We start from the raw sequence: 60,948 nt of genomic DNA, 5'->3' as shown, positions 1-60,948 counted from the left end.
AAATTAAGGATATAATAAAGTCAACATAAAGCACAGAAAATTATTGTGATAAAACATGGAATTTTTTTTTATCTAGGCAGATTTCACAGATTAACCCTTCATATTGCAGGTAAATGAAATAAACAGCAAACCATTGAGTGTCTTGTACTGTTCTAGGCCCTGGAAATTCAAAATGAATGTGACATATGCTAAACCTTCCAGGAATTAATAGTCTTGGTAAAGAAACAGATAAAACAAAGTGGGTGGAGGGGCGGGGTAGGCATTGTTGTTTGAATATCACATACCCTTTGTCCCAGTTATTTCTAAGTAACAAAACCTTGTTTTTTTGTTGGGAGGTAGCTATGTACTCAGATGAAAAAATTAATTTCCCAGCCTTCCTTTCAGATAAGAGTGCCCTTGTGACTAAATATAGGACAATGCAATCAGAAAAAGACAAGTATTCCATGATCTCACTCATGTGGAATCTCATTAACAAAATAAACTGATGAACAGAGTGGATCCAGAGACATGGAAGCATGGAAGACAGTGCAGAATCTTGGAGCGAAGGCGGTGGAGGGTGGGTGGGTGGGAGGTAATTAACCAAAGACCTTGTATGCATCTATGCATGGCCCATGGATGCAGACAATGGGGTGGTGAGGGCCTGGGGTGGGGGTGAGATGGGCTGGAGGGGGTTGACGGGGAAAAAGGGGGGCATCCTATATAATAAAAGCCTAATATGCAAATCAACGGAATGGCGGAACAACCAGCAGATGCTCAACACAGGAGCTGCCCCCTGGTGGTCAGGGTGCTCCCACAGGGGGAGCGCTGCTCAGCCAGAAGCCTTCTGCCGCAGATGGGCAGTAAGGAGTGAGGGGTCCCAGACTGTGAGAGCCCTGACTGCGAGAGGGATGTCTGACTGCCAGCAGGCGGACATCCCCCAAGGGGTCCTGGACTGTGAGAAGGTGCAAGCTGGGCTGAGGGACCCCCCTCCCCGCCCCCCCCCCCGCAAAGTGCATGAATCTCGTGCACTGGGCCTCTAGTATGTAATACTTTCAACAATAAAGATTTAAATAAATAAATAAATATTTTATTGATTTTTTTACAGAGAGGAAGAGAGAGGGATAGAGAGTTAGAAACATCGAGGAGAGAGAAACATCGATCAGCTGCCTCCTAAATAAATAACAATGGTATGTGGGTGGCAGTTGTTGGGTTGGGCTTCCTAGAAAGCTTCATAGTTTTGTCTGTGTGTATACATGCATTCACTGGTGTGGGGACGTAGGAGTAATGTTTCCTCTGGGGCCCTTTTACATTACCTTCTTACTCATTCTCCCCCAGGTATGGATGTGATGGCTAGAGCTCTAGCAATAATGTTACCCTGAGGAAAACTTGAGCTAAGAAAGCAGAGCTTGATCTTGCAAAACAGCAGAAAGATAAAAGGAGCCACCATAACATTGTTGAATTGCCTACTTTTGGATTTTTGTATGTGATAGAAAAATAATGGGTTCTTAATGACAGCTAAACACAATTGCTAATCCATGCAACATATAATTATAATACAGTGAGATACAAGGTCTAAAAGAGGTATCTATAAAGACCTATGAGCACACATGGACAAAAAGGATGAATTCTGCCGGTGAGAAAGGAGATTGTGGAGGAATTTACAAAAGGAGTGACATTTAACCTGGGCTTTTAGAATATGAGTAGCTGTCTACTAAGCTTGGAAAGATGCATATTTTAATTGATTTCAGAGAGGAAGGGAGAGGGAGAGAGAGATAGAAACATCAATGATGAGAATCATTGATTGGCTGCCTTATGCATGCCCCCTACTGGGGATCAAGCCCGAAATCCCAGAATGTGACCAGAATCAAACCCAGGACCCTTCATTCCGCAGACCGAGGCTCTATCCACTGAGCCAAATCAGTTAGGGCAAGATGCGTATTTTAGATGAAACACTGTAGTACTGAAATTCCATATAATTTCTGTGGCAAAACTAGTGAATTTTGAAAAATAGATCATGGACTTAGAAAACATTTTTGATTAGCAATGGGTGATGTGACATTAGTCTTAGGAGATTATGAAAACTCTTAAGGGCTCATGGCCAAAATAAATTTTGAGAAATGTCAATCATGGGGACTATTATAATAAAATTTACATATTGCCCACATATAATTTCTTCTTATTTCTGAAAAGAAAATAAGGTATATGTTCCCCTGTGTAATTTTATCTATCCTAATGTTTAAGTACTTTAAAATTTTAAATGAATAGATTATTCACCATTCTTCAATTGTTCTTACCAAACCTTCATTTAACCATTGTTACAGATAAGTTAGGAAAGTCATTTCTCCTCTTCAGTATACATGTGTGTTAAGCAAATACATATAGTATTCTTTCCTATGCTATACTGACAGTCTTGAATGCAACTAAATTACCGCACAAGAACTATAAATATTGTGATTTATTTGACTAATGTTAAAACGTTTTTTCAGAAATAACCAACATATCTCACATATATAGAAACATTTAATTAATGATATTTTCTTATGAAATAGAGAATTTTTATTTTATTTACATTGGGAAAATCAAAAGCCACCAATTAATAGACCCTCTATAATCTGATTTTTGGAGGGAATATATGATCAATATATTCTTCTAAATAACACAGTTTTTAAATAATTAAAATAAATTATGATATATAAATAATTATTTGTAAATAAGTAAAAATAGTGAATAATTACAAAAGGAATGTATTCAAATACTATACTCAAAAATTGGTTTTCAGATATGTTTGGGTCCTATGTTTGAAGAATGAGGAAGGCAGGATAGGGCAGGGGAAAAAACACTCAGCTAGTTGGAGACCAGCTTTAGCCTGACCCAAGGAGTGCTAGAGAAGGACTTGCATGACAGAATTGGTCCACTGAGGCAAGGTGGCTGTCATTATATATCCTCATAATCAGTCAGGCATCCATTGCAGGTTGCAGGGCTGTGTGGGGAATGGGAATGTTGTAGAGAACTAAAGCTCTTATTCTGTAGAGTGCAATTCTCCAGAGAAGAGAGTAGCTGTGTTTTGCAGCTAGCATTCCCATCTGTGGAGGGGTGGGTCTATCTGCCTTGTAAAGGAGGCCTAAACGGGGCACAGCAATGTATGCACACTACAGTACAGAAGCACTATCAAGGGCATTAGGACCCCAGATCAGCCATTAAGAAACCAAAGCAGACTATAGAAAGCACTGCAGAACTTGAACACTTAAACTATGTGTGATTTGTTTTCTTAAAATATGTTATAAAAGCAACTAGGGATGTTGGGAACACATCTCCCTTTCTAATATTGGATTTGGGACTATCCTCTTTCCTCGCCTACTTTTTTTTTGCTAAGTATTAGCAGCTGGTGGTGGCTTCCATGACTTTTGCCCATCAGTGAAAGAACCAGGTTGGTTGGGAGAATTTAAGACAGATCCAGTATTTGGAATGGCGATAAGGGGCTTAGGGTGGAAGGAGCTGTAAAGGCAGGATCTTTTGTTTGTGTCTGAGCTCTGCACCCAAACCTCCCCTCCCCTTGTTTATCTCTACTGGCTGTAAAGGCACCCATGTCTTCTGTTTCTCCTCTTCCAACACTTTTGCTTTGCACAAGGATTTTTATCTTTCCTGGCCTCTGGAGCTGAACTTCTCACAGCTACCATTATGTTGAAATTTCTAAGTTTGACAGCTAGAAATACAGGGAAATTAATTAAAATGTCTTCTTATGTTTATCTTTCTTTTTCTTTTTTAGCCTTTGCACTTTAAGTAAGATCAAGCCCAGACATGTATGCTATTGTTGGGTGTTGGGGGGGGGGGGTGGTACAAGATGTTGATTCTTCTGCAATTCAAGCCCAGAGGTGTGCAGGATAGTGTATTCTGAAGTGCAAAGAGGGAGTGAAAACAATCAGGGAGCTACAAAAGTGATACAAGGGTGGGAACGAAGCAGTGCTTGGTTTACCTTCATCAGCTTTCTCCTGAAAACACCATTGGGGACTGCCTGAGCATAAATTAGAAAGTGGCAGTATGTGGTTGTGCAGCAAGAATAACAAGACCCTGGGTACTGTAGGCTCTGAGGGAAAGGAAGCTATTCTTTTTTATTTTAATCTTTGAAAGAGGAGATTTCCTTTGCTCTTGGGCTGAGGTAGAAATACCTGATTCTATGGACTGCTAATGTGGAAATTACTACCATTTTGGCTGGAGTTGGGATAGTATATTAAAGAGTCTCTTGGTGCTATTATAAAACAAGCAAAAAAAATGTTTAGCAAAATTTCTGATAATATACAAACTCTGCAGAATGATGGGGTGAGGTGAGGCCCCTGCTCCTTTATCTCTCGTGGCCTTAGGCAATATAGGCAGTAATGGGGCCTGTGTAGCACAGTGGGGCACAATAAAGGAGCTGGTTATTATGATTGCTATTTTACTCATCTCCATTGCTGCCAGCCTTCAAGAGAGACCCTTACTTTATTGCCTGCTGCCCTTCTGACTCTGAAGAGAACCCCGCTTTCCTGCATGGATAATGAGGCAACTCTTAGAGAAAAAGTCAGGTTTACAAAGTCTGTGCTCTTAACCATTGAGCAGGAAGAGGGGAACGGAAGTAAGAGGGGGTGAGGAGTACTGGGAACTGACAGACTGACAGACCTAGGGGCGAGAGTTGATGACGTTGGTGACGGAATGGGGAATATAACTATGTTGTGTAGGTATTGTTGACATTTGTGACTTTTCTGCTTGATGGGGGATGCAGCGAACAATGAATGAAGAGTAAAGTCGGGGGGGGGTGAAATATGTTGTCGGTTGGGCAGCAGCTCATATGAATCATACTGTATGGGATGATTTTATTGGGCCCTTAAGATTCTTTTAATTAAAACAATTTTTTTAATTGCGCATAGTGGGGTGACACTGGTTAATGGAAAAGAATTGATGTCTGTTTTCTCAGTGATATTCGAGAAGGGCCAAGACATAGCTGCATTTAAGTCTTGGCTCTATTTGTTACTAGCTCTGTAACCATGAGCAAATTATTGAATTAACTGCTATCTCACTGATCTGAATTTTCTTAGATGCTTTAGAAAAACAAAGGGGACAGGAGGGAAGGGAAGGATAATACTTGTAATTACCACCAGTAATTGTGAAGATAAAACAACAACTACAAAAAAATAGGTTTAGAGCACTTGATGTATTATCTCTATATCTATCTAGTTCTATGTGTTTAGAACTACTGGTCTAAACACAACTTAACATAGTACCTGGTTCATAGGTGCTCAAATGGTAACCATTATTATCATTTCTTATTTATTAACTAAAAGGTCTTAGCTGAGAAGACAGCTCCATCAAAGTCAATAATTATAATTTGTTTCAATATACTGCTTAACTCTGTGACAGGCCATGTCCTAGGTACTTCTCACATGTAAACTTTTAAAAGCACACTGCATTTCAGGGAAAGGCCACTGACTGAGCTGCCATCCTCCAGCACCCTGTATCTGTTGGCTGAGCTGACACAAAAGAGTAACTTGGATTATATTTCAACCATTAGGACTGAGATCAGCCCTGTCCAATAAAAACTGTGCAACTATATCATCCTTTGCATCTGTACTGAAAAAATCAGAGCAGCTCCATAACAACCAATCACAACGGGAAAACCAACCAAACAGGACAGTGCTATTCAGGTTAATCAGGCTGTGCGGACTTGGATTCTTTATTTGCATAGAAATGAACTGGTCAGGAACCAATTCGAGAACTTTGCAGCTGAAGAAGCCAAGGAATCACATGCGTAAATCACTTGCCTAAGATTCCACAATTGGATAGTGGTAGAGATTCAAACCCAGAAAGTCAGGTTTACAAAGTCTGTGCTCTTAACCATTGATGTATACGGTTAAATAGACGAGAACCAAGCGGTGATGGAAATGGAGGGTAAAAGAGGCACAGGTACAAGGTGAACAGTCAGAAACTGCAAATTTAGAGTTTGGTTTGATCTGGAAGCTTAAAGGCATCATTATGAACTGTTCATGTTAATGTACGTAACAAATTAAGCTCCTATTTAAAAATGATTAGTTAACGTACAAGCCAATTGAGAAAAGGTTCAATAGGTGGCCATGGTTAAGAAGATAGGCACGGTCTTTTGTGTCTTTTAACAGATGAGTGACCTGGATCTTTGAACCAAGCAGTCTGCATGCAAGGTCGATGGGCGTGAAGGGGTTAATACCGGGTGATCGAGAGCTGAGGCGAAGAGGATTATGGGAGCTACGTTGTGCGTGGACGCCTGGGAACTATCCGGTGTGCATCTCCATTATGACCGACCCTAAGTGAGATCCACCCGCAGACTAGGGTCTGGCCACTGCCGCCGCAATTGCTCTCCGGGAACGCAAGACAGGAGCCGTGGGCAGCCGCTGAGAGGGAAGGCGAGGCGGAGGTTTGTAGCACTTCTTTGAACGCGTAAGCTCGTCTTCCCTCCAGCGGAGCAGGGAGAGGGGAACGGAAGTAAGAGGGGGTGAGGAGTACTGGGAACTGACACACTGACGGACCTAGGGGCGAGAGTTGATGACGTTGGTGACGGAATGGGGAATATAACTATGTTGTGTAGGTATTGTTGACATTTGTGACTTTTCTGCTTGATGCGGGATGCAGCGAACAGATGAATGAAGAGTAAAGTCGGGGGGGGGGCGGTGAAAATATGTTGTCGGTTGGGCAGCAGCTCATATGAATCATACTGTATGGGATGATTTTTTTGGGCCCTTAAGATTCTTTTAATTAAAACAATTTTTTTTAATTGCACATAGTGGGGTGACACTGCTTAACAAAATTATACAGGTTTCGGGTACATAATTCAGCAACACATCATCTGTACACTGTATTGTGTGTTTACCACCCCAAGTCTCGTTTATCACCATTTATACCCCCTATACCTTCCTGCACCTTCCCCACTCCCTCCCTCCCCCCCACCCCCCCGCAATCACCACACTGTTGTCGTGTCCATGAGTTTTTTGTTTTTTTCTCAATCTCTCCACCACCACCACCCCCTTTGATGGGTTGACTGATTCCCTTGAACAAATTACCAAATACCTGCTCTGTGCTGGGTACTGAAATAGAGGCTGTAGATGAGAAAAGAAATTAACCTTTATCCTTGACATTTACAGCCTGTTACTTACTATATGCATTTGGAGACAGACAGTTACAATACAAGGTGATAGAGATAATACATCAAGTGTCATTAACAAACGTACCGGGGACCACCAAAGTCACCTGAATGTGTAATCTGGGATGGTCTTTGACAGGGTGATTTGACATATATTTTGAAGATAAAATAAGCAGGGCAAAACTATGTGCAATTTTCTCCCAGGTATGTTCCCTCCCTGCTTAGCTCAGGTGCAGTTACCTGGAGAACTGAGTAGCCCAGACTAGTTTATTCCTGGTGAGAGTATTTGTTCACCACAGTGGCACCTCCAGGACCCCTGCTAAAGAGTCAGACTTGCCCATCCAGGGTGGCTCAGTGGTGGAGCATTGACTTATGTACCAGGAGGTCATGGTTCAATTCCCGGTCAGGACACATGCCCAGGTTTCAGGCTCGATCCCCATTGGGGGGCATGCAGGAGGCAGCCAATCAATGATTCTCTCTCATCATTGATGTTTCTATCTCTCTCTCTCTCTCTCTCCATATCCCTTCCTCTCTGAAATATATATATATTTTTAAAAAAGAGTCAGACTTATCTGAGAGCAAGGCCTTCCCTTGCGCATGGATCCCACAAGCTCTGTGGAGTAGGACACAAGGACCCTTTGGCTTAAGCATTTGAAACACTTCTGTGCCACTATTTGGTTTTATAGAAAACTCAATTCACAGAAAGGAATTGTGTACCCACCTGGAATTCTAAGCAATATTTTCAAGCATCTGAATCACCAAACCTGCTGCTTTGTTTACCAGAGAAACAACAGTGTAGCAGACAGTCTTAAGTCAGTGGTTCTCAAATTTTCCTGTGCATCAGGAGCAGCTGGAGGGCTTATTTAAAAACATTGCTGGGCCTTACTCGCAAAGTTGCTGATTCAAAGGGTGTGTTGTAGGCCCTGGATTTTACATTTCAAACAGGTTCTCAGTTGATGCTGATACCACTGGGTCTGGAACCACACTTAAGAGAACTACTGGTCTAAACACAACTGACATTAGTAAACTAGAAAGGACATCTTTAAGGAAGACTAGGCAAACTCTTAAAGGTCAGCCATACCTGAATTAAGTCACAGTAGATATGAAATAAAATGGCTTTGTGTATGTTGTTTTTTATATGTTTTGAATGGATGAGCAAGCATGAAACTTTCCGAACTAAAAAAAAAGGCAAGGTTTGCCTCACTTTTTTCTTCACTCATAGGTTTCTGAGTTTCTCCTACCATAAATTGTTTAACAAACAAATAACCTATTTTATTTTCAGATGTCTTGCTGAGTTATATACAAATAGTTAGTTGTTTATAGTGGAACTCATACCCCATTTGTGTCATTACCAAAAAAGAGGTGTTCCTCATTTCTGGTAATAAATTGTTTGAACTTTAAAAATGTAAAACAGTTATGAAAATCTATTTGACACAGAAAAATTAGTATAAGAAGTTAGAATTGAGAAAGTGTGGTGAGTAGTTTTTTTCCATCTCCAATAAAAACCCTCCTTCTCAGAAGAAATAATATTTTTTACTTTAGAGCACAGAGGAATACAGAAATCTTACTGTGCCACCGTTTAACTCAGAACCTTCCTTTAGGGATTAGCCTGAACAGTCTCCTGGAAAGTGGCAGTCCACAGTTCTACCTACCCTCCAAAGCCTTCCACGAACCCAAAAAAGACAAGGATACATTTTCAGAAATGTTACTAATCATTCTAGACCCATGTCAATGTTGGATTTCAAATATTTCCCCAGGCAAGTTACAAAACAAAATAAATAAAACCCAAAAACCAAATATGCAGATATTAAAACACACAAAAGTCCAAACAAACTGGTCTGGGTCTATTTTGAGCCTTTTCAGGGACCAACAAGATGCTAGGATGACCAGTGCCCTAGATGTTTCAGAAATCTAAAGATCTGTCAGACCCACATTCCAAGGGAGTTAGCAGGACACTATAGGGGAGGAAAACATTTTTCTTGATACTCTTAGGGTCCCAGACTTGGGTGTGAAAATTAAAGTGACAAAGACAGATTAACAGGAGAGAAACAAACAAATGTATTGAATGTTTTATGTGACATAGGAGCCTTCATAAAGAAATAAAAACTCAAAGAAACAGACCTGAGTATTTCATGCTAGGTTTGATGAAGAGTGGAGAGTCATGGGAGGAATAGGAGAGGTTAAGGAATATGAGACAAGTATAGTAAACTGGAAAAAACTTAGCAAGGCCTATTTGTTAGGATTCTTATAGGTGTCCCTTTGTCTACAGAGATAAAGATGCTCCTTTCTTCTAGGTCAGTGATGGGCAACCTTTTGAGCTTGGTGTGTCAAACTTCGCCAAAAAACTGAGCATAACTCGGGTAGTGTGTCACTTTGAGGAAAAAACATTATTTCACAAATGTTTCATCCTCAGGAGCAGCAAATGTTTCATCCTCGGCATGCGGCCGCCTCAGCGGCCGCGTGTCATCAGAAATGGCTACGAGTGTCAGTGCTGACACGCGTATCATAGGTTCGCCATCACTGTTCTAGGTATAAGGAGGGCACCTCTCATATGAAGTTTTATGACCTGTTTCAAGGGAGAGTGAGGGCAGGTGGTCTTCCTGCTCCTGCCATTTTCTCAAACTCCCTCAGCTCAAAATATTCAGTATGTCAAGGTTTAATATTTTGGGATAGCATGTCCTGAACCCCATCGACACTCCCACACATGACACTTGAATATTAATCAAATTTTGCAAGTTGGTGAGCCTCTCACTTATACTTGGGTCCTGATTCCTCCCCTCCACAGCAGTCCTCATCTCTACCTAATCTGTACCTAGTCTTACAAGCAGGATAATTTTATATGAAATGTGAGGAGATAAAATGAAAGAAAACCAATATTTGAACTATACATCACTAAGTGATTTCTAAGTAGGAATGATTTAATTTTCTTGCGTGACCACACAATAACTCACAGACCCTGAGAGCAAACAGGTGGATGCTAAAGAGTATTTTGGGCCATATGTGTCAGAGCAACGAACACATTTTCACGCCAGAATTCAAATGCAGACAGAATTGTTTCCAATCCACAGTTCCTGCTTGCGACAGCTGATTCCCTAAACAGCTTTAAATCAGTATGTGGCTCTAACTTGAAGTAGAGTGAGGTTTCAGGTCTGGCAGCTAACCACAAGGCTATGAGAGGTCATTGTTTTATTTGAAACAGTTTTTCTGAGGATGAGAGTCCTTGCATCAAGTGAGTGAGAACTGTAAAGGAGAGGGAAAGTGAGTAATTATCATAATTAATGTCACATTTTTTTCTTTGCAAAATAAGATTAGAGAAAAATGAAGAACTCTCTAGGAGGAGGAGGCAGAAATATATTCTAGAATCTGGTATCTGCAACTGATGAGTCAATTGTCAGGTGCATAACTATTGCTTTTCCCACAGCAGAAGCTTAAGTGCCTATATACATGCATCCAGGTTACCCTTGGGTCCTGTGACCATGTTGGAGACAGGGCAGCTATTGCCACTGTTATTACAGTAACCTGTCTGCACTTAATAAGGTGATAAGGAAACCTAGAAGACCTAATCTTGCATAAATATGTGTATGTATATATGTGTGTATATATATTTAACAATAGAGGTATTTTAATAGCTTCTGGAGGTCTAAGGAATTCATGTAGTTGTCTTTCAAAACTGCATTATGAAAGAGCGAACACAAAGTCTGACTGGAAGCTGGAGTTCGGGAGATCAGAACTGACCTCAGCAGAAATGTGTTCTCTAATTTCAAGTTCCTTGGAGGCGTTGTCAATGCCCCCTAACCAAAGACCACTAGGAATATGCCTGTGGTTGAACAAGTAGGGTTGATTACTCAGTGCATGTAGGAGAATGCACACCATGGGGAACTGGGGCGGGGGTGGCATCTCAAAGGTGTTAGCAATGATTTATTATAGGATTGGGACTTATATTAGGTGATTTGGGTGAGGGTTTAAAGAAGCAAGGCTTTGCTCTGGATTGGATTCTGTTAGGAAATAACAATATACATAGGGGGTCATTCTATGATTGGGTATCTTAATGAATCTTATCTAGAAGGAAGATAGACTAGAGGAGGGCTAATTGGTAAAGTAGCAGCAGTATCCATTAGCCAGGATAAGAGGATGGTTGGTTATTTTTGTGGTTTGGTCAAAGTTTATCTTTTGTCTCTTGTCAGATATGACTGTACAGTGGTATTGCTTTTGTCTTGGTCACTGTGGTCACATAGTGGCCTTGTCTGATGTTGATGGTCTGCGAAATTGTTTATGTTCATCAGGAGAATACCAAGGCCTAACTGTGAGGACCAGACAAGCTCCCATGTCAGTGGCGGCTTTTCCCTTAGAGTGATCAATGCTGGGTCCAGTAGCTCATAGGAGACCAAATTCCCTTTCTGCCAGAAGCCATATATGTAGCAGAGAAATAGTGAGATGTGCTAAACAGGAAATATTGGGGGCTGGATGTGGATGAAATCATCTGGTTACTCTCTAACAGAACTTAGGAACCTCAGTAAAAATAGTGTTCTCCTGGGATTGTTTTTCATTTTAAAAATCAGATTAGAGTATCCTTAAGCCAAGAGAAGTAGATGGGAGAATGTAGCAGATTGTATTTTTCAAAGATGGCCACAAGAGTATCTTTCATCCCACACTCTCCTCTATCATGTGACCTTGTCACCCTTCCACTGGGGAGTAGGGTTGATGTCCCCTCTGCTTTGAATCTGAGAAGATTTTAGTTGTATTAATATCTTGGGATAAATGAGACTCTGACTTCTGAGGCTATACCATATGAGGCAGTGCAGCTTCTGCCTTATCTGCAGGGACACTGACCTTTAAAGTCTGGAGCTACCATATAAGAAGTCCAACTACCCTGATGCTGCTATTTGAGAAATCCCAGGTCCTCTGGACAGCAGCCTCAGATGACGTTCCAGCTAATAGCCAGCATCAACCAGGAGACCTGTGAATGAAGACACCTCTAGATCAGCGGTCGCCAACCTTTCAGACCTCACGGACCACCAGTGTTCCGCGGACCACGGGTTGGCGACCGCTGCTCTAGATGATTAAAGCCCCCAGCTGAGGCCCCAGACATCATGGAGCAGACAGACACAAGCCATCCCTGCTATACCCTGTCTGAGTTCCTGAAGCACACAACCTGAGAGCAAAATAAAATGTTTTATGCTACTGAGTTTTGGACTGGTTTATGAAAAAGCAATGGTAACCCAAACAGAGGTAGGAAGTTCGGTTAACACAAAAGGAATGGAGTAACAGGAACAGAAAGGCAAGTAGTTGGTAAAGGAAAAACAGGCTAGTGACAAAGCATTTAGCTTTGCTGCTGCTGGGCTCTTTGGTGCCAGAAACTGCAATGTGGACAGAAGTAGAAGAGGAAAGAGTGGAAAGAGAAGTCACCTAGTATGCTATATGGAACTTTTTGCATGTAATTGCACTTTCTTTATAAATAAGATCTTGAACTACTTAATTATTTCTTTAAGTGAACATCTTGGTTAAAACTGACAGGAGTGTGGGTTTTTTCTAAGGAAAAAGTAGTCATATTAACACTGGAAAATTAATAAGTGAATAGCAAAATTTAATATTCTAGTTGCCAGTGGTAACAATCCTTTGAGGAAATCCTGCTAATCATTTCCAGTAAATTATCTTGAATTATTTATAAAAAGTAATTTCTACTTTACTCTGGTTATATGAAGGCTTGCCTCAGTATGCCTTATTTAAATAAAGTGTTTACATAAGACACTGATGGTGTTAAGTGTTGAAACTATCTGTGAAGACTGTTAGCTCTTCAATCTTCCTTGGTAACAGTACTTAGTAACCAGAGAGTTAGAAATGTTTATTCTCCTCTATTTCATTGTATGAGGTTGGAGGAAAACACAATATTATTTCCAATGATGTGTTGGAAATAGGAGTTTCATCCTTTTTAATTGATTTTTTAGAGAGAGAAGAAAGGGGAGGGAGGGAGGGAGGGGGAGAGAGGGAAAGAGGGAAAGAGGGAGAGAGGGAGAGAGGGAGAGAGGGGGAGAGAGAGAGATGAGAGTGAAACATCTATCTGTTGTTTCCCGCATGCACCCTGACCGGGGATCGAGCCCACAACCTGGGCATGTGACCTGACCAGGAATTGAACCAGTGAACTGAGCCACACTGGCCAGAGCACAGTCTCCTTTATCACAGATGGATGTTCTCCACCAGATAAAGTAGAAAAAGGAGAGGAAGAAGAAAAAGAAAGAGCAGGTGAAAGTAGTATGCTTCATGAGGACAAAACATTTTATCTGTTTGGTTCATTGCTGTATCCCCAGTGCCTAGAACAGTGCCTGGCACATAGTAAGGACTCAATAAATAATTATTGAAATGATAAGTGATGGGTATAAATAGCCATTTGTGTACAAGGATGGTAACAACAACCTTTAGGCGTGTGTATATTGTTTATTTATTACAAGTTCTTATTTCATGCATTGCCTCTATGCATGAAAGGAAAAAGCCAGAAAACCCTGGCTTTTTCTGTGCTTGTATTTCTCCACTGCTCTCTTGTACCACTTTTATTTCCTTGGTAGCAGTTCTGAGGACTGTGAGGCAGCTCCCACTGAACTCTTGCATTAGTATTCTGGTAAGAGAAAAATGTGATGTGCTGGGCACGAAATGTCTTTGTTTTATGTAAAAACTTGCTTGGGAAAGTGTTTTATTAAAATAAAGCTGAGGTCATTACTAAAGCGGCTTTTTATTGCTCTCCAGCATCCCACAGGACACTGTGCCTGGGCTCTAAGTTTGCCCAAGAGGCCCTGCTATCTGGGTGCAATTGACCCTAGGCAATGGAGGCCATGGATGTGGCTGAAAAACAAGAATTAGGATGGAAAAGCCCACATAGCTTTTAGCTCCTGGACTCACTGGCCTGTGGTCATCATCCTGGTAACTCCTACCTCAGGCTTCACTAAGGAAATTCCCTGCCCACCCATCAGAATTATTTCTCCCTTAGCATGGTGGTCTTTTTCCCCTTGCCTTATTGAGTTGTAAAGGATATATCCTTTCTTTAGCTCTACTCCAGTCTTTCTTCTTCCTGACTCCCATCCCTGGACCAAAGGGATTTGAACAAATCTATACAGGCATACCTCATTTTATTATGCTTCACTTTATTGCATTGCACAGATGTTGCATTTTTGCAAACTGAAGGCTAGACCCACCAACAAAAACGTTACTACTTGCTTTACTGTGGTGGTCTGGAACCAAACCCACGATATCTTCAAGGTATGCCTGTATAAGAAAATTAGCCTGAGATACATTTTGTTTTTTAAAGATTTTTAAAATGATTTTTAGAGAGAGAGGAAAGGAGAGGGAGAGAGAGAGAGAGAGAGAGAGAGAGAGAGAGAGAGAGAGAGACATCTGTGCAAGAGTGAGACATTGATCTGCTGCCTCCTGCACAGCCCCCAACCAGGGCTTGTGCCTTGACCAGGAATCGAACTGGCAACTCTTTGGTGCATGGGACAATGCCCAACCAACTGAGCCACACCCGCCAGGGATGAAGGTACAGTTTTTAAGATTTAAAATCTTAGGCAGAGGGAGTGGGGGTAGGAAAACCACTTTAGCCTCAGGCTAGTCCTAAGCCACATGGTTTATAAGAACCCCTCCATCTGAGGAGTTAAGGGGGCTTGCCCACAGAAAGAGCACAGACTCTGGAGTAAGACTGCCTGTGTTATAGTCTAGGATCCACACGCTATAGGCTTCTATGAACCTGAGAAAGTTGTTTAAGTTCTCTGTGCCTCAATTTCCTCATCTGTAAAATAGAGGGTTGTTAGGGGGATTTACAGAGTTAATACAGGTAAAGCACTTAGGGTGGTGCCTGGAAAACAGTAAGTATTGTTCCAATGTTAGATATTATTATATCTGTTGTTATTATTATTACTACATTTTTTAAAATAGACCCTGTGTGTATGCACTATCAGAAGTCTGGAGGGGAGACGTGCATGTCACCCAGGTGTGTAACAGATAGGTGTTAGAGAACAGACCTGAGGAAATCAAGGAATTTTACCTAGTAGAGTGTTTTCAGGAGTTTTATTTTTGGATATTTTAATATTTTACTAAAAACAAAGTTTGGGGAGATCACAGATAGATTATGTAGTGACAGTGCCCTGGGGGTAGGAGGTCTTTAGGAGCTCCAAGCTCTTCTGTCCCCTCCAGTGACTGCTGGGTGGCTGGTTTTCATAGTTTACCATGGGTACTAGGCTGCTGATTTTAAAGACTACCACTGAGCAGAAGAGAGGGAGATGGGAATAGGGCAAGTTAAAAGGCCCCAAAGATCTAAGCAAGATTCAGTAGTTTTCTTTAGTAAATGCTGCTTGGATTGTTGCAAACTCTTGGATCCTACCCAAAGTTCTGAAAACATTTTAACATTTTTTTCCGTGTTTTCATTGCTGTTTGGGAGGAATAGATCTTCAGAGGTTCTTACTGTGCCATTCTGAAAGCCCCTACTCATATATTTTTATTCAGTTTAGAGTGCAATCAGATTTCCATATAAAATAACAACCCTGGTGTGTGGATATTTGGGTCAGAACTTCTTAGCAGTGGTCAGAATTTGGACTAATGAAAATGCTGAAGGCAGCTTTTTCCTGCGTCTTCAGGACTCTAAAAGATGGTCCTGGAATTGAGGCTGGGCTGTGATCAGCCAGTGGGTGAAAACTACAGTATAGGCAGCCAGTGAGATCATGAGGTTTTTTTTTTGTTTTTTGTTTTTTTTTTTGGTGGTTGTTGTTTTGTTTTGTCTTTTGGTTTTGTTTGTGTGTTTTTTTTCTCTTTGTTTTCCTCTACTAAGCTGTTTCTTTCTGTGCTCATAGACCCCTGAAAATCTGGAGATATATTTGAGACAATTTTTTCTCCAGCAAAGGGCTAACAACTCCCCATTACTGTTCACTGTATTCCCCAGAAAGTCTGTTGGACTTGGAACTTTCCTTTAGAAGGAATTTGGGAGAGAACAATATTAAAAACTAGAGGCCTGATGCATGAAATTTTTGCAACAATAGGCCTTCCTTCCCCTGGTTGCCGGCACCGGCTTCCCTCTGACACCCGGGACCTGGACTTCGCTCCTGCTGCTGGCAGGCACCCGGAACCCAGGCTTCCTTCACAGCCCTGGCTTCATCCAGAAGGTCGTTCAGAAGGACACCTGGTCTAATTAGCATATTACTCTTTTATTATTATAGATGGGGAAACAAACATTTGTTGAATGAGCCAGTGAGTGGTAGGCTTGAGAAATCAGGGAAAGCTTTCTGAAGGAGGCATGGGATTTGACCTGGTCCTACAAGAATGTGTATGTATTGGTTAGTTGAAGAAAATTGGTGGTGAGCCCTAGCCAGTTCGCTCAGTGGTTAGAGCATCGGCCTGCAGACTGAGGGTCTCGGGTTCATTTCTGGTCAAGGACACATGTCTCGATTGCAGGCTAGGTCGCATGCAGGAGGCAACCAATCGATGTGTCTCTCTCACATCAATGTTTCTCTTTCTCTGTCTTTCCCCTCCCTTCCATTCTCTCTAAAAAATCAATGGAAAAAAATGTTCTCTGGTGAAGATTAACAAAAGAAAAGAAAATAGGTGGCAAGTAGGAAGCAGTTACATTTAATCCTACCCACCGAGATATCTGTAATTAATTGCTCTCACTGGCCACTGCAAGAATAAATGCCAGGCTTGTCAGAAAGCCAGTGACTAGGCAATGATCAAAAAAATAATGGGGAAGCCCTAGTTGGTTTGGCTCAGTGGATAGACCATCGGCCTGCGGACTGAAGGGTCCCGGATTCTATTCTGGTCAAGGACACATGCCCGGGTTGCGGGCTCAATTCCCAGTAAGGTGCATGCAGGAGGTGGCCAATTGATGATTCTTTCTCATCATTGATATTTCTATCTCATCATTGATATTTCTATCTCATCATTGATGTTTCTATCTCTCTCTCTCTCTCTCCCTCTCCCTTCATCTCTGAAATAAATTAAAAATATATTTAAAAATAATAATGAAGGAAGCAGCATATTATAGAGTCAAGAACTCAGATTCCAATATCAAACTACTTAAGTTCAAATCCCATATTTTCTGCTTATATTTTTATTAGCTGTACAACCCTGGGCACTTTACTTAAGCTCTCTGGCCCAATGATCTTTATCTATGAAATGGGAAGATCTACCTGCCTCACAGGTTTGGTGAGAAGACTACATGAAATAATGCTCCAATAGTGCCAAGCACAGTGCCTTGCACATTGTAAGTACTCACCACAGGGCAGCCATATTTTTTTATTATTGTTTAAAGTATTACAAATAGTAGTACATATGTCTCCTTTTCCCCCCCATTGACCTTCCCCCGGCCTCCCCTACCCCCTGGCACATGCCCTCACCCCTAGTGTCTTGTGTCCATTGGTTGTGCTTATATGCATGCATACAAGTCCTTCAGTTGATCTCTTACTCCCGCTTCCCAACACTCTCCAGCCTTCCTGCTGTAATTTGACAGTCTGTTCGATGCTTCTCTGCCTCTGTATCTATCTTTTTGTTCATCAGGTTATAATGTTCTTTATTATCCATAAATGAGTAAGATCATGTGGTATTTTTCTTTCACTGCCTGACTTATTTCACTTAGCATAATGCTCTCCAGTTCCATCCATGCTGCTGCAAATGGTAAGAATTCCTTCTTTTTATAGCAGCGTAGTATTCCATTGTGTAGATGTACCATAATTTTCTAATCCACTCATCTGCTGATGGGCATTTAGGCTGTTTCCAAATCTTAGCTATTGTAAATTGTGCTGCTATGAACATAGGGGTGCATATATACTTTCTGATTGGTGTTTCTGTTTTCTTGGGACATATTCCTAGAAGTGGTATTACTGAGTCAAATGGCAGTTCCATTTTTAAATTTTTAAGGAAACGCCATACTGTTTTCCACAATGGCTGTACCAGTCTGCATTCCCACCAGCAGTGAAGAAGGGTTCCTTTTTCTCCGCATCCTCTCTAGCACTTGTCATTTGTTGATTTGTTGATGATAGCCATACTGACAGGTGTGAGGTGATACCTCATTGTTGTTTTGATTTGCATCTCTCAGATGATTAGTGACTTTTAACATGTTTTCATATGTCTCTTGGCATTCTGAATGTCCTCTTTCAAAAAGTGTCTATTTAGGTCCTTTGTTCATTTTTGATTGGGTTGTTTATCTTTCTTTTGTTAAGTTGTATGAGTTCCCTGTAAATTTTGGAGATTAAACCCTTATCAGACATAACATTGGCAAATATGTTCTCCAATGCAGTGGGCTTTCTTGTTGTTTTGTTGATGGTTTCTTTTGCTGTGCAGAAGTTTTTATTTTGATGTAGTCCCATTTGTTTATTTTCTCCTTAGTCTCTCTTGCCCTAGGATCTGTGTCTGTAAAGATATTGCTACGACATATGTCTGCAATTTTGCTGCCTATGGAGTCTTGTAGGATTTTTATGGTTTCCCATCTTACGTTTAAGTCCTTTAGCCATTTTGAGGTTGTTTTTGTGTATGGTGTAAATTGGTGATCTAGTTTCATTTCTTTGCATGTATCTGACCAAATTTCCCAGCACCATTTATTAAAGAGGCTGTTTTGACTCCATTGTATGCTCTTGCCTCCTTTGTCAAATATTAATTGAGCATAATGGCTTGGGTCAATTTCTGGGTTCTCTGTTCTGTTCCATTGGTCTATATGTCTGTTCTTGTGCCAGTACCAGGCAGTTTTGAGAACCGTGGCTTGGTAATATAGTTTGATGTCTGGTATTGTGATCCCTCCAACTTTGTTCTTCTTTCTCAGGGTAGCTGTGGCTATTCGGGGTCTTTTTTTTGTTCCAGATGAATTTTTGTAGAGTTTGTTCTAGATCTTTGAAATATGCCCTTGGTATTTTAATAGGTATTGCATTGAATCTATAGATTGCTTTAGGTAGTATGGACATTTTAATGATGTTGATTCTACCAATCCATGAACATGGTATGTTCTTCCATTTGTTTATGTCTTCTCTCTATCTCTTTTTTCAATGTCCTGTAGTTTTCTGAGTACAGGTCTTTTATGTCCTTGGTTAAGTTTATTCCTAGGTATCTTAATTTTTTTGGTGCAATAGTAAATGGGAATTTTTTTCATTCCTCTTTCTGTGAGGTCATTATCTTATATAATAAAAGAGAAACATGTAAATTGAACGTACCTCCGCTATGCTCACCAGCCAATCAAAAGTGAGTATGCAAATTAACTCAACAAAGCTGGTGGGTTAATTTGCATATGCAGGGGCCAAGCGGCCTGGGTCCTGGGAACATCCTAGGGACCCAGGCCGCTCCTAGCCTATAGGCCCGCACGTAGGCCCTGAGCGGCCGGGGTCCCAGAACACCCCCAGCCACTCCAGGCCTACGGGTGCAGGCACCAAGCATCGGCCCGAGTCCATGCCCACAGTCCAGCACCCACAATGTGGGGCTGGCTGCCAGCCTCAGGGGCATGTGGATCCAGTGGCCACTGCATGCCCAGGTCTGCATACGCCCCCCTGCCCGGCTCCCACAACACGGGGCTGGCTGCCGGCCTCAGGTGCGTGCCCCCACCAGGCTGTGGGGACACACCCCTAGCCCGGTGGACACAACACAGGGGGTCCTCTGCACATGAGCTGCAGAGGAAACACCTTTTCTTTTAAAAAAAATACATTTTATTGATTTTTTACAAAGAAGAGGGGAGAGGGATAGACAGTTGGAAACATCCATGGGAGAGAAATATCGATCAGCTGCCTCCTGCACACTCCCCACTGGGGATGTGCCCCCAACCAAGGAACATGCCCTTAACAGGAATCAAACCTGGGACCCTTCAGTCTGCAGGCCAATGCTCTATCCACTGAGCCAAACCAGTTCGAGGGTAAACACCTTTTCTGACCGCTCATTAGCTAAGCTCCCTGTACGCCGCCACTTGCAGTCTTCTTGGTAACTTGGGTAATAAGAATCCAAGTAGGTGATCTAGGGTTTTTCCACCTTACTCCTGGAGGAAAAAAACGAAGGTATGCTGCTGGAGGGGCTAAGAAATGGCATATCATGCTCTAGCTGGTTTGGTTCAGTGGATAGAGCCTCGGCCTGCCAACCACAGGGTCTGGGTTTGATTCTGATCAAGGGCATGTACCTGGGTTACAGGCTCCTCCCTGGCTGGGGCCCAGGTCAGGGCTCATGCAGGAGGTAACCAATCAAAGTGTCCCTCTCACTTTGATGTTTCTCTCAGTCTTTCCCTTTCACTTCCACATTCTCTAAAAGTCCATGGAAACATATACTCAGGTGAGGATAAAAAAAAAAAAAAGAAATGTCGTATCCTATGAAAGACACATCTTGAAAATGCCTAAAGAAAGTTGTCATTTTTTCTTGGTGAAGGGACTGGAGTCCGTGTTGATGGAAACACCTTGGTGGCTGCGGTGACTGGCAGTGGCTCCAGCAGCGGGGTGATGGGGCTGGCGCCTTCCCCTGATCAGCCCGGTTGCCTCCCGCAGAGGGAGGCCAGAATGCAGCTTAGGCCCGCTCCAAATGTGGAGCAGGCCTAAGCCACGAGTAGGACATCCCCTGAGGGCTCCCAGTCTGTGAGAAGGTCAGGCTGGGCTGAGGGACGCCGCCCAGTACACGAATTTCGTGCACCGGGCCCCTAGTTGGTGTATAAAAAGGTCATAGATTTCTGGGCATTAATTTTGTATCCTGCTACATTGCCAAATTCATGTATTAGGTCTAGTAGTTTTTTGATGGAGTATTTGGGGTTTTCTATGTATAGTATCATGTCATCTGCGAATAAGGATAGTTTTACTTCTTCTTTTCCAATTTGGATGCCTTTTAATTCTTCTTCTTGTCTGATCGCTATGGCTAGTACTTTTAATACTATGTCGAACAGGAGTGGTGAAAGTGGGCATCCTTGTCTTGTTCCTGTTCTTAGGGGAAATGAGTTTAGTTTTTGCCCATTGAGTATGATGTTGGCTGTAGATTTGTCATATAGGGCTTTTATTATGTTGAGGTATGATCCCTCTATTCCCACTTTGCTGAGAGTTTTTATCAAGAAAGGATGTTGGATTTTGTCAAATGCTTTTTCTGCATCAATTTATATGATTATGTGATTTTTGTCTCTCAGTTTGTTTATGTGATGTATCACATTTATTGATTTGCGGATATTGTACCATCCTTGCATCCCTGGTATAAATCCCACTTGGTCATGGTCATACTTTCTAAAGTATTGCTGAATCCGATTTGCTAGAATTTTGTTGAGGATTTTAGCATCTATGTTCATCAAGGATATTGGCCTGTAGTTCTCTTTTTTTGTGTGTGGTGTCTTTATCTGGTTTTGGGATTAGGGTAATGCTGGCTTCATAGAAAGAGCTTGGAAGTGTGCCTTCCTCTTGAATTTTTGGAATTGTCTGAGGAGTACAGGTTTTAGTTCTTTGAATGCTTTGTAGAACTCCCCTGTAAAGCCGTCTGGACCAGGGCTTTTGTTTGCTGGAAGATTTTTGATCGCTATTTCAATTTCTTCAGTAGTTATCAGCCTACTCAGGTTTTTTTTATTCTTCTTGGTTGAGTTTTGGGAGCTTGTATTTTTCTAGGAATATGTCCATTTCGTCTAGGTTGTCCATTCTGTTAGAATCGAGTTGTTCATAGTATTTTTTCATAATCATTTCTGTTTCTGTGGGATCGAATGTTACTTCACCTCTTTCATTTCTGATTTTGTTTAGTTGGGTCCTCTCTCTTTGCTTTTTGGTGTGCCTGGCTAGAGATTCATCAATCGTGTTTATCCTTTGAAAGAACCAGGTCTTGGTTTTGTTGATCTTATGTATTTTTTTTTTTGGTCTCTATTTAATTTATCTCCACTCTGATCTTTATTATTTCCTTCCTTCTGCTTATGCTTGGATTTTCTTGTTGCTCTCTTTCTAACTCTTTGAGTTCCTGGGTTAGGTAATTGTTTCTTTTCTTTTCTTTTTTTTTTTTTGCAGTGGCCTTGTAGAGATACGAACTACCCTATCAAGACTGCTTTCATTGTGTCCCATAGATTTTGGATTGTTGTGTTTTCATTGTTGTTTATTGCCATGGTGCTTTTTATTTCTTCTTTGATCTCTCTGGTAACCCAGTCATTGTTTAATAGCATACTATTTAGTCTCCAGGTGTTTAATTTTTGTTGTTGTTGTAGTTGATTTCTAGTTTTATGCCATTGTGATCTGAGAAGATGCTTGATATGATTTCTATCTTCTTGAATTTGAAGACACTTTGCCTGTGACCCAATATATGGTCTATCTTTGAAAATGACCCATGTGAACTTAAGAAGAATGTATATTCTGTGGCTTTGGGGTGAAATGTTCTGAAGATGTCAATTAATACCATCTGATCTAGTGAGTCATTTAGGGTTGATATTGCTTTGCTGATTTTTCATTTAGAGGATTTGTCCAATGGTGATAGTGGGGTATTAATGTCCCCTACTATGACTGTATTGCTGTCAATCTCTCCCTTGATATCCTCCAGAAGTTTTTTATGTATTAGGTGCTCCTGTATTGGGTGCGTATATGTTTACCAGTGTTATTTCTTCTTGTTGGATTTCTCCCTTTAGTATTATGAAATGGCCTTCCCTATCTCTTGTTATGTCCTTCACTTTGAGATCTAATTTATCAGATATACATATTGGTACCCCAGCTTTTTGTCCATTTCCATTCGCCTGAAAAACCTTTTTCCATCCCTTCACCATCAGTCTGTGTGAGTCCCATTTTCTGAGGTGGGTTTCCTGTAGACAGAAGATATATGGGTCATATTTTCTTATCCACTCAGCTATCCTGGGTGTTTTGATTGGGGCATTTAATCCACTTACATTTAAAGTTATTATTGATAGGTAGTTGTTTTTTGCCATTTTTATTCTTTATGCCTGTTTTCCTTATTCCCTTCCTATTTTTTTCTTTATACAGCAGACCCTTTAGCAATTCTTGCATTGCTGGTTTGGTGGTAATAAACTCTGTTTTGCCTTTTTTTGTCTGTGAAGCTCCTGATTTCACCCTCAATTTTGGTTTATAGCCTTGCTGGGTACAGTATTCTTGGATACAGACCCTTGCTTTGCATGACTTTGTATATTTTATTCCATTCTCTTCTGGCCTGATGTGTTTCTGTTGAGTAATCAGTCACTAGTCTGATGGGGGATCCTTTGTAGGTAACTTTCTGTCTCTTTCTGGCTGCTTTTAATATTCTTACTTTGTCGTTGGTGTTTGCCAATTTAATTATAATGTGCCTTGGCATCGGTCTTTTGGGGTTCCTTTTGTTTAGGATTCTTTGAGCTTCTTGGATTTGTTTGGGTTTTTTCTTCCCTATATCAGGGAAGTTTTCTGTCATCATTTCTTCAAACAGGTTTTCTATTCCTTGCGCAGTTTCCTCTCCTTCTGGCACCCCTATTATGCAGATGTTGTTTCATTTCCTGTTGTCCCAAAGTTCCCTTAGGCTCTCCTCCTGTTTTTTAAGTTTTTTTGTGTGTGTTTTTTTTTTTACTAGATGCTGCTCTGCTTGGGTATTTTTTTCTACATTGTCTTCTAGTTCACTAATGCGGTCCTCTGTTTCTTCTATTCTATTGTTGATGCTTTCTATTGAGTTCTTTATAGCAGCGATGTCATTTTTCATTTCTTCTTGGTTCTTCTTCATTTCCTCTTGGTTCAGTGATGGGCAACCTTTTGAGCCTGGTGTGTCAAACTTCGCCAAAAAACTGAGCATAACTCGGGTAGTGTGTCACGTTGGGGAAAAAACATTATTTTGCAAATGTTTCATCCTCGGCATGTGGCTGCCTCAGCGGCCGCGTGTCATCAGAAATGGCTGCGCGTGTCAGTGCTGACACGCGTGTCATAGGTTCGCCATCACTGTCTTGGTTCTTACACATATTGTTGAATTTGTCTTCCATTCTTTTCAGCGACCTGATGGCCATTTCTCTGAATTTTTTCTCTGACATATTGCTTGCCTCCATTTCGTTTATTTCCTTTTCTGGTGATGCCTCCTTTTCTTTCATATGTGGACTGTTTCTTTGTCTCCCCATGATCTCTCTTCTCCGGTTATCTGGTTATGTAGTTCTCTCTCTCCTTTTCCTAGGTGAAATCTGACCTTTCCGTGAGAAGGTGCATAGCTCATCTGATTCCCCGTATTTGCGCTGCTTGAAGTCCAGTGTTCCTGGGTTCACAGCTGTTCCCTGGGTGTTGTTGTTGTAGATTCCCAGGATGTATAGGCTTCCAATAACAGCCCTTCTCCCCTTCAAGATGGCACATTTTCTGCATCAGAGCCACTTGCTCCGGGAGAGATTTCAGCAGCAGTGAATGCTGCCTGGTCAGGGGAACCTGGTCCGTCAATCCCCAACATTCCCTTGGAGTATAGCTGTCCCTCACCCACAAATATACACTTCCCGTGTGACCACACACTCTCCTTTCATTATCTCACTCACACACTATCTTGCAGTCTGCCTTCCCCTCGGAAGCCATCTTCCTCTCCTCAGGGCAGCCATAGTTTTAATCTGTGAGTCTAGCTACAAATCCAGATACCAATATGTACAAAGCCTAGAAACCTTGTAGGCATGGTTATAATTGAAACTGTTTTTGAGTACTTCCTATAATTGCTTTATTTATGTTCTGTACACACTTAGAATTTGGTATCATCTTCTTGGAAATGCCAGCATGGCTCCATCACGTTTGAAAGAATCCTATGGAGTTTTTTGTTTATATTTGTGACACAATATTAAAGTGAGGTCAATCACTTTGGGGGCAGAGGGTTCATGGTTGCAATAGAGGCAGGGATCCAGCAGAGAGACTCCCCAAAGGCTAGGTGAGATTCAGAGAGATGGATTCAAGTTCTTGATCAGCGTAATCTCTGTCAACAAGAGGTCACTGCCACCAATCTAATGCCAGCAGGAGTCCCCAATCTGGGGTGTGGTAAAAGGAGAAACTTTATTCAGATGAACAGTTTGCAAACCTGGGAAATTAGCCTGTGGTGGAAACCAAAAGTACACTCCATAGAGACAAAGAAAAAGTCAATATTTTATTGAGAAAGTCCCGGCTTTGGTCCCAGATTTGTCTATTTTATGTAAATGAGGAATCCAATTTAGCACAGTGTGATTGGTCCAGATAGCACTATCCTGATTGGTTAGCTTCACATGTTCTTATTGGTTGTTTTGGGGCCATTCTTGTCTGTATTGATGCAAATGAGGATACAGCTGGGAAGTTCTGATCAGAAGGGTTAGTTCTTATACCATTGAAAAATTATTCCAGGAACTCCTTTATAAGGGTTGGTTCAATTAGTAGTAACAGAGTGCAGGAGGCTTGGCCTCTGAGTCTACATCTTTTCTCTGAAATTCAATGTGAGTGAAAGGCCTCTTTAGGCAATAGCTGCTAGACTCTCATTATGAATTTGTGCCCAGTTAACCACAAGGAGTCCTTCTTGGCAGGTATATTCCTTTTCAAGGTCCATATCTACTACTAGAGGACCAGTGCATGATTTAATCATGCACATGTAGGCTGTCTGTCCGCTGGTCAGGACCCGGTGTGGCCGGCAGCTCCTAAGTCCCTGGGCCCCTAAAGCGAGGCGGGGCGGGGGCGTGATCCTCCTGCGGCCAGAGCCCAGGCAGGGGTCTTGCCTTTGCCTCCCGCCCAGGAAGGCTGGGGCCACCGCCTCCTCTGCCTTCGTGGAAACCCGTGTCCTATGCGGACACCAGGACACCGCCATGTGCTCCTGCGGCCCAACTGCCGCCAGACTCCTCCCCCGGGAGCCGCGCCGCCTCCAAACCTCCAAACGCCCTGGCTCGCTGCCCCAGAGGCCCATCTGTGCTGCAACGCGAGCTCAGCGTCCTGCCGGCCCAATCACCACCCCAGCCACCCCGAGTCCCGCCCCCTGTGTCTCCCGCTGGCCCAATCGTGGGCGTAGCGGAGTGATGGTAATTTACATACTACCTTTTTATTATGTAAGATTAGCAGATTCTACTACCTGAGCTTTTCTCTCCTAGAATTTCAAAGGTCTCAGGTTTTTATTTATTCAGTCATAAAACAGGCATCCTGGCAGGTGTAGTAGTATTTATTAAAATATGTATAGGCTCTGGACTCAGGCTAGACTTGAATCTGAGCTTTAGGATTTCCTAGTTCTGTGATCTTGGACAATTTACCTAACCTTTCTGTTCCTTTATGGCTTCATCTGTAATATGAGGATAATAATATAAGCTATCTTGCTCTGGCCAGTGTGGCTCAGTTGGTTGGGTGTCCTCCCATGCACCAAAAGGTTGCTAGTTCGATTCCCAGTCAGGGCACATGTCTGGGTTTCAGGCTTGATCCCCAGTAGTGGGCATGCAGGAGGCAGATGATCAATGTTTCAGTTTCACATCAATGTTTCTCTCTCTCCCTCTCCCTTTCTCTCTCTCTAAAAATCAAAAATTTAAAACGAGTTAAATGAGTAATATATATGAAGACTTAGACAATTTACTGGCATATATTAAGTGTTCAACAAATATTAAATATTATATATATACTAGTAGCCCGTTTGCACGAAGATTCGTGCAATAGACCTTCATTCACCTGGCTGCCTGCACCAGTTTTCTGCCGGCACCAGGGACCCAGGCCTTGGCTGTGGCCACCGCCTTCTGCCTTTTTCAGGGTCGGGGCTTGGCCCCAGGCGGTGGCCTTGGGCTCGGCGGCACCCAACATCCTTGCTAAGGACCGCAGGAGCCGACCCCCAGTGGTTTCCTGCGATCCTTGCAGGCTGCCCACTGGTGCCCAAGGCCGGGAAAGCCTCCGCCCCTGGCTTTCCTGGCATTGGGCTCGCCGCACCCAGCGTCCCTGCTACCCATCACAGGAGACAACCCCCAGTGGTTTCCTGCGATCGGTGCAGGCTCCCCGCTGGTACCCAAGGCCGGGAAAGCCTCGGCCCCTGGGACCCCCGGGAGCGGCGGGAGGATGGGCACGACCAAGCCCCCCCCAGGTGGCCGATCGCCCTCCGGGACTCCTGGGAGGGGCGGGAGGGGCCGGCCACGCCCCCCAGGTGTCCGATCGACACCCGGGACCCCCGGGAGGGGCGGGAGGGGCGGGAGGGCCCCGGCAACGCCCCCCGGGTGGCCGATCGCCCCAGGCACCCCCGGGAGCGGCGGCATGGGCCCGGCCACGCCCCCCCGGGGTGCCGATGGCCCCAGGCACCCCCGGGAGCGGCAGCATGGGTCCAGCCACGCCCCCCCGGGGTGCGGATGGCCCCAGGCACCCCTGGGAGCGGCGGCATGAGTCCGGCCACGCCCCCCGGGTTGCCGATGGGCCCGGCCATGCCCCCCCTGGGTGCCGATGGCCCCAGGCACCCCCGGGGAGTGGCGGCATGGGCCCGGCCACGCCCCCCGGGGTGCCGATGGGCCCGGCCACGCCCCCCCGGGGTGCCTATCTCCCCAGGCACCCCGGTAGCGGAGGCATGGGCCCAGCCACTGGGCACCGCTATCTTGATCTTCTCAACGGCGGATATGCCACCCGGAGTCCCGCCCCCAGCCTCCTGCCGGCCCAATCGTGGGCATAGCGGAGGTGCGGTCAATTTGCATGTTTCTCTATTATAAGGTAAGATATCCTATTTAATAAAAGAGTAATATGCAAATTAACCATCACTCCGCTAAACCCTCAAGCCACGCCCACCAGCCAATCAGGGGTGAGTATGCAAATTAACCCAACCAAGATGGCTGTGGCCACGGAGCTAGCAGGAGGCTTGGAGGAAGCCAAGCTTTCCGCACACCCTGCCCAGCTGTGGACTCCACTCAAGGCTACAAAGTTTCAATTATAGAAGATAAATAAATCCCAGATACCAGGGCCTCCGCTTAGGTCGCTGGAGGGTGTGGCCGGCCTGCAAACCACCACAGGCCCCTTGCCCAGGCCACCCCACGCCCCAAGGGAACCCCCACCCTGATCCGGGACACCCTTTAGGGCAAACCAGCTGGCCCCCACCTGTGCACCAGGCCTCTATCCTATCTAATAAATCATATCTAATAAAAGAGTAATATGCAAATTGACCATCACTCCAACACACAAGATGGCTGCCCCCATGTGGACACAAGGTGGCTGCCACAAGATGGCCAGCAGGGGAGGGCAGTTGGGAGGGACCAGGCCTGCAAGGGAGGGCTGTTGAGGGCGATCAAGCCTGCAGGGGAGGGCAGTTAGGGGTGACCAGGCTGGCAGAGGAGGGAAGTTGGGGGCGACCGGGCCTGCAGGGAAGGGCAGTTGGGGGGGACCCAGGCCTGCAGGGGAGAGCAGTTGCGGGGAGACCAGGCCTGCAGGTGAGGGCAGTTAGTGGTGACCAGGCCTGCAGTGGAGGGCAGTTAGGGGCAAACAGGCTGGCAGGGGATCAGTTACGCATCAATCGGGCTGGCAGGGGAGTGGTTAGGGGGTGATCAGGCTGTCAGGCAGAAGCGGTTAGGGGCAATCAGGAAGGCAGGCAGGCAAGCAGTTGAGAGCCAGCAGTCCTGGATTGTGAGAGGGATGTACGACTGCCCGTTTAGGCCCTATCCCGGTATTCGGAAATCCCTTGAGGGGTCCCTGATTGGAGAGGGTGCAGGCTGGGCTGAGGGACACACACCCCCCATGCACGAATTTCATGCACTGGGCCTCTAGTATGTATGTGTGTGTGTGTGTGTGTGTGTGTGTGTGTGTGTGTTGATTTCAGAGAGGAAGGGAGAGAGAGAGAGAGAGAGATAGAAACATCAACGATGAGAAAGAATTATTGATTGGCCACCTCCTGCATGCCCCACACTGGGGATCAAGCCCACAACTCAGGCATGTGCCCTGACTGGGAATCAAACCATGACCTCCTGGTTCATAGGTTGAAGCTCAACCATTCAGCCACGCCAGCTGGGCTAAATATTAAATATGATAATAACTACTTCTTTTCTAGTGGGTGGGAAGGTGGCTATTTTAATTCTGTTTACATGTTTAATTTTCGGTTTATGTGCTTTTCTAGTTTTATTCACTGTTGTGTTTCCCATGCAAAACTCACTGTCTGTCTTAGATACAGCACTTATAAATTAAGTTTGTTGGATGAATGAATGAATGCCCAAGGGTATGCAATCCTAATACAGTGAGAGGTGCTATAACAGAGCTCGAGTACAAGGCACTTAGCAGGACCTGAGGAATATGATATAATATGCTCAAATTTGAGCAATTCAGGGAGCATTTAGTTGACAGGGGCTGTTCCAGAATTTTCAAAGCAGTCAGAACTGAGATACACTGCATCCAAGAATAAGGTAAAGTGATGCTAGAGAGCCACCAGGTGGCAGTATTGCAAAAGGATTCAAGCAGCAGAAAAAGACCAGTCCTTTCCAGTCAAGCGTTCATATTTATGTCTGAGGCAATTTTTCTTTCCTCTCCACAAAAGTTCAAGCTGTGATTTGTTTCCCTTTTAACCACTGGTCTTGGTGCACTGCCATCACTACCCAATGCTGCTTGGGAGCCATCTGGCACTCTAGCTACTCTCTCTTTACCAGGTCATTATGTGGCCTTCTAATTCCCACACCACTGACCTGCTGTTTTTTTTGCTATGTCTCCATGGTTGGAGTTAAAGGAGTGAAGGGAGAAACAAAACTAACATTTCTGAGATAACAGACACTATATCAGTAATCTATATATATAAAACCCTAATATGCAAATAGACGGAATGGCGGAACAACCAAACAACCAGTCACTATGGTGTGCACTGACCACTGGGGGTGCACGTGGAACATGGCGGGCGTCAGCAGCAGGCGGCAGAGTGTGGAACATGGTGGGCGTCAGCCGCAGCGGGATGGTGGAGCAGGTGAGTGGAGGCACCAGACCAAGGCGTGGTGCCAGTCGCTGTCATCAGGGCGAACCTCTGGTGGTTACTGAGAATTCTTTGCTCCTGTGTGCCATGGTCCCACTCACTGCTCGCACCCACTGCTGGCGCCCAGTGCCAGCTCCGATTGCTCGGTGCCATCAGCAGGTACAAGAGGTAGCTGCCAGCTCTGATCGCCCCTCAGGGCTTCTCCACCTCCCCCTGCTCCTGAGGGACAATTGGGGCTGGCAGCCACCTCTTGTACCCACTGCTGGCAATGGTCCACTCACACCTGCTGCCAGCGCCAGCCCCACTCGCACCCACAGCCAACACCGGAGCCACCGCTCATACCCGCTGCCAGTACCCGGCGCTGGTCCCAATTGCTCAGCACCATCAGCAGGTGCGAGCAGCAGCTGCTGGCCCTGATTGCCCCTGAGGGCTTCTCCACCTCCCCCTGCTTCTGAAGGGCAATCGGGGCAGCAGCTGCTGCTCACACCCGCTGCTGGCACTGGCCCCAACCCCTCTGCACTGTCAGTGGGTGCGTGTGGGGCCAGCGCCGTCAGCACATGGGAGCAGCAGTGGTGGGAGTGAGGCTGCTAGCAGATGGGACCAGGGGCAGCAGCAGGAAGGGCCAGGCAGGGGTGCAGAGGATGGGCTGAGACCCGCCCCTGTGCTCACCACAGGCTCGTGGCCCACAGTTCCTTTCAAGGTGCATGAATTTGTGCACTGAGCTCCTAGTTTTATGTAATCACTAGAGGCCTGGTGCACGAATTTGTGCACAAAATTCGTGCACGGGGGGAGGGGGTCCCTCAGCCCAGCCTGCACCCTCTTGCAGTCAAAGAGCCCCTCTATCGATCTCCATGCAGAGGGAGGCCCTGCCACAGTGCCGCTGGCTGAGTAGCCTGGGCCTCCCTCTGCAAGGTGATCATGGGGCAATGGCGACACCCCCCGACCAATCACATCACACCTACCTTGGCTGGCCTGGTGCCAGTGCGTGTCATAGCGTGGTCATCTGGACAGTCGTTCTGCTCTTCAGCCGTTTGGTCGATTTGCATATTACGCTTTTATTATTATAGATGACATTGAATTGCCACAAAACTCCCAAGAGATTAATTTTATCAATTATTTTCTTCATCATCCAGCTTTGGCAGTTAATAACATAGATGTGCCCAGTCTGGTTTCAGCTATACTCCCACCCAACACCACTGGATTATTTTCAGGCAAATCACAGGTAATATTTCACTGAACCATTTTTCTTTTACATTTTCTTATATACCTATAAAATATAAGGACTTTTTAAACATACCACAGTATCATTATAACACTAAAAAAAAAACCCTTAGCAATGATACCTTAATATTATGAAATGTCTAAATAGAGTTCAAACTTACCTGGTTGAGTCATCTTTAAAAACTACATTTGGTTTATTCAATTCAGAATTCAAACAAGGCATATTTGATAAGTGAGCTGTGAGCCATTTTACATAGAGAGAAACTAAAGTTCAGAGAAGATCATCATTGTTTTAAAAAACAATTCTCTATTGAATCAGACTGGATAGCAGATGTTGGGGATACAAAGATTAGGAAGACACTGGCCTCTGTGCTCAAGGAACTCAGTCTTGTGCTCCTGTAAGGCTCTGTGAATATATCTATCACAGGAACTATCACATTATGTTATTAGTATGTGGTTAGGTATCTGTCTTCACAGATAAATGGCAAATTCCTGAAAAGTTAGGGGCCATTTCATGGTCGAAATTGTATCCCTAATACCTAGCATAGCCCCTGGTACTTGAGAGGTATTTAACAACAATAGGGAAAGGAGTAATTTTGTCTGACTACCAGTGATGGGCAACCTTTTGAGCTTGGTATGTCAAACTTCGCCAAAAAACTGAGCATAACTCGGGTAGTGTGTCACTTTGAGGGAAAAAAATTATTTTGCGATATTTATAGTTTAAATAACATAAATGTTTCATCCTCGGCATGCGGCTGCCTCAGAGGCCGCGTGTCATCAGAAATGGCACTGACACGCGTGTCAGAGGTTCGCCATCACTGGACTAGGCAATGGAAACTAGGCAGTGAAGAGTTTCAAGCAGTGCAGTAGTATGGTCAGATTTGCAATATAGATAGGTTAACTCAGGTTGTAGGCATGACAGACTGGAGGCAAAGGGGACTATTGTGAAAAGAATGACTATGTTAGAGAAGATGAGAAAGCCAGACCAGGGCAATGGCAGTGTGTATGGAGAGAAGACAGATTGGAGAGCTACTGAGGCTGTAAATATGGCAGGATTTGGCAATTTCTTAGATGTAGAGAATGAGAGAGAATAAAGTGTTCCAGGTTTCTCAATTGGGTTATGGTGGTGCCACCAATAGATTCAGAGTAAAGAGGAGAAGCAAGTTTGGGATGGAGAAGATGAGTTGCATTTTGGACATGATAGGTTGTGTCTATCTGGTCTTCAGGAGCTACTATCCATCAGGATGTTTGAGACCAGAGCTCAGGCAAGAGGTCATCAGTGAATATCTAGGAGTCACAACATTTAGTTGGAGCTTGAAAGCCTGCCAGTAGATGCCTCATCACTCTGGGAAAGGACGTGAAGTGAAATCGGGAGTGGAGTAAGAAGGGAACCCTGACCCTTACTAAGGGGTTGGAGAATGAGAAGCCCATGAGAAAAAAAAAATGGAAAAGGAAGAGCCCAAAGATTGGAAGAAAATCAGGAGAGTGTGGTGCTACAGGCTGAGGCAGCGTGGAGAATGCTGTGGAGGAATGTGATTGAAGGCAGGGCTAATTGGAGTGGAATAAAGTGGGACTTGGGCTGTGGAGGTAGGGACTTCCTCCCAAGGTCTTTAGTAAGTAAAACTGGCAGACATTGAAAATGGTAGCTAACACTCATTGAGCGTTTATTATGTGCCAGGCACTATTTCATCAGTGCTTTCATGAATTATCTTATGTAAATTCTCACAACCAACCTAAGGGATAGATAAATATTATTATCACCATTTTATACATGAGGAAGCTGAGATACACAAGAGGAAACGTAATTTGCTGAGGATCACAGAGCTAGTAAGTGACAGAGCTGAGATTCAAGCCCAGTTGGTTGGCTCTAACCCATTGTACGATAACCTGTTTCACTGGATGCCGCTCTTAACTTCTAGATTGTTTTGCCTTGATTAGAGGTGGGGAGTAAAGGGGTCAGGATTAGGTTCAATTTTGAGTTATACATACAAAATAACAGTGGATTAAACAGGATAGAAAATTATTTCTCTTTCATGTTAAACTCTGAAGAGCTTAAGATGTCCTATTATCTCCACAGTGTGACACTTGTCCTTGTGGTACAAGATAGAGCTCTAGCCATCACATATGTGCTCCAAGCCACAAATTGCCAGATGGAGGGAAGAGGAGAACAGACATTGGGGACAACTAACAGTCTCTGCTGTAAGAGAAATTCTAGGACTGTGCCATGGGTGATTGCCTGGAGGATGGGGTTACCACTAATTGAGGTAGAGAATACATGAAACCTGTTATACCTTTATTGTTTGTTTATCCAGCATCTTTCCCTTTGCTTGGTAACAAAACTCTGTTTTCTTTGGCGGTGTTGCTTCTCTCCTGTCCAGCCATGTATTTCTAATGGGGGCTTTCAATTATAGTACCCCAGCTCCCTAGCCACAGTGGATTTCATTGGTTGATATGTGGGCATGTGATATAGATCAGAGCAATTAAAATCATTGTCTTCATTTTTTTTCTAACTTAACTGGGGAGGGGGGTGGTAATAGCAAATACCAAGCCAAAGCAGGGATGCAATAGATGAGACCTTTTATAATGTACATGAGAAACTGAGAGTCTGAACTAAGGCAATGTAAGTAGGTATTGTAACTCCTGGCCAGGCTTTCCATGTGTCTTTTAGACCTTGAATCAGTTGCCCATATCTATAGGCTGGTCATCTTTACCAGGATGGAATGCAAATGGTCACAAGTCATTATGAGCATATTTTCATCTATGTCCTTGGACATGGTTTATAATGGCTGCTTAAAAACTCCTGTCTGCTGCCCAGCTGGCATGGCTCAGTGGTTGAGTGTCGACCTATGAGCCAGGAGGTCACAGTTCGATTCCCGGTCAGGGCATATGCCTAGGTTGCGGGCTCGATCCCCGGTGTGGGGTGTGCAGGAAGCAGCCAATCGGTGATTCTCTCATCATTGGTGTTTCTGTCTCTCTGGCCCTGTCCCTTCCTCTCTGAAATCAATAAAAATATATTTTAAAAAAACTCCTGTGTGCTAATTCCAAATCTAGGTTATTTTGTGGCCAGTCTTCATTGATTGTGTTTTTTCTTTTGTATGGGTGACATTTTTTGTTGTTGTTGTTTCTGATATTCCAGTCATTTTGATTTGTCTCATGGACATTGTAGAGGACATGTTGTAAAGATTCTGGATTCTATTATGTCCCTCTGAAAAGTAATGATTTTAATTTGTTTTAATAGGCAGTTAAACTTGACAGAATTCAAATTCCATATTCAGTCTGCCCTGTGGTAAGCAGCAGCTGAACTTTCTGTTCAGTTCTTTCAGTTTTATATGGGCTGTTTGGAGACTGGTCCCTGGATGTAGAGTACAGAGGTTGGCCAGAGATTTGGACAGAGTTTATACACAGAATTTAGGGTTCCCCCTGTCAGGATCTCTCCATTCTAGGATTTTACCTGTACATATTTCAGCAGTTGAAACCCTGAAATCTGTCTGTTGGTAAAGACTCAATTTTACCCACCCACACATCATTGATTGGGGCTTGCCTTATGCCTAAAAACCTTAAAAATGGAAATCTCACCTATTTCTAATTCTTTGTTTTGTGTGTGTGTGTGTGTGTGTGTGTGTGTGTGCGCGCGCGTGCGTGTGTGTGTGTGTGTGTGTGTGTGTGTGTGTGTGTGTAGGTTCTCTTCCAGTTTCTGCCTGCTTCGGGTTGTTTGTTAATACTTTCAGGTAGTTTTTAAAAAATATTTTTTACAGATTATATTGTTGCTATATTTGAAGGAAAGTGGGTTTGATAGAAGCTACTTGGTCATTTACTGGAATCCAGAACCTGTCTGTTCCCTATTATGTAACCTGTGGCCATTGTAGCAAGAATGTTCTAGTAGGGTAGTAAGAAATTTTACCCAGCATCTGGACGTTAGCTCCCAATGATGTGGCTTGATGAAGGCAGTTTTTATAAACAGGTAAGTTAAATGTAATGTTGTTTCAGGATGACAAGTTTGTGGATATAAGAAGCTTAATAATCCCCCACTTGGGCTTTCCCGTGAGTTGAAATAACTTCACTCTGGGATAGGCAGAATTTTGCTGCCACCAACCTGAGCGCCTCTTCTCATGAGGAGCTTCACTGTCAATATCCTCATCCTGTTACCTCTTGGTCACCTCTGCTTTTTTTTAAAGAAAAGACATTATTTGTGTTTATTACAATAAACTGTAATTTCTATACAATTCATAGATCAGAATGATAGGCCAAGACCCCTACCGGTCTTCTGCCTGACCTAGTAACTGGGATGGACAGAAGTGGATAAATTGAAAAGCTTTTTAGCAGGTTGAATTGTCAGGGATTAGTGACACATATTGGAGGGGGGATTAGAGAGAGTGTAGAGTTAAGGATGACTTCCAAGTTTCTGCCTTGGGCATCTGGAAGGATGATCAGTACAGGACAGAGAACATCAGAAAGAGCAAGTTTAAGGGAGAACATGAATTCAGCTGTGGCCATGTTTGGGTACCTGTGGGACAGCCAGTCAGAGTTCATATGAATCTGAATGACTGGAGAAAGATCTTGGATGGAGATCTATATCGAGGAATCACCAGTAGATAAGTGATAGATGAGGTGTAGATGATATAACCAGATAGCATGTCAGCAAAAGTTTGCTGTCACCAATATAATGCTAACAGGAGTCCCCAGTCTGGGATACAGCAAAAGGAAAAAATTCATTCAGGTAAACAGTTTGCAAAAGGGGGAAAACAAAAGTGCGCTCCCCTGAGATAAAGGGGAGGCCTGCTTATATAGAGAAGTGCCCACCATGGTCCCTGATTGGTACATTTTTATGCAAATGAGGAATCCAAATATTCATTCAAATAGTGATGTCTTGATTGGTCAGAATTGTGTGTCCTGATTCGTTATTGTGGAGCTACTCTTATTGGTCAGTAAAAACACAAATGAGGATATAGCCATGCATTTCTCTATTGGACAGGGCAGATCTCAGCTGATTGGTCAAAATACAATTTCAGGAACTCCTTATAAGGGTTGGCTCAACTGGAAGTCAGTGCAGGAGGCTTGGCCACTGGTCTGTGGCTTTCCTCTGATATGCAGTGTGTGTGAGAGGCCTCTGTCAGCAATGGCTGTTAGACTCTAGTTATGAATTTGTGCCCAGTTAACCACGAGGAGTCCTTCTTAGCAGATATATTCCTTCTTGAGGTTCACAGTGTACAGAGTGAGAATAGAACTGATAACAAAGCCCAGTAGTTAAGGGGAGAACATAAGAAATGAGTCACTTAGAAGATTGAGAAACAGCCAGAAAAGTGAAAAACAAACCAAGAAAGATGGTATGCAGAAGCCACCAAAGGAGAGTTTCTCCAAGGGTCCAATTCAGCAGAAAAAAGGAAGCAAAGTAAGCATTGAAAAGCACGCATTGGATTTAACAACTAAGAGGTTTTTACCTCAGAGATTGTAATTTCAGTGGAATAGCAAGGAGTGTTGCCAGATTCGTGGTTTGATATGTACATGGTGTGGTAGACTTTAACATGTGGCTCCTATTAACCATTCCTCCCAGTAATCATGCCCCTGTGTAACCCCCATTCTTGAATATGGTGGGCCCTATAAATAAGTTTAACTTATAGAATGCAGGGAAGTGAAGTCAAGTTACCTTGCAACTTTTGCCTTGTTGTTGTTTTTTGTTTTGTTTTTTGTTTGTTTGTTTTTGGAGTCCTGAGCAATCACGTAAAAAAAATCTGATCACCCTGCTAGAGAGACCACATGGAGAGATCATGAGATGACATGGAAAGAGAGAAACCTAGCTGCACCCACTGTTCTAGGCATCTCCACTAAGGTCCCAGACATGTAGCAAACCATCTTTGACCCTCCAGATCAAACTAGAGTGACTAGTAGATACCACATGGGACAAAAGAATTGTCCAGAGAGCCTTGCCCAAATTTTTCACCAATGCAGTCATGAATATAATAAAATGATTATTGTTGTCAGCCCCAAGTTTTGGGGTAGTTTATTATACAGCAATAATAACTGGAACATTGGGCATTGAAGTAATAGAGACTATAAATGTATGTTACACTTCCAATAAGCTTGGAAAGGGAAAGATCAGATGGCAGCTGGAAGGTCTCATAAAATTGAAGGAGCGTTTCTTTAAAGATGGTAGAGACTTAAGAATGTTCATATGCTAATGAGGAAGAGCTATGAGAAAGAGAAGGTTGAAGATGCAAAAGAGGAGATGGCTTGCCCAGCTGGCATGGCTCAGTGGTTGAGTAAACCTATGAATCACGAGGTCAGGGTTTGATTCCCAGTCAGGGCACATGCCTGGGTTGTGGGCTCAATCCCCAGTTGGGGGCATGCAGGAGGCAGCCGATCAATGATTTTCTCTCATCATTGATGTTTCTATCTCTCTCTCCCTCTCCCTTCCTTTCTGAAATCAATAAAAAATTATTAGAAAGGAAGGAAGGAGGGAGGGAGATGGCTGATGTGTGAACTCTCTGAGAAGGGAAGGGATGAGACCCAGAACTCCAGTGGAGGGTCTGATCTTGGACACAAGGGTAATGGGATCCTTCAACCTCTAAAGTTTCATCCTTCCTCTGGATCTTTAAAAATGTCAGGCTTTCCCATGTACTGGGCTTATGGGAATATATGAAGGTTAGTTGGACACTAGTGGATCTCCCAAGAATTGGCTGACTGAGGCACTTTCCCTGTCTTATTCACTTTAACTCAGACCAAAAAGCAACAGGAATTCACAACCATAGTTCTGTTTTTCCTCTGTTAACTAGGAACTGATCCTGTTTACTGAGAATGTTGGGAGCTGGAATAGGTATCATGTTTGAGGATAGTGATGAAGATTTGGAAGAGTTGTGAGAAATGAAATCAGGAACTGATTTACGTTTTGTAGGAGGATTTCCAGGCAGTATTATTATGTTGAAAACCACAGAAATTGGATGACACTAATTATCATACCTATGGTATGTTCTTTATTAGGGCTTAGAAGCCATGGCATAAGATAGAGAAGATAATCTTTGTGTTAGATAAGACAAGAGTTTGGGCAGTTCTTATTAAATTCATTATTGCTAAATGTTAAAATATAGTAAGCAGATGCAGCTTTCTATATTTGCCTTGTCTCAATGTAAATGTGTCAGCTATGGGGAACTCAAATTCAATCTTTGAATTTAAATGTGTATGTAAGCAATTGCTAAAACCTCCCTTAAGGGAGACAGAGCTCTGGATGTGAATTCCTAAACTAGTTTAAGTAAATAAAACTATGTAACAATAACCACTTCTCATTCTTGAATAGAACGCTCCAAGCAGCGGCTCCCTTGATTTTGGTAACTAACCTAGCAGACTCATATGGGACTCTCCTAAAGGGACTTCCTCTCTGCCTGGCATGGACCCTTGGTGAAACAGTCAGTGGCAGCAACTCCTTGGGGGCTTGCTTGTCTGCATCTCCACTAGAGGGAGGATCTATTCCATAGGAAACTCCAGGTTGGTGTTGACCACTGGAATGGCTGTTTGGCCCACTTGACAGCGAAGCATGGTGGCCACCTGAACCTGTTTTGTTGAGCACTTCAGAAAGGAGATGAGTCAGGCTCTGAAGTCACTTTAATTATTTTGATCAGGAAGGAAGTGTCTTTGGGAAGCCAGATTCAGGGCCTGACCTAGGTTTAATGCTGGCGGGTTGAGGAACAACTATGGGGCAACTCAAGACATCCTCAGGTGACAGTCTCTGGTCTGGTGTCAGGGAACCCTGGGTCACTGATAGTATTTTCAGTGGACTAGAGGTTATGGGATCATAGTGTCCACCACCCTGTAGTTTCTGTCCTGTAGGAGTTGGATTTTTATTCTTTGTGTATATGTTTGCCTTGTTTGTCTCATATGTAAATGTGTCAGCTATGGGAAACTCAAATTCAATCTTTGAATGCAACCCCTTGGGGTGCATTCTCCAGAATTGGATCAAGGACCCCCAAAGAGACTTTCCTGTTTATCTGAGTCATTGTGGGGCTCATTTGGTTTGGGGATTTTTCCTTTTGGTTGTCTTAGGGAAAAAGGCTTTGAGAGATTCTCTTAGTAACTTTAGCTACACTGAGACAGGCTGAGCCTCTCTGAAATGGATGGATTTAGTCATCCCATTCCCTTTTCTTCTGACCTCACCCGACTGGTTTCTGTCAGTGGCGCGCCTTGTGGGCAATTAGGGGTTCCTCCCTAACATCCCACTTCTGTTCTGTCCTTTCAGTCTTCACCTGACACTGTTCTGGCTTTTTACTCTGCACTTAGTTGGAGTGCTCTCCTATTTCCTATTAGCCTTCCAGCCAGCCCCTTTCAGTGGGCCAGATTTTCAAATCATCTTATCCCATTGGCACTTCAGATCATCTTGTTGCCTCAAGCTGTCTTATCTGTCTGGGAGTCACTTGATTCTTTCCATTTCTCCTAGCTTCCCAGTTTCTGACTTGGATAGGGAACTCCCCTTTGTCTCACAGGGCATTCCTGTTTTTGTTCCCAGTCCTACATCCCTGCAGAGAGTCACCCCCTTTCAATTTTACATGGCAATACAATTTCTGTGGTTTAGCTCTGGGTGACCTTTCCACCTATGGTTCAGCGACCTCTGGCCAGTGGCTGTCTCTCCAGGTTCTGTTTGAAAAGCTGCCTGGACTGATTATTCCAGGGACGAATCTGCAGTGCTCACCTCTGGCCAAGCATAACTGACAACGCTTTCATTTTACAATAAGAAAATTAAGCAATTGATTACTGGAACTGTATCTGTTATTTGTTGAGTCTGCATCTCAACCCGGCCATGGAATTTTGTTAACTTTAAACTGGTTTTCAATTTGGCCTAGAGCTGGCAAATTAAATCTGAAAGTGTTCTATGTTTAGTTGTGAGTGAGATACGTTGTTTGGTGATGATATTTGTTTTAAATGATTTAACTATAGCAGCCAAAGTTCAGTTCCCAGTCAGAGCTTGTCCTATTGATACCAAAAAAATGTGGGTGTTGTTTGAGTCTGAGTTCTTGTCTTGCAAAAATTGAAGAATGAAGCTGCGGACAAAAACAATGAATGGGAGCAAAGTTTATTGGGAGAAGCCAGTCCTAGAAAAAGTGTAACTGGGGTTCCAAGAGCAGGCCAATGTCTGGATCTTCCTTTCCATGTTACAGTCGGGAGTAGTTTAGTAGCCAAGCTAATTAAAGTCTAATAGTCCATGTGTGGAGGCCCACATGGCCATAAACCATGTGGACGCAGGGATGTGCTCCCACGTCACAGGAATGAATGTCAGGAACCCCTTGAAAGTCAGGAAGAAGAGAGAGAGAGGAACTGTGCGCCTTTTATTTAGGGGGTGGGTAGTCTTGCTAGCTCCTATTTGGTCTTTTCAAAGAATTCTGCCTTAGCAATATCCTTTGGATTGGTTTATATGCCTTACTGCCTTGTGATTGGTTACTGCATGCTGCCTGTCTTAGCAATATCCATACATTTTAAAGTTCATGCCTCTCTAATGAGTGCCCTTCCTTCCCCATCCAGTTGGGGTGCTGTAGTAACTTCGCCTAGTTGGATTCTGGCTTCTAATTCTTTTCCCGTGGCCCCACCCCTATCTACCTAGCTTCCTTCTGTCTCCTCACCATGACTTGTTTGCTGCAGCTACCCTGAAGGGGAAGAAGCCCTCTCCTTTTTGTAAGTTTGCCCCCATTTGAGTATCAAACACGGGAAAATGGCATCTGAAGCTTCTTCCGCTTCCCCATCTTCTTCGTCTCCTGGCAGCAGTCCTATTGTGCTCAGGCTCTGTCCCAGTGCCATCCTCCTCTAGGAAAATCTGCCTCCTTAAATTCAGTCTTTCTCAAGCCACTCTTCTTGCCTTCTGAGCTTTTCAACTTTATTGTGCACACCCACTTTCCATTTTCTGTTGTGTGTGTTTGTCAGGGCTCATGGAGACAATGTGTTATTGTCATAATTAGCTAGTTTATTAATAATAATAACAGGAAACGAGCAAATGGGAAGTCAGACATTGTAAGCATGTTTACCTGGGAACCATTAGCCTGTTTCTTTCACAGGGAAGCCACAGCTTCACACCTCAGGGAATCACAGCATTGTTCCTCCAAGGGGATTAATACCCCTCCCAACCACCCTCTAGTACTGGTTTGTCTGGGGAGCAGGGGGAGATAAGGACATGTGCAGTAAAGTCAGGGTGTCCTAGGGAAAATGCTTGCCTGTCAGTCTAGCCTGGGGAACAATGGATTGGCTAAGGGGTGCACCCCATCCGAAGTATGCAAAATATTGGAAAGAAAATCCCCAAAGAGTTCCCTCTCTGTTGTTCTCCCTCTTGCTCGCTTGTTCACTCTGGTTCTCTCTTGCTCCATGACCCGCACTCACCCGTGTGTTCACCTGTTCTATCTCCATAGCCATGTGGCCTTAAACAGCCACATGGCCCATGGCCATGAGGAACCCACATGCAATGGACTGCAGCTGGGAACAGAAGCTAAGGTAGCCACATGCTGTCCTGTACTATACTCTAATATGGAGTAGAAACTGTGCGCAGTGGCCTTAATTCTGGGCCTCCTAAAAACAAGATTGGACTTTTTCCATGGCGAGATGGACAGGGTTGGGACCTTGAAGGGAACCCCCTTAATTTTAGATCATCAATAAAGCTTTCCACAAAATCCTATCCTCTCATGGGAGCCTCAGAAAATTCTTATCCTTGCAGCACCCCAAAAGCTCCCCTGCACCGATAACAAATAGAATGCATTCTATGATTGACTATAAATTTTACATGGCATTTAAAACTTCTTGCAGCATACAAAGCTTTGGTCATCTGAACAAAATCTTAAATTAGTAAATAGGCTAACCCAAATGTTTTTCAGAATCACATGATTTGAGCTGGTTGAGTTTGGTTTAATTAAATAGACATATCTTTAAAATAATCAGCATTAAATAATACTTTTATTCTACCTGGGTTTAATAGTTAAATAAGTTCATGTTATCTTTGTTACAAAATTTGTCAGCAAGAAAAATAACTTGGTATGATAAAATTTTCATAAGTAATCTAAACTTAATTGTTAGGAGCAAGTACATTAAGTAAATGTAAATGGTATGAAAAGTTTCTTTTAGGTTAACTCCAGAAATAATTGTACTTAAGTGGTTTTATAAATGTCTCTGGTAACTTGAAACTTTAAAGATTTGCTAGCTAGCCATAGCAGTATGGCTCAGTGGATAGAGCATTGGTCTGTGGACTGAAGGGTCCCGGGCTCTATTCCGGTCATGGGCACATGCCGGAGTTGTGGGCTCAATCCTCAGTGGGGGTCATGTGGGAGGTAGCCAGCCAATTAATGATTCTCTCATCATTAATGTTTCTATTTCTCTCTCCCTCTCCCTCTCTAAAATCAATAAAAATATATTTTAGAAGATAAATTTAAAAAACAAAGATATGCTAGCTAAATGAAATAATGGATATTCATTGAGTATCTACACTATTTCCAAATAAGATAAAATAATGAAATACTAATTACTGAACATAGGTTTACCTACTTTCTGTGTATTATAGAGAAACTAGAGATATTTGAGTCCATTAATAAACATGTCTTATACCACCACATTAAAAATTGTGTTATGTGGAAATATATTTTTACAAATTATTCAATGTCTTTGTGAAGGTATCAAGCTAAAGAATACTGACTACTTACCTTTTAGTTGTCACTATAAATTGAGTTTCCTAAGAGTTAAGATTTTTAATTAAGAGAGAACCAAGATGGCGGCATAGGTAAACGCCTGTACTTGCTGCCTCTCACAACCACATTGAAATTACAACTAAAAGACACAACAACTATCATCCAGAAGCACAGGAAAGCTGGCTGAGTGGAAGTCCTACAACTAGAGAGGTAAAGAAGAAAGCACACTGAGACTGATAGGAGGTGCAGAGGTGCAGAACGGGGTGGTCCAGCACCCAGGTGTGCCACTTTTTTAATCGGGAGGGAGATCACTTCTGCGGAGGCTGCCCAGAGGAGTGAGGGGTCCCAGCCCCACACCAGACTCCCAGCTCAGGGTCCCAAAGCTGGGGAAAGAAGTCCCTATGGGCAATAAGAGCTACAGGCTATAAAAACGAGTGAAGATTGGGGCTGAGTGACACACAGGCTGCTAGAGGCCCAGCTGCTCCTCTTAAAAGACTGGCACCGCGAACTGAACTTACAAGTTCTGCTTGCTCTGACCACCAGTGCCGGGCAAGGCTCTGTGGACACAGACACATACAGGGAGAAACTGGACTGTCTGTCACTGGGGTAGAAACTCGGAGGCAGTGTGCTGGGACCTCCCTGGTGCAAGGCTAACTGGCAGCCATTTCTGTTTGCTCCGCCCTGGTGATTCCCTGAGACCCCACCCCACCCAATTTACAACCCCACCCAAGCTGTGTGCAACGGCTTTTGCATTTGAATGGCCCCAGGCAGTGGCTGACTTTGCATCTCCCTGGAGACCCAAGAGCCAGTGTACACAATGGTCAGTGTGAAACCGTATCAGATTACAACTCTTCACATCCATAAGCAACACACTCAAGGGGCAGACTTAGTAAGCACCAAAGCCCCACTGAAGCAAGTCCTGCCCCATAAGGTTGTCTCCAGCACAGCAGTTCTTCCATTATAGACACAGCTGGTCCTCACAGCCAATTGGCTTGGAGGTCAATTCCTCCCAGTGATACCAACAGCAATCAAGGCTTAACTACAACAAGACTGTGCACACATCCCCCAAAGGGGTGCACCAAGAGTGCTCACCTCAGGTGATTGGGGAGGCTGAGCCACTGGGCCCTATAGGACACCTACCACACAAGGCCACTCTATCAACACAGAGGAGCAGCCAAAATGCGGAGACAAAGAAACATGTCACAAATGAAAGAAATGGAGGAAAGCAAACTTTTGGATATAGAGTTCAAAACCACAGTTATAAGGTTACTCAAGAATCTTCTAGAAACCTTCGAGGAACTTAGTGAGACCTTCAAGGATCTTAGTGAGAATGCCAAAAAAATGGAAAAGGACCAGTCAGAAATTAAGCATACACTGACTAAAATAATGAATAATATACAGGGATTCAATAGTAGACTAGAGGATCCCAAGAATCAAGTCAACGATTTGAAATATGAGGAAGAAAAAAAACACCCAACCAGAAGAGCAAAAAAGAAAAAAGAATCCAAAAATATGAGGATAGTGTAAGGAGCCTCTGGGACAACTTCAAGCATACCAACATCTGAATTATGGGGGGTGCTAGAAGAAGAGAGAGAGCAAGATATTGAAAACCTATTTGAGCCGAAACCGGTTTGGCTCAGTGGATAGAGCGTCGTCCTGTGGACTCAAGGGTCCCAGGTTCGATTCCGGTCAAGGGCATGTACCTTGGTTGCGGGCACATCCCCAGTAAGGGGTGTGCAAGAGGCAGCTGATCGATGTTTCTCTCTCATCGATGTTTCTAATTCTCTATCCCTCTCTCTTCCTCTCTGTAAAAAATCAATAAAATATATATATATATTAAAAACCTATTTGAAGAAATAATGACAGAAAACTTTCCCTACCTGGTGAAAGAAATAGACTTACAAGTCCAGGAAGTGCAGAGAACCCCAAACAAGAGGAATCCAAAGAGGACCACACCAAGACACATCATAATTAAAATGCCAAGGGCAAAAGACAAAGAGAGAATCTTAAAAGCAGCAAGAGAAAAACAGTTACCTATAAGGGAGTACCCATATGACTGTCAGCTGATTTCTCAACAGAAACTATGCAGGCCAGAAGGGAGTGGCAAGAAATATTCAAAGTGATGAATAGTAAGAACCTACAACCAAGATTACTCTACTCAGCAAAGCTATCATTTAGAATTGAAGGTCAGATATAGAGCTTCACAGACAAGAAAAACCTAAAGGAGTTCATCCCCACCAAACCAGTATTATATGAAATGCTGAAGGGTATTCTTTAAGAAGAGGAGGAAGAAGAAAAAGGTAAAGATAAAAAATTATGAACAACAAAGTGACAACAAATACATATTAACAAGTGAATCTAAAAATCAAGTGAATAAAAAATCTGATGAACAGAATAAACTGGTGAATGGAATAGAATCAGGGGCATGGAAATGGAACAGACTGACGATTCTCAGAGGGAAGGGGATGTGGGGGGTGTGGGAAGAGAATAGACAAAGATCTTATATGCATGTATGCATTACCTATGGACACAGACAATAGGGTGGGAGGGCCTGGGGTGGGGTGGGAACTGGGTGGAGGGGAGCAATGGGGGGGCGGGAAGAAAGGCATCTGTAATAATCTAAACAATAAAGATTGAAAAAAAAGATTTCTAATTAAGATGGAAAAAACTATGTTTTTAGTAACAGAAGATATAAGGTATGGAAATACATTTTTAAAGGAATTAAAAGAACTATGTTTGTCCTAAAATAAGGTTGGTTATTTCTGAATGAGTTAAGAAGAAACAAACTAAATTATAGATGAGACAAAATTGTAGAAGTCTGTGGAGAAAGATCTTGAGGAGATTTTATATATGGTTAAGCTGAATAAGATTGAATTTTAAGTAAAATAATTTAACTATCAAAAGTAAGCTAATGCAGAGTAAGAGTTTAGATCTTTTTCACTCTGTTAAAAGAGGGAAAAGGAGTGTTTTTTAAAGTGTATTTTGCTCCAAATGTTATATTCTAGAAGGCTTTCTACCTAGAAAGTAGAGATTCTATGATTTATTAAAATAGTTTTCTATTGCCTTGATCAGGTCCTTGATTACTTAAGAAAATAATCTTCTGAATCCTAAGAACTAAAGTTTTTTCAACCTGTATTTTAAAAATACTTTTATTGATTTCAAAGAAGATGGAGAGGGAGAGACAGAAACATCAATGATGTGAGAGAATCATGAATCAGTTGCCTCCTGCATGCCCCACACTGAGGATCTAGCCTGCAACCCAGGCACGTGCCCTGACCTGGAATTGAACCATGGCCTTCTTGTTCATAGATTGAAGCTCAACCACTGAGCCACACCAACTAGACAACCTCTATTTTTATTTGATACCTTTTTATTGTCACCTTAGGTAAATGAATAATTTAATTTTGTTTCATAATGATATATGATCCAAATGTCCAAACGTCTTGATATATTTTGACAAATTTAAATTATAGAGTCTTGACCCAGGAATAACTTTGGGGCTCTGGAAGGACCTCTGGAACACCTGAAAAGATTGGTTTTCTTTCCTTACAAAATAGAAATATTAAACTAATTAGGCTTTTTTGGGGGTGTTGAAATTACATAGGAAGCATTGTCAAAAAATGGCATTGAGCCTTCTTTATGTTGTATTTATACACTGAGTGGCCAGATTATTATGATCTCTGAATGCATAATAATCTGGCCACTCTATATATATATTAGAGGCCCGGTGCATGAATTCGTGCATGGGTGAGGTCCGGCCAGCCTGGCCAGGGGGATGGGGACATGGGTGGTTGGCCGGCCTGCCTGCTGGTCAAACTTCTGGTCGAGGGGACAATTTGCATATTAGCCTTTTATTATATAGGATATACACTGAGTGGCCAGATTATTATGCATTTAGAGATCATAATAATCTGGCCACTCAGTGTATATGTTATACATGTTCTAGAAATATGTGCAAAATGGTGGAAATCTAAGATGTCCTGACATAAGATATCTATCATAAAAATTGAGGGACACCGTTAAAACAACTGAACCTGGACCTAGCCACTTTGGCTCAGTGAATAGAGTGTTGGCCTGTGGACTGAAGGGTCCCAGGTTCGATTCCGGTCAATGGCATATGCCCAGGGTGCATGCTCGATCCCCAGTAGGAGGCATGCAGAAGGCAGCCAGTCAATGATTTTTCTCACCATTGGTGTTTCTATCTCTTCCTTTTCGTTCCTCTCTGAAATCAATAAAAATATATGTTAAAAATAAAACAAATAAAACAACTGAACCTGAATATCAAATTGTGGCACCTGTGTATGATCCCTCATTGCCAGACTTTTGCTATCCTGGTGTCCTTGTATCATGGAAACAGTCTACACCTGAATCAGAAAAATTAAGATGGCTGTAAATTAAATGAATAGATGGGGCTATGGAAAGTCCAAGATAGCTGCTTGGTTCTTCCTGGTTCCCTGGCATTTCTTCAGTTTTTTCATGCTTTCATCCACTATAGTACATTTAAGCTCTACTTCATTCAACTGCCACTTAGTATAGGTTATCAGTATATTCTTGTTGTATGTTTTCCTGGATGAATTGAAGCTTTCCCCTGCCACAGGATGATGTCCTCACAATGGCCAAGGAATTGTTAGAAAATATGTTTCCCACTTGGGGTATGCCTTTCAAAATCTCTAGTGATTTGATCACCCACTTCACTGAGAAAATCATATGAACCTTAATGAACAGCCTTGCAAACTTCTTGGAATTATGACCGACCTTATCACCCTCAGTTATCAAGCAAGGTCGAGAGAACCTATGGAAAAACTAGATTCAGGCAGAACAAGTTGATTATACAGGACTTAATGAGCTGATGAGAAGGGCTATAATTTTATGACTCTTTATTTGAAATATTGCTGATTTTTAAAATCTTTTGTTTTCTAGATATAAGAAATTCCCTCTTTTACACCTTTGGAAGTAGTAATGAGGTGTTTGTTTTTTCTCTAATTGATCCCTCCAGACCTTGAAAACTCTTTTTTTTCTTCATTTTTTTATTAAGGTACTATATGTGTACATATCTTACCATTGCCCCCCCACCTCCACTCCCATACATGCCCTCACCCCCCAGTGTTTTGCGTCCATTGGTTATGCTTATATGCATGCATACAAGTCCTTCGGTTGATCTCTTATCTCCCCCACCTCTCCCTAACCTTCCCGCTGTAATTTGACAGTCTGTTTGATGCTTTACTGTCTCTGTATCTATCTTTTTGAAAACTCTTAATGAGTGAGTATTATTACTTCATGGCAATATATTTGCATAGGTTCAAGAAGAATATGTCCTTTTTATAACAGGACACAATGGAAACTGATTTATTACCAAGACTTTGACTGGAATGTCATGTGTTTTTGTTTGTTTGTTTTGTTTTGTTTTTTATTTCAGAGAAAGGAAGGGAGAGGGAGACAAACACCACTGATTAGAGAGAATCATTGATTGGCTGCCTCCTGCATGCCCCCCCCCCCCACACACACACACACACTAGGGATTGAGCCCACAACCCAGGCTTGTGCCCTGACCAGGAATTGAACCATAGCCTCCTGGTTCATAGGTCAGTGCTCAACCATTGAGCCACACTGTCCGGGTTGGAATGTCTTGTTTGAGGGAGGCAATACATATGGACTCTAGATGTCACCAGAAAGTTTTAAGGAATTAAGATTGACTTTGGAAGCCGATAAAAGCCCCTTGGAGAAACTGCCTGGTACCTTAGTTACTTGGTTCACAGCAATCTTTCCAGGTAAAGAAAGAAGGTTGCTTTACTGAGAGATGGCAAAGGAATAACCACAAGACAATTTAGGGAACCTAAAGAACTGGAGGAATTCACCCAAACTGATAGATATTGCAGGCAAATGCTGATGGCAACTATGAAGCTTGGCTCCTTAGTTCTGAGAGGCTAATTAAAGTTCAACCTGGAGATTCCTTATGAGATTCCTGCAAAGCAGATTTAAAAGGATCCTATATGATTAATTACTGTTGTCATACTTATGCAAATAACAGGCCAAATTTATTAAAACTAGACATACAATGAATTAGTCTTAACTTGGCTATCTTTGGTAAAATGATTTTGGAGTGAAAAAGTTGTTTCAATAGAAATTAAAATACATACTTTTAGATATTAGATTCTGGTCTGGTTAATTGTCTTCAAAGGTTTTTGTTGTTGTTGTTTTTCCATGTGGACTAGACTTGATCCTGAATTTTTCTAAAGAAAGTATATGGCTTCAGCCTTCTGAACTAGTGTTTTATTTTTCTCCCATCATTTGCCTTGTTTTATTTGTTATTTTTTGAGCCTTGCAATTACAGACTATAGCTAGACAACATAATGTAGGCTTCGGGAAAATCATCGGAACAGGCTACTGGTTGGAGGGAATGTACTCTGGCAACCCAGTAGAATCTGGGAGGCCATTAAAGAAACACAGGAAGATGCTGAGGAAGAGGATCCCCTGTACTCCTGTGAGCCAGTCGAGGATTTCGGACTCCTCTTCAAAAAGCAAGAGCCTCACCAAAGGTAAGTGAATGGTAGTAAGGCTGTTGTAGCTCTGGGCCGTGTGCTTCTTTTCAGGTTTACATCCCTTAAACCAAAATGTGCCCTCCCGCCCCCAGAAAAGCCCAACAGCAGACCTTGGAATCACCTTCCATTGCATTTCCAATCACCTAACCATGGGTGAATGCATCTTAGCCTAGCTTACTTCACTGGGAATACTTGTTGTTGACATAATTCAGCCGTCCTGCAGTAAGAGGGAACTAAGACTACTAATCCTGTCAGGTATTGGGGCAGCCATAGAGCTTTCCGCTTGATGGGGAGTGTTTGCCTACCATTAGACCACTCTCAGAAACCTCATTCAAGGCCTAGAAGATCTTGCCACTACTTAAGGAGAAGTCTTACAGGGGATTCAAGAGTCACTTGACTCTTTGGCTAATGTAATTCTAGATAACAGTCTAGATAACTACCTTCTAATTGAACAGAATGGAGTCGGCACTGTCACTAATAAGACATGCTGTCAATAATTCAGGTAAGGTTGAGACCAATATCCAAAAGATATATGAACAAGTCTCATGGCTATGTAGGTCAAGTTTATATCCTCCAGGTTGCAGCAGTTTCACATAAAGCTTATGGTCAGGCAAGGCTTCCAATCAGTCCTCTACCCCTCCCCCTCCCTGGCCACTGAACTGTCAGAGGCTGGCCCTTATAGGCCCCTTGACTTAGTTAGCATCAAGAGATTGCTTTTCCTCGCTGATTTAGGACTACCTGCACTCCTCAGCAGGAAGTAATTTTAGAAGAGACTTTTGGTCCTTATCCTTTAATATTAAGGAGGATAAAATCTCTCAGGGAGGAATGAGACAGGTTGACCCTCTCTTAAATGGATGGGAATGTTGTTCAATTATTTTTTTAAATATATCTTTATTGATTTCAGAGAGGAATGGAGATGTAGAGAGAGATAGAAACATCATTGATGAGAGGGAATCATTGATTGGCTGCCCCTTGCACACCCCCTACTGGGGATCAAGCCCACAACCCTCGATTGGAATCGAACCTGGGACCCTTCAGTCTACAGGCCAACACTCTATCCACTGAGCCAAACCAGTGTCGGGAGCGACCTCAGTTGACAAAGTCCTGAGAGGGCAGGTTTCACAAAGTGGCCTGCCTGTTCCCAAGGTTAGTCATACATCCTGCCCCCCTCTTAGGCTTAGAGACCCCTAAGCACAATAGTTAGTAATCACACATTTAGCCCCCTAAAGCTTAGTTAACCTTTAAGCACAGTTAATGTATAAGCGTAATTACCCTTCAGCAAGAAGCATGGCTAGACTATATGATGGTAAGGAATTTAGGTGGCGTCAGAGGTGTATGCATAGGTATAGCTGTTAGGATCTTAGACAAGATAAGGAGCTTTTTGTAAAGGTCAGTAGGAAACCTTAAACATTGGGGTATAATCACGCTTACCACATTATAGGAATGATGTAATGTATGGAATGTAACTGACCCTGTATAAAAGTGTGGAGAAAAATAAACTCGGGATGGCAAGCGGGAAGTGCTTCCATCCTCCCGATCCCATCCTGTTCTCTGTCTGTCATTTCTCATCCTCATCCCCCCTTTGCAGGTACTGTTCGACTGATGCCGGCAGGCTCCGGCATTTTCTGGCGCCCGGACAGGAGACCTGATATAGGGGGAAACTGAAGGACACTGCAATTTAAGAAGGAGGTGCACCGAGTAAGGGAAGTGGAGCAGTGAGTTTATAGTCGGGAGAGATAAATTATGGGACAAGGTAATAGTAAAGAGTTGTTTGTGCATGTGCTTAAAAATATGCTTCGCGCTCGGGGAACTAGGGTAGGGCATAAACACCTTGAGCGCTTTCTGGCTTTTGTGGTAGAAGTTTGTCCTTGGTTTCCAGAAGAAGGGACTGTGAATCTTGAGACTTGGATTAGGATTGGAAAAAGAATACAAGATTATTATTCTGCTCATGGCCCGAAGAAGGTGCCTGTGGATACATTTTCTTTGTGGAGTCTTATTCGGGATTGTCTTGACCCCCACCATGAAGGGAAAAGGTGGAATGAGGGAATGAGGCAAAGAAGTCCATCATGTCCTAGTCTAGAGAAGCTGTCTTTAAAAGACAAGAACCTTTCTTGCCCCAGCCTAGAAAAATTATCCCTTCCTGAGGGGCTTAATAAATCTCCTGAGCCTTCAGCACCGCCAGAACGGCCGCTGCCTGAAAACCCTCACTTAAAATCAGAGAATAAAGAGCAGGAGGTGCTGCTGGCACAGAAAGAGGAAAACCAGGAGGAGGAGCCTTGGGATCTTCTCCCTCCCGAGGAAGAAGAGGCTTTAGAAGATGCAGCCGCTCATTATCATGATAATGATAACGGTTGGCTCTTCTTTCAGAGGGTGTTAGCAACAGTAACTGAACCAGCCCACAGTCGTACGGAGAAAATTGAGGAAGAATTAGCTGAGATAAAAAGGGAATTAAAACGGCTAAACTGTTCAGAGAAATTGGGAGAGGAGGTAGTAGAAATGAAAGAGGGACTTATAGGAATTAAGGAGGAACTGTTACGACTGGCCTCCAAGCCAAAGAATTGTGAGCTAATGTCACCACCTGAGGAAAAAACAATTAAGCTGCAAAGTAGATGTCCTACGCCTTCCTCTGGCAGAGGAACGCCTCAGGAGCCCTCCATCCTAAAAGTAGAAAAACCGGATGAAAGGGAACCGCACCCATTACGGGTCCCTCCGCCAGAAAATAAAGAGTTATCCTGGGGACCTAGTAAGCTAGGTTTAAATTCCCCTCTGCAGCAGACGTTGCAGAGAGCAGCAGAAAAGGATGAGGACACAGGAGGATTTCATATGGCGTTTCCCATACTGGAACGGCCAGATGGTCAGGGGCAAATGCTGAGATATCACTCTCCCATTCCATTTAAACAACTAAAGGAACTTAAAGTAGCTTGTTCCCAGTATGGGCCAACAGCACCTTTTACTGAGGCGCTGCTGGACTCTTTAGCTACGGATGCTCTGCCTCCTAATGATTGGAAGAACATGGCAAGAGCTTGCTTGGGAGGAGGAGATTATCTGTTGTGGAAATCAGAATTTATAGAACAGTGTCAAGCTACAGCAGAAATAAACAGAGGCCAAAATATTCCTTTTACTTTTGAGATGCTAGCAGGAGAAGGACCTTATGGAGGATTGAACGATCAACTTCAGTATCCTCCTGGGGCTTATGCTCAGGTCAATGCAGCTGCCACTAAGGCATGGAGAAAATTGCCTTCTACAGGAAGGCAAACAGAGGATTTATCTAAAATCAGGCAAGGACCTGATGAGCCTTTTCAGGATTTTGTATCCCGCCTGCTGCAAACAGCAGGACGGCTCATTGGTGATGGAGAATCAGGAATGTTACTGGTGAAACAACTGGCATTTGAGAATGCTAACACGGCCTGCCAGGCTGCGATAAGACCTTTTAGGAAGAAAGGGAATTTATCAGATTACATCCGGTTGTGCTCCGACATAGGACCATCCTATGTTCAAGGCTTAACTATAGCCGCAGCACTCCAAGGAAAAACTTTAAAGGATGTCCTCTTCCAACAAGGAAAGGCAGGGAGTCGTAATACTCCCGGTCCAAAAGGAAGTTGTTTTGGATGTGGACAAATGGGCCATCAAGTTAAACAGTGCCCTCGGAGGCAAGGGAATTCCAGACAGCCAGGTTTGTGTCCCAGGTGTAAAAGAGGAAATCACTGGGCCAAAGAATGCAAATCTAAGAAAGATATTCAAGGGAACATGCTGCCTCCCCAGCAGGGAAACGGGAGGTGGGGCCAGCCCCAGGCCCCTCAACAATGCTTTGGGGCACTGCAGAGCGGACCCAACCAACAACTGGGAAATCCGTTCAGGACTTATACAGAGCAACCTCAGGGAGTGCAGGACTGGACCTCTGTGCCGCCTCCTACACAGTATTAACACCTGAAATGGGAGTACAGGCTCTGCCTACAGGGGTTCATGGGCCTTTGCCTCCAGGTACTATGGGACTAATTCTGGGACGCAGTAGTTCTACCATAAAGGGTTTATTCATAGCACCTGGAGTCATAGATGAAGACTATACAGGAGAAATAAAAATCATGACTCATTCACCATCTACTATTTCTGTGATACAATCCGGACAAAGGATTGCTCAATTAATTCTATTGCCTTATGCCAGGACAGGTCATACAGCCACTAGCACCCAGAGAGGAACAGAGGGTTTCGGATCCTCTGACTTATACTGGGTTCAAGCTATTAAGGCTCAACGCCCAGAGTTAACACTTACAGTAAATGGAAGAAAATTAACAGGGGTACTGGATACCGGAGCAGATGTTTCGGTTATTACCCAAGAACAATGGCCTTTATCCTGGCCAAAGCAGCCTGCTCTTACACAGCTTCAAGGCATTGGCCAAGCTGCTAGTCCTGAACAAAGTAGTAATCAGTTACACTGGCAGGATAATGAAGGTCACAGGGGAATATTTCAACCATACATTATTCCTAAGCTCCCTGTGAACTTATGGGGTAGAGATATCATGCCAGAAATGGGAGTTTATATTTATAGTCCCAGCGCCCCAGTAACAAAGCAAATGTTTAATCAAGGACTGCTACCAGGCCAGGGTTTAGGAAAAGAGGGCCAAGGAAGAATAGAACCAATCATGCCAGAGCCCAGACCTCTTAGAGCAGGGTTAGGGTATTTCTAGGGGGGGGGGGCTTTGATTATCCTGCAACCCATGCAGATCCGATTCAATGGAAATCAGATGATCCAGTGTGGGTTGATCAATGGCCCCTAGCATCTGAAAAGATACAGGCCACCGAGCAGCTGCGGCAGGAACAGCTAGACAAAGGCCATATAGCACCCTCTAACTCCCCCTGGAATTCTCCTATATTTGTCATTAAGAAAAAATCAGGAAAGTGGAGATTACTACAGGACTTAAGAAAGGTTAATGAGACAATGGAACTTATGGGAGCCTTACAACCAGGACTTCCCTCTCCTTCTGCCATTCCAGCAGGTACTTACAAAATAATTCTTGATCTTAAGGACTGTTTTTATACTATTCCCCTAGCACCTCAAGATTGTAAAAGATTTGCTTTTAGTATACCATCCACTAATTTTCAGGAGCCTATGAGGAGATATCATTGGCTAGTTCTCCCCCAAGGGATGGCCAATAGTCCCATGTTATGTCAAAAGTTTGTTGCTCAAGCTCTTATTAGTACTAGAAAGAAATTTCCTCAAGTTTATATTATACATTATATGGATGATATTCTGTTAGCTTATCAGAATGAAGGCATATTGCTAGCTGCATATGCTCAACTACAAAAAGGGCTTGAAGAAAAGGGACTGGTCATTGCCCCTGAGAAAGTACAGAGACAGTCTCCTTTCTCTTACTTGGGATATACTTTACATCAGAATTGTATTACCCCTCAGAAAATACAGCTAAGAAAGGATGGGTTAAAAACACTTAATGATTTTCAGAAACTGCTAGGAGACATTAATTGGCTAAGACCTTATCTTAAAATCACCACAGGACAGCTTAAGCCTCTTTTTGAAGTCCTCAAGGGAGATTCTAATCCTAGCACTCCCAAAGAGCTATCAGAAGAAGCCAGACAGGCTTTACAGATAGTAGAAACAGCTATTGGTCAACAGCAGGTTACATATTTAGACTATTCTCAGCCATGGGGAGCTTACATTCTTGCTACTCAACACACCCCCACGGCAGTATTATGGCAGGAAGGTCCTTTATTGTGGATTCACCTGCCTGTATCGCCTGCAAAAGTACTTACACCTTATTATGATCAAGTAGCTACTCTTATCCACATGGTAAGGACTGAAGCTTGCAAATTAATTGGACGTGAGCCGCCTTATATCTGTCTTCCTTACTCCAAACAGCAAGTAGATTGGTTGTTACAACATAGTGACAACTGGGGAGCGGCTATGGCTAATTACCCTGGTCAAACAGATAATCATTACCCTCACAATAAACTTTTGCAGTTTGCAAGCCAGCATGCTTTTGTATTTCCTAAAATAGTACAAAAAGAACCTATTACAGAGGCTTTGTTGATTTTTACTGATGGTTCATCTAATGGTAATGCAGCCTACAGTATTCAGGGTGAAGTAACAACTTTTCAAACTACCTATACATCTGCGCAGGTAGTAGAACTGTGTGCCATCTTAGCAGTGTTACAATGTGTTCCAAATCAAGCATTTAACCTGTATTCAGACAGTCAGTATGTAGTAAGAGCAATGGAAGTAATTGAAACTGTTCCCTTTATTGGGACAACTAATTCCATAGTACAAAGTATGTTTAGAGACATACAGCGTGCCCTACAGCAGCGCATCCAGCCATGTTTCTTTGGTCATCTCAGAGCTCATACTGGACTGCCTGGACCGTTATCAAAAGGGAATGAACAGGTAGACATTGCGACTAGAATAATATTATATACCCAGGAACAATTGGCTGAGCAATCTCACGCGCTGCATCATCAAAATAGTAATAGTCTCAGGCAGCAATTTAAAATTACCAGGGAAGCTGCCAGACAAATAGTAAAACAATGTACAAATTGTCCTACTACTCAATCAGTGCCTCATTATGGGGTTAACCCAAGGGGACTAAAAGCTAATCATTTGTGGCAAATGGATGTGACTCATATCTCCAGTTTTGGGCAGGTAAAGTATGTACATGTCACTGTGGATACTTTTTCTGGCTTTATTATGGCCACAGCTCAGACTGGTGAAGCAAGTAAGCACTGTATAGCCCACTGTTTAAAGTGTTTTGCAGTTATGGGACAGCCCAAATGTATTAAAACCGACAATGGCACAGGCTATACTGGAAAAAGTTTTCAACAGTTTTGCCAGAAGCTGGGTATTACCCATAAAACAGGAATTCCATACAATCCCCAAGGACAGGGGATAGTAGAAAGAGCTCATAGCACTCTAAAGCTACAATTACAAAAAATAAAAAGGGGGGAGTTATATCCCCTGACACCACAGAACTTATTACATCATACTCTATTTATTCTTAATTTTTTAATTTTGGATGTGCATGGGCGATCAGCTGCACAGCGTTTCTGGAATACAGGAACTGCATCCACCTATGCTCAGGTCAGGTGGAAGGACCCTTTAACTGGACAATGGCATGGACCAGACCCCGTGCTCATTTGGGGACGAGGGCATGTTTGTGTTTTCCCCCAGGATGCTGAAAGTGCGAGGTGGCTTCCGGAGAGGCTTGTGCGCTTCGCAGGAGATGGGCGAGCTGGTCAAAGGAGTTCGACAACTGACTCTCCAAGAGCGACCCTACAACCTGGCTCAGACCACGCGGACAGCGGCGGTGCCCACCTGGGGACAGATGAAGAAGTTGGCGGTTGAAGCGGAACAGATGCTGATACAGACTTCTACTCCAAAGACAGGAGTCTCAATGTTCCTGGCGATGATGGCTATCCTAAGCTGCCAAGTACCGAGCGTCCGAGGAGACATCCACTGGGCCTACGTTCCTGACCCTCCTTTACTTCATCCAGCTGAATGGGACGGACCGTCAGTTCCGGTATATGTGAATGACACTCACTCCCTGGGGATGCCTTCTAATAGACATATACGACCAGAACTACATATGGGTTTTAACTATTTTGGACAAGGGAATGGAATGCCTATTTGTTTGTCATTAGAGGGTGATGTAACGGGATGTCTACATATGGACTCTGTAGCAATGGCATCTCCCGGTTGGATGGTGTTTCTTAAAGGACTGAGTGGAAAGAAGGGAAAGGTAATCAACATCACTCCACCCCAGGACTTGCCCCCTTGTGAAAAAGAATCCCTGACTGCCAAGTACGCTGTGCCATGGAAAAGCTGTCATGGTACTCAGGCAGTACAGTATGTACTCCCAGGAACTAATTTTTCCATTTATGACTGGTCTCAACCCAACAGGACAGACTCCTTAGAACTGGGAATGTATAAGGGAATATGGGGATTAAGTAATGGGAAATTCCAATATGGGTTATGGAAGTTAGGAGCAAGTATGGATACTCCTCTGGTTCAGAAAGATAATAAGGACACCTCTCGCCTTGGACCAGAGTCATTACTTTATACTAATCTGCCTGAAGAAAGACCTGTCATTGCCTGTGTGCCTGAACCTTATGCTCTATTAGTAGGAAGGATTAATATCACATTTTCTGGAAATATATACCAGTTACAGTGTGTCCAATGCAATTTGACCAACTGTGTCAAGAATTTAGAAAATGGGAAACAAATTGCTGTGGTACACCAGCCATCCTTTATAACGGTGCCTGTCAATCTTACTGGCCCCTGGTATTCAGACAAGGGGTTACAGGTTTGGCATGAGATCACAGGGGCGCTATCCAGGCCAAGGAGATTCATTGGCTTGCTGATAGCAGGTATCACAGCCCTCATCACCTTGATTGCCTCTGCTACTGCAGCAGCGGTGGCGTTAACTCAGCAAGTGCAAACAGCGCATTTTGTTAATAACTTGTCTAAAAATATTTCCCAGGCATTGGGTACTCAGGAAAATATTGATAGGAAAATGGAGGAGAAACTGAATGCTTTACATGACATGGTACTGTACCTAGGAGAAAAGGTACAGAGTCTCCAAATAAGATCTAGATCGGAGTGTCACGCAGAATATAATTGGATCTGTGTTACATCTAAGAAATATAATGAGAGTGTGCATACCTGGAATAGAGTGAAGAACCACTTAGAGGGCATATGGCATAGTGCGAATGATTCTTTAGACTTATTAGCTTTGCATAAAGAGATTCAAGTTTTACAAGAAGCGGGACCCTTGCGTTTTGATGCCAGTGACACCGCTCGAAATTTTCTTGATCAATTTCTTAAGACTGTTCCCTCTGTAGGAGATTTTCAGCAATTAGCTTTAGGAATTTGTGGATTAGGAGGTTTAGTTCTGATACTGTTTTGCTTATTTCCTATCTTAATGCGTAGAGTAGGTAAAGGCATTCTTGCACTGCACACCGGGCTGCATGAACTAAAATTAAAAGCCCAACCTGTTTAATTTTTTAGAAGGGGGGAGTTGTCGGGAGCGACCTCAGTTGACAAAGTCCTGAGAGGGCAGGTTTCACAAAGTGGCCTGCCTGTTCCCAAGGTTAGTCATACATCCTGCCCCCCTCTTAGGCTTAGAGACCCCTAAGCACAATAGTTAGTAATCACACATTTAGCCCCCTAAAGCTTAGTTAACCTTTAAGCACAGTTAATGTATAAGCGTAATTACCCTTCAGCAAGAAGCATGGCTAGACTATATGATGGTAAGGAATTTAGGTGGCGTCAGAGGTGTATGCATAGGTATAGCTGTTAGGATCTTAGACAAGATAAGGAGCTTTTTGTAAAGGTCAGTAGGAAACCTTAAACATTGGGGTATAATCACGCTTACCACATTATAGGAATGATGTAATGTATGGAATGTAACTGACCCTGTATAAAAGTGTGGAGAAAAATAAACTCGGGATGGCAAGCGGGAAGTGCTTCCATCCTCCCGATCCCATCCTGTTCTCTGTCTGTCATTTCTCATCCTCACCCCCCTTGCAGGTACTGTTCGACTGATGCCGGCAGGCTCCGGCAAACCAGCCAGGGGCTTCAGTCATTTTTTTTAAGCCTCTCCTAGATAAGTTTAAAGTTTCTCTTCAGACACTCCCCAAAGAGCTCCACTCTGCATTTGTGCTTTTTGGTAGCAGCCCATCACAGGAACCTGGAAAGCAAAGAGCTACACTCTGTACTTGCACGGTGGATACCAGCCCATGGCAGGAACCTGGAAAGCCAAGACATCTCTGCACTTGCATGAAGAACCCAGCCAGACACCAGCAGCAGTTCAGAGAGCCATATTCTTCATTAGTGTGTGCTTCCTTGATGCATCAAGCTTCCTCCCTTTCTCTGTTCCCTCTACCTTGTTTTCAGTAAACCTCTTCTTTGAAACTGTTTTGCTTCCTCTCTTGATGTATATCTTTAAGTGAGGTGGGGCAAGAACCCCTTCACCAGTGACAACACTTGAAACTTGTTTTGCCTCAATTTAGAGCTGGGTGCTAGATTTGATTATCAAATAGACTTGACTTATTCCAACTGTTTTTTCCATACCTGTCTCATGACTAAAGGAATTTTAAAATGAAAACTTCAGGTCTCTGGTTTTGTCTGTATGTATGTGTGTGTGTTTACCTCTAGAGGAAATTATTAAAATTGTGTGTGGTTTTTTTTAAATAAAAAGAGCTGTCTTTATTTGACTTAAAGAAATTAAGCACTTACATAAATTAAGAAATATAGCCCTAGTGAGTTTGGCTCAGCGGCTAGAGTGTGGGCCCGTGGACTGAAGGGTCCCAGGTTCAGTTCTGGTCAAGGGCACATACCTCAGTTTCAGGCTCAATACCCAGCTCTGGTCAGGGCTCGTGCAGGAGGCAGCCAATCAATGTGTCTTTTTCACATCGATATTTCTCTTTCTGTGTCTCTACCCCTCCCTTCCACTCTCTCTAAAAATCAATGGAAAAATATCTTCAGGTGAAGATTAATAAAACAAAACAAACAAAAAGAAATATAACAAATGTTTTTCAGGATCACATGGTCTAGGAAATTAGTTAATATGAAAACTGATTTAAGTTTCTCAGGTTTTATCTCGGTTAACAAAAATAAGTTCATGACTATCTCTGTTACCTACTTTGGCTTTTTAATACAGAAAAACTAAAGATGTTTGGATCTGCTAATAAAAATGTCTTATGCTATATTAAGGAAATACATGCTTCTAAAAATTATAAAATATATTTTCCAGTCAAAGAAACTATATTTCCAGAGGTTATGAAATGATTCACAAATTTGATTTTGGATTGTCCCTAAAATTAAAGTTTAAGCTTTAACAACTATTTGACTTTCTGTGTTTGTCTGCAAAATCTTTGGTTGTCACTTTGGTTAAGTGAATAACTGGTGCTGCTTTCTGAGAACTGATCAATTCTTTCAAGGAAAGATCTTAATCAAAATAGGGAAAATCCTACCTAATAAAAGAGTAATATGCAAATTGACCTCACATTTGCTATGCTCAAGCCACGTCCACCAGCCAATCAGGGCGAGTATGCAAATTAACCCAACCAAGATGTCGGTTAATTTGCATACATACCTGGGTCTGGGAAACCTCCTCACACCCAGGTCACTCCCCCCGCCATCAGGCAGAGGCTTTAGGCTTGGGAAGGGGCCGATCCTGCCATTGGAGGGGCGGGGGTCCCCTTCCCAAGCCTAAAGCCTGGGGTGGAGGCTTTAAGCGTGGGAAGGGGCCCAGCCTGCGATGGGAGGGGCGGGGGGGGTGGGGGGAACCACTTCCCAAGCCTAAACCTGGGGTGGAGGCTTTAGGCTTGGGGAGGTGCTGGTCCCTAGCCTAAACCTGGGGTGGAGGCTTTAGGCTTAGGAAGGGGCCAAGCCTATTATTGGAGGTGTGGGCGGTGGGGAGGGACCCCTTCCCAAGCCTAAACCTGGGGTGGAGGCTTTAGACTTAGGAAGGAGCCAAGCCTATTATTGGAGGTACGGGGGGGGGGGGGGCAGAGACCCCTTCCCAAGCTTTAGGTTTGGAGAAGTGCTGGGGGGAGCCCCTTCCCAAGCCTAAACCTGGGGCAGAGGCTTTAGGCTTGGGTAGGGGCTGAGCCTGTGATCGAAGGTTCTGGGGGGGGGGAGGGGGAACCCCTTCCC

At 43.3% G+C, this 60,948-nt stretch overlaps 1 protein-coding gene across 1 annotated transcript; it reads left to right on the top strand.

The window, feature by feature from the left end:
* Positions 1-6,255: 6,255 nt before the first annotated feature.
* Positions 6,256-54,329, top strand: LOC307095663 (endogenous retrovirus group K member 8 Gag polyprotein-like). Its single transcript, XM_079765086.1, has 3 exons — positions 6,256-6,397; positions 49,079-49,283; positions 50,875-54,329. The coding sequence occupies exon 3, from the start codon at positions 51,030-51,032 to the stop codon at positions 53,208-53,210; it is 2,181 nt and encodes a 726-aa protein (XP_079621212.1). The 5' UTR covers positions 6,256-6,397; positions 49,079-49,283; positions 50,875-51,029; the 3' UTR covers positions 53,211-54,329.
* The last annotated feature ends 6,619 nt before the right edge of the window (positions 54,330-60,948 follow it).

Source organism: Cnephaeus nilssonii, assembly GCF_951640355.1.
Source record: "Cnephaeus nilssonii genome assembly, chromosome: X".
NCBI lineage: Eukaryota > Metazoa > Chordata > Mammalia > Chiroptera > Vespertilionidae > Cnephaeus > Cnephaeus nilssonii.
Note: the sequence above shows the minus strand (reverse complement) of the source record. Positions and strands in the feature narration are given on the sequence as shown.

Coding starts and splice junctions, on each gene's coding strand:
- LOC307095663 (XM_079765086.1), top strand. CDS start 51,030: ATGGGACAAGGTAATAGTAAAGAGTTGTTTGTGCATGTGCTTAAAAAT.